This window comes from Callorhinus ursinus, unplaced genomic scaffold, assembly GCF_003265705.2.
Source record: "Callorhinus ursinus isolate GAN/ISIS: 27379988/994484 unplaced genomic scaffold, GSC_fseal_2.0 scaffold2, whole genome shotgun sequence".
NCBI classification, from domain to species: domain Eukaryota; kingdom Metazoa; phylum Chordata; class Mammalia; order Carnivora; family Otariidae; genus Callorhinus; species Callorhinus ursinus.
Genome location: NW_027397064.1, coordinates 52,476,436 through 52,546,905, shown reverse-complemented (window position 1 = coordinate 52,546,905; position 70,470 = coordinate 52,476,436). Strand labels below are relative to the sequence as shown.

At 39.9% G+C, this 70,470-nt stretch overlaps 4 protein-coding genes across 11 annotated transcripts in view; 2 read left to right on the top strand and 2 right to left on the bottom strand.

Moving 5' to 3' along the window:
* Window positions 1-8,964, bottom strand: part of PRKRA (protein activator of interferon induced protein kinase EIF2AK2) — a 19,301-nt gene extending 10,337 nt beyond the window's left edge. For all 3 annotated transcript variants that reach the window (XM_073881866.1, XM_025849341.2, XM_073881870.1), the window contains exons 1-5: window positions 8,753-8,964; window positions 8,045-8,214; window positions 4,650-4,731; window positions 2,480-2,558; window positions 1,332-1,449 (exon numbers count right to left, since the gene is read on the bottom strand). In XM_073881866.1, coding sequence (XP_073737967.1) covers window positions 1,332-1,449; window positions 2,480-2,558; window positions 4,650-4,731; window positions 8,045-8,214; window positions 8,753-8,817 — 514 coding nt within the window. In that variant the 5' untranslated portion in view covers window positions 8,818-8,964. The remainder of the gene's footprint in view (window positions 1-1,331; window positions 1,450-2,479; window positions 2,559-4,649; window positions 4,732-8,044; window positions 8,215-8,752) is intronic.
* Window positions 8,965-11,180: 2,216 nt separating this feature from the next.
* On the top strand, window positions 11,181-17,363 carry PJVK (pejvakin). Its single transcript, XM_025887620.1, has 6 exons — window positions 11,181-11,391; window positions 12,646-12,841; window positions 13,578-13,719; window positions 15,188-15,305; window positions 16,756-16,854; window positions 17,071-17,363. Exons 1-6 carry the CDS (start codon window positions 11,181-11,183, stop codon window positions 17,361-17,363), a joined length of 1,059 nt encoding a protein of 352 aa, XP_025743405.1.
* A 2,764-nt stretch (window positions 17,364-20,127) lies between these two features.
* FKBP7 (FKBP prolyl isomerase 7) lies at window positions 20,128-32,182 on the bottom strand. Of its 5 annotated transcripts, none has more exons than XM_025887615.2 (4): window positions 31,106-32,182; window positions 29,661-29,812; window positions 24,375-24,505; window positions 20,128-20,465 (listed from the first exon to the last, which is right to left on the bottom strand). In XM_025887615.2, exons 1-4 carry the CDS (start codon window positions 31,312-31,314, stop codon window positions 20,304-20,306), a joined length of 654 nt encoding a protein of 217 aa, XP_025743400.1. In that variant the 5' UTR covers window positions 31,315-32,182; the 3' UTR covers window positions 20,128-20,303. The 5 variants fall into 5 exon arrangements, 3 of the variants coding, with proteins under 3 accessions (XP_025743400.1, XP_025743394.1, XP_073738052.1); XM_025887609.2 differs by having other exon boundaries at window positions 24,375-24,508; window positions 31,106-32,179; XR_012375071.1 differs by lacking the exon at window positions 20,128-20,465 and adding an exon at window positions 25,778-25,891 and having other exon boundaries at window positions 24,371-24,508; window positions 31,106-32,180.
* A 1,020-nt stretch (window positions 32,183-33,202) lies between these two features.
* PLEKHA3 (pleckstrin homology domain containing A3) lies at window positions 33,203-59,652 on the top strand. 2 transcript variants are annotated; one of them, XM_025849308.2, is made up of 8 exons: window positions 33,206-33,762; window positions 37,923-38,039; window positions 44,314-44,469; window positions 47,264-47,400; window positions 48,920-49,084; window positions 52,243-52,286; window positions 54,452-54,567; window positions 57,602-59,652. In XM_025849308.2, exons 1-8 carry the CDS (start codon window positions 33,723-33,725, stop codon window positions 57,727-57,729), a joined length of 903 nt encoding a protein of 300 aa, XP_025705093.1. In that variant the 5' UTR covers window positions 33,206-33,722; the 3' UTR covers window positions 57,730-59,652. The 2 variants fall into 2 exon arrangements, with proteins under 2 accessions (XP_025705114.1, XP_025705093.1); XM_025849329.2 differs by lacking the exon at window positions 48,920-49,084 and having other exon boundaries at window positions 33,203-33,762.
* Window positions 59,653-70,470: the final 10,818 nt, after the last annotated feature.

The window sequence follows — 70,470 nt, the reverse complement described above, 5'->3', positions numbered from 1 at the left end:
ATTACAGCTCTTATCTTTTGAGGTCTACGTCTTGCTTACAATCTTCTATAAACTGACAACTATGCGGAATTTTTCTTTAACATGGATAAGAAGGGCACAGGAGATCCTGCAGTTGAAAGACACCATAAGTATCATCTACTTCCATGCTTTTTGTTTTACAGATTTAAAAACTGAGGCCTAGAGAGATTAAGTAATTTGCCTACCCTCGCAAATCAAGGTGCATCAAGAATGGACATTAGGTGGGGCGCCCGGGTGGCTTGGTCGGTTGGTTAAGCTTCTGCCTGCATTGGCTCAGGTCATGATTTCAGGGTCCTGGGATCTAACCCCATGTTGGGCTCCTTGATCAATGAGGAGCCTGCTTCTCCCTCTCCCCGCCCCACACCGTGCGTGCTCTCTTTCTCTCAAATAAATAAATAAATAAAATCTTTAAAAAAAGAATGGAAGCTGGGGTTCTCACTTCTGGTCCAGGGCTTTCGGCATTGGCCCGCACTGCCTCTCAGGGCAAACGGTTGCTTATTACTTGAAACAGGCATCTAACCAATTCCATTCCGTGCCATTTTAAGAATGACAGTAACACGATAGAGAAATTACAATAGGGACCCTGACTTAGTACTCTATTAAGGGATTTTTTTCCCATCGTTTCTGGCCCTTACAACATGGACGTTGCTATCATTCAAAGGGATAATTTCTACTTTATTTTTATCGCATGCTATTTTTTTGCCTCCTAGTCTCTTATCATCTTGTTTTCAAATGTGATCTTCCTCTAGTCCTCCAATCTTCTAGAACAGCTGTTGAAACTTCCAAGAGATTTACTGCTTTTTTCTAAAATGACTTTTTTTTTAAAAAATCTTATTTATTTGACAGAGAGAGACACAGCGAGAGAGGGAACACAAGCAGGGGGAGTGGGAGAGGGAGAAGCAGGCTTCCCACTGAGCACAGAGCCCGATGCGGGGCTCGATCCCAGGACCCTGGGATCATGACCTGAGCCGAAGGCAGACGCTTAAGGACTGAGCCACCCAGGCGTCCCTCTAAAATGATTTTTAAGTCACTAACACATCAATGCATGCTGTGTAAAGTCAATTATTTACTTCTTTCCATTAACAGGCTTTTCCATGATTTTTAAAAATATCAAATTAAGAAGCATAAGTATTCTTAAGCCAAATATTTACACTTAAATTCAACTGCAGAAAGAGACAGTAGAATAGGAATGTATCAGTTTTTCTCCCCAGAAATATTTGAAAGGAAATCACAACAGAACTTTCTATGGTCATTCATCATCTGAAAATATTTAAAATGTCTTCAGTTGTATGAGATTAAAAGGAAATAACTACCAGTTTCCATAAATGACTCTAGCCTACAAATTGTGGTATATTCTCTCTTATGCGCAGGTCCTCCCTCTTGGGAAAGGGTATACTCAGGAAGTCTCCAGCCATGATGAATAGCCAACTCCTAGAAAATCGAGATGAGGCTTTAGTAGTAATTTCTACTATGCAATGGCTTAATCACATAAATGACACCCTTTCATGATTTTGATCCCATTTCCATTTATGTTTTTGAAAAGAATAATGATCTTCTGCAATGGAAAAATGGGGGAAGGCCTTATATTCCCCATAAATATTCCTGCATTTTATATCTTGCAAGCCCACAATACCAAAACTGAAGCAGTTTACTGCTAGGATAGGAATGGTGTTCTTCCATTAAGCCATAGTGAGCAAATATCAAAGAGCTCAAAGAGAAAGAGGAGCTACTATGGCCCTCTTGGGGAACATCTATAGGTCTCAGGGTCATCAGTTCCTAAAGCCTCTGCCTTAGTTGCAGACTTCCTGCCCACAGCTGGCTAACTACTGCACTGCAACAAGAGCAGATGAGCGAAGGCAGCTAACAGACTTGGACAAAGCTGAGGAAAGATCAGGGGAAGAAAACTCAAGAAAAAGACAGCAAGAAAGGGACCAAAGGACGGGCTGGAGAATGGGGAGGGTAGCTGTCCAACAGAGCACATGGATAATCCGCAAGAAGGATATTCTGCCTGCAGAAATTCAAAGCTGATTTTTTTTTTTTTTGGTAGAATAAGCAAATAGACTATTTCCCCTTTCTTGAGGTAGGTTACCCGATTTGGGTTCTTTATAAAATCTTCTGTGTCAACAGAAGTAGAAAGAGGTTGTCACAAGAGTGGCAAGAAATATTCTTAAAGTATAAAACACTCTACCCATGTGCACTGGGGTCCTGTTGATCTCAAATGAGAATTCCACAAACCAAAGGCAGATACTGTATATGGAAGAAAATCCAAAACGTAAATAAATAGGAAAATAATTTCAAGTTAGTGCTGTAATAGCTAATGATCATAACTGGGAAAATAAAATATTATACCAACTTATCTTTAAAATATTTATTCCTTGTTTCAGCCCTTGTCATATTATCAATTTATGACATCTTTCTTCAATAGACATAATGTTATGTAAGGAAAAACCGTGTGACTTACCTGTAATGAACCAATAGGGTTAAGCTGGTTCTTTGGTTGCTTAGAAGGGTCAGGCATTAAGGGGTCAGGAACTGCAAAGCTAAACATTTTTTTAAAATGTTATAAAACAAAATAATTTCCCCCACACTATTAAATAAATGACAAGCATTTCTTATTTAATCCTCTATGCCTCTGCTGTTCTCCACAGAATAGCCTTCTACCCCACCTCCTCTATGAGAATGTGACCTATCCCCTGTCCACGGTCTAGCTCATATGCCACTTTCTCTAAGAAACCTATCCTATTACGCTAATGTAACATAATTTCTCCCTCCTTTGAACCATTATTACCGTTTAGGTTGACCCTTTCTTACGCAAATTATTTTACCATAAGTTATATACTCTTGCAAATACATGTAATTTGTCCATCCCTCACCACACCACTCCTGCGTTCAGATGTAAAATCCTTGATGACAGAGCCTATGTATTACTTACCTCCGTAAGCCTTACAGGACTGTGCATATAATAGGTGCTCAATAAAAATGTATTTAAATAAAGCATACTACTATTACAATGACACAAAAAGGGAAGCCTAATAATTGGGAAATTTAGCCTGGTAATGGGAATGATACAGATTATAAAGTTGTTTTTTCACTCAAATAACTATGGAAGACAAATCTGTCTGATCTATCATCTGTTCTAAGCTAGAATAATCCTCCTAAGATTTATATGTATGGCCTGCATGAATCTGGTTCTGGCAATATGGTGACTATGATTAGGGAAAAAGAGAATAATGTCTCCTAACTAGTTTGAAATTACTAGTTAGTTAGGCGATGAGTGTCTAGCACTGAGTAAAGCTACGTTCAAGGTTACTACCACCTAGGCGACTGAAGATTCATTTCTTCCATGACCAAAGAGGTTCAGTTATTGCCACTTCTTCAGGTTGCTTTTCCACCTGCCAGAATGTCAAGCTTTATGGAGGCTGATGAGATAGGAATATTCACTTACAATGATGCACGCCGAAGCTACCCAAATAATTGTGATGGAGAAGTGAGAAAGTCTCTGTATTAAATGAGGCCACTTTAGACCTGATTACAGCTTAGTAATTCCCATCTTATCTGTCAAGAAGCACAAATATATAGTAAAGTCTGTTAGCCTTTTTTGCTGACAAAGTGAAGTGCCCATGTGCAGAAAGGACACTCTGTATGTTCATTTCTACAAATACACTCCACACTTTGGGTTGACCTTTGGGCTGCACAGAAATAGCCTGGTCACCACCGGCGAGGGGAGAATCCAATACCTGCCATGTCTTCTGGCATGTCTACAAAGCCAGCATAAATCAGCTATAACATAGGATCCCAGGGAATCAAGCACCATTTTGTGAGAGTCAAAGCTTGTCAATGCTTCATTCTAAACTACTCGAATGGTTTGGAAGGGCTTAGAAAGGGGAGGAGCACTGCATGAGAACCTAAGTACGTGCTAGACCAAAAGTTTTGAAGCTGGAGAAAAACCTCTCCTAAATTCCCCCGGGCCTCTGCTGTCAACTCTGAGCAGGTACACCAGACTGTACTTTAGGAATAACTGAGTGCAGGAAGGAGAAGAACTTAAAGGCTCAGCATGCTCCAGTGTGTCCATTAGAAACCAAAGGACATCACTCTAGAATACATGAGATGCTCCAGGACCAATACTCTCCAAAAGCACCTAAAGTGACAACCAACTTATTTTGAAAAAATCCCATCAAGACTTAACATCCCACTTAACATCTTGTATTTTGGTATACATTGTATAATAAAAGGAAATCTCTTCGTCTCCTTCCAAATTAGAATCTTCCAAAGAGTATTTTCCACTGATCTTTTTCCACTTCATAACTTATTTTATGTAGTGTAGAAATTATTACACTCTTAACACAGGAAGATATTTGCCAGAAAAACTGGGGTCTTCTACTGTTGCATCCCACTGAGGGGGAAAAAAATCCTAGTTCCTGAGAGCTTTCATTTAACAGTTAATTGCTGGATTGAATTTCTTAAGGATAAAGTTGTCTTTAAGGGATGACAGGTTTTCATAAGGAAATAAAATTTTAGAGCCAGGTACTAACAACTGTTCACTTTGTTGCTTTTGTGAGCGTGTTCAAACTTTCAATCTTACCTCAGCCATGATATTTTTGAGCTGCAGAATACAAAGAAATTTAGCTCACCAAATACTTGCATTGGCTTTCAAAATGTTTATGGCAGCCTCTGCAGCTCTATGTTTCGCCAGCTTCTTACTTGTACCTTCACCTGAATTAAAGTTAAGAAAGAAATGAAAATGTGAGGGTTGCATAGACATTTGCATAATACAACACAAAGTCACTACAGTTTATATATATATATTTACACACACACATAGTTAATAAAAATATATACTACATACTGTAACAAAATATTCCCATGAAATACATACATTAAAAACCCATAATTTTAAATTTTACATATCTAATTCTACGTACACCTATATTAAAAAATCCTTGTGTATATTTATTACATAAAATGGTAATAAAGTAGACCATGTCATACTTTCTGAAAAAAAAAATGCAACTTAGTATTTTACTCTTCCTTATTCCTAGAGATAAAGGAAATGCTGTAGCAAGAAGTCTCCTCTAAGGGAGCCGCTTATATCAACACTGTTTGACAGCAAAATGGGCACAATTTTATTCCAATAGTCCATCCTATACTGCATTAATCCCCTCTGTTTGGCTAAGCAGTCCTGGCTACATGTTGGGTGCAGTGGGAGAAGGTTTATATAGGGAGTGTGAGAGATGATGTTCCGTGTCTTCCATACAATCTATATCCCTTACCGAAGTAGCTAACAGGGTGGCAGGGGACAGGTCTGACTCATCACTGAAACTGCAGCCTAATTTCAGTAAGCCATCACACCTGTTAAATGGTAAATTCAATCTTTTGCTTTCTGAGTTCAAGCTAGGTGCTGAGAACCTTTCAAAAGTGGTACCAGAGTGCTGATATCCATTTCTCTGGTGTGGGAGGAAAGGAACAGAATAATGGAATAAATTTCAACTGTAACCCTCAAATGTCAGGACATACAAACCATACACCTTTATCCACTAACCTAGGGACTTAGGGACACTGGGGAGTATGAAACAGAATCCCCACCCTTAAAGAGCGCACAGCCTAGTGCAGGATTTTGTCTGTAAAGAGGCATCTGAAATATAGTCGTATGTGTTAGAACTAGCCTAAGTGCAGGCTGGAGGGACAGCTCCCCTCCTCTTGGTAATAATTCAGAAAGGTTTCAAGAAGGAAGAGATAACTGAATGAAGACAGAAAAGACTAGTAAAAGCTAGTAAGGTGACGAGAGCTGGGGGTTGAGAAGAGCATTCTAGGCGAAGAAAAGAGCCCTTGCCGGGGCTCAGAGGCAACACCAGCATGCTGCTCTCAAGAGCCCCGAGCGGCTGGGGAGGTGGGAGCTTAAGGAAACGATAAAAGGCTACACGATTGCGAGGGTAGGGAGAGAGGTCCAAGAACAGTCTTCTAAATTTGTGCTTCTCAAACTTTAATGTGCACAGGAATTGCCTGGGAATTTTGTTAAAATGCATACTCTGGTCCCGCAGGTCTGGCATGGGGCCTGATATTCCAGAGCGTTTACAGCAAGTGCTCAGGTGATAGTAATGCTGCTGATCACGTTTCGAGAAGCACGGCCGTTAAGTCCTATCAAGAAATCTGTATTTAACCAGAGGGTGATGGGCAAACCACCGAACGGATTTGAAGAGCAAGAAGCACACGAACAGATCTGAATGCCAGGGTCATCCGGGGAATGGACAGCCCGAGACTGGAGGCTGAGAGAGCAGCAGCGAGACGACCGCCGCGGTCCAAGTGCAAGACATCGGTGGCCCAGACAGCAGCAGCGGGGAGACAAGGGAAGCAGGCAGATGCCAGAGCTGCTTAAGAAGTAAGACTTGGTGGAAGAGTGGGCAAGAGGCAGAGGGAGAAGGAGGAGTCAGGAAAATGAAACCCAACTTTCTAGTGTGATCCAATAGGTGATGGTGGTGCCTTTAGTGAGCTAGGGAATGCAGGGGAGACAGACTTGAGGGAAGAGAGATGGAGTCAGTCTGGGACAAGAGACTGAGGTGCCTTTGGGTCATCCAAGTGAAGATGCCCAGCAAGCACAGGTTGACAGACAGTTCCATAACCGGACCTGGGCTGAATGAAGACAGAGATTTCAGGATATTCGGCCTTTAGGTAGCCCCTGAAGCTGTGGAGGCACATAAACTTGCATAGGAAGACGGGGCAGTGTGAGGAGAGCAGGGGCCCAAGCAGAACGGTTAGTGGCCATAGGTTGTTAATCCCTGGCCCAACACATATCGAAGGGAAAAGGACTATTTCTTTTCTTAAGTTTTCACTGAAAATTTAAAAACAGACCTGTTAAAGGAGTAATGCAAAGATCCCGTGGTTCATCATGAGGAGACTTCCAGCTAGCACCTACAATCCAACTGCCTCATCTAGATAAAAAAGCCTCAACATTTTCTTAAAGTCATTTCAAAGAAAATAGCGGGCTCCAGATTTTCAGGGGCCTAAACAAACGATCGATGCCTTTAGATTACCAGATGGTGCAACTCCAACCTTCCTGTTGAATTGTTTTCTTGGCGTTCTTCCGATTTAAATTTAGTATTATTTTTTGTTTGCAATTAAATAGATACATAAGAAACAAAATGCCTACATTTACAAATGGCAACTTTAGTTATCATTTGTTCAAGCTCACAGCCCATAAGGGGAGTCTGAACTCTGAAACTTCATCGCTATGTGACTTTGGGCATGTCAACTGGTAATTTCTCTGAACCTCTTTCCTCACATATAAAAAAGGAGATGACAGGGGCACCTGGGTGGCTCAGTCGTTAAGCATCTGCCTTCAGCTCGGGTCCTGATCCCAGGATCCTGGGATCGAGCCCGACATCGGGCTCCCTGCTCAGCGGGAAGCCTGCTTCTCTCCCTCTCCCACTCCCCCTGCTTGTATTTCCTCTCTCACTATGTCTCTCTGTCAAATAAATAAATAAAATCTTAAAAAAAAAAAAAAGGACATGACATCTTACTAAAACCCGTACAGTGTCAGGAACTAGACGGTGCTATGAAATATGGTATTTGCACCGTCTTCCTCATTTTGCTTGGATACAGAATCAAGGGTGGTACAATGGGCCCAAAGTGCCAGGGGAGTCCATACAAAGAGGGGAGAGGCTCAGAAAATTCTGGACTCATGGCTCCTGGCATCTTCTATACTCTATGACACTATAAAACTTGTCAGCACCTACTGATCCAGCTATGGTCGCTCCAAGAACCTTTCCTGCTTCTCCCTAATTCTTGAAAGAACCCTAGGAAGATCCTAGGGTATGTTTCTGAGCTTCTCTTGGTATCTGAAGAAGAGAAAATTAGGGAGAGAATCAGATGAAGTTGGAAAGTCCCCATGACCTGAGATGAGAGGTCTCAGTTTCAAGAGTCTGCTCCTTACAGCTGTCCCTGGTAAAAAGGTCACTTTTCCGAACTGAAAAACAATACCAAGGTTTGCTGGCCAACCCACACGATCATGGGGTTAACTGTGCATACAGACCTGTGCAGGTTATGTCACCAACGGTTACTCTGAAGGTGAAAGTGGGTACGTGTATTTGCACATCCGATCTTTCACATTCATAAACCGGGATGTTCTTGGTCTTCATGCCGTATTCGTGTAATACCTGAATTGGTGTTTTCCCTGGCTTAGCTGTAATCATCTTCCCCAAACTGCAAAAACCAGAAAAAGGTGTGCTTTGCATGCCAAAGCGGGGAGGGAAGCAGAAGCATACAGAGGCTAGTTTTGACTGCCACCAACACTGATGCAGGAGGCGCCGAACCTCCCCTGCGGCCAGCGCCAGAGATGGCGAAGCGCCCCAGTCTCCCGGCCCTGCTGCAGCGGGCAACCGGCAGGGTGAAAGAGGGCTTTCGGGAGATAACTTGAAAGCGGGTAGGAGGTATTCCCTGCGGTCTCCCAGGACCAAGCCCACATAACCCCTCTCACGGGTAGCGGCGGCGCGCCACCTCCGCCCACCCCGCGCGCAGCCCGAGGCCGCAAGAGGGGCGGGGCCAGGCCGCAGACCCCAGCCCGCGCACGGCCGAGAGGGCGGAGCCGAGTGCCCCCGGGTCCGCCTGCAGCCGCGGGGGCGAGAGCAACGGGAAGGGGCTTTACCCAGAATGCCGCTGGAAAGCGGGCTCCTCCGCCCCGCCTCTCGTGCCCACCGCTCCCGGCCCTGCCGGGCTCGGCCCCGACTATTCGGGCGCTGACCTGAAGGTCCCGCTGTCCTCGCGCTCCAGCGGCGGGGCCGCGGCGCGATGCCTGCTCTGGGACATAGCGAGAAGGGACGGCTTGGCGGCAGGCGGAAGAGTGGTGCGGAGCGATATCCTCGCTCCCCGGGTCGGCCGGTCCCCGAGAGGAGCCCTCCAGCGCCGCCGCCGCCTCCTCGACTCCCCCTTTCCTCCCAGCTTGCGTCCCTCTTGCGAAGGGGACGGGCGGAGGCGGAGTCTCGGTGCAGCAGTGCCGGCCACGCCCCCTCGCTGCCCGGGCGGCAGGCCATACTCCAAGCCGGGCCCCACCTACCGGCTCGCCGGGCTCCTGGGCGCCCGGCCCCGCCCCTTCTTTCCTAGTCTCGGCTCTTCTTGGCTCCCGCCAGTTCCCAGCCTTAGCCCCGCGGATTCCCGGCGCTTACCCCCCGCCACGGCCTTGGCGTGGCCGCAAGTTCTGCGTCCTTAAAAGGAGGCGGTTTCCGGCCCGGAGAGGCGGATTGTTGGGAGGCAAACCTCACAGTGTGTGAGGCTGAGGCTCAGCTTCTTTTTCGGTGGTGGGGCTGAGGGAGGTTAGGGTTCGGGGCTGCGTCACTTTAAGAAAAAGATTTCAGGATTCTAAATGCAAAATCGGAACATCCCTGGACCTGGCCCCGAAGCTTGGGACTCGCTGTATATCTGCCTTGGGGGGCTGCAGTGGGCTCTCCCGGTTTGCGCCCTGCTTTGAGGAGCTCCCAGGGATGTCCGCCCCCCCCCGGCCGTTTCCCCCCGCCGCCCCCCCCCCCCGCTGCCGGGTGGTTTCCATTGTCTCTAGGCTTTGGTCCCGAGATGAAGGCTGGGCCGGCGGATCCGAGCAGGGCCTGTTAGGTGTAACGAGGGCTTTCTGTGGGCTCCAATTAAATGCTGTTTCTGTACACCTGTCTTCTTAGTCGTAATTGTGTTTGCCTGGGGTGCACCAACCTTAGGTGGGGATCAGACAGCGACGGTAGATATGTCGCCTAGGGGTTTGTTAGCCACTTACAGAAATGACTCCCTGTGCTTTCTCTGTGTTGTGGAAGATTGCACAATGCTGTTCACACAAAGGGACGTTATTAAAAACTTTTTTGGGGGTCAACTGGGTGGCTCAGTCGTTAAGCGTCCGCCTTCCGCTCAGGTCATGATCTCAAGGTGCTGGGATTGAGCCCGCATCGGGCTCCCTGCTCAGCAGGAAGCCTGCTTCTCCCTCTCCCACTACCCATGCATGTGTTCCCTCTCTCGCTGTGTCTCTGTCAAATAGATAAAACCTTAAAAAAAAAAAAACAACTTTTTGGTTTTTGGGGTTTTCTTGATTACACGAGAGCCTTGGATACTGGCAAGCAAGTGAAAACAGCTGAATCCTGAATCTAATCAAATTGATTTATATTATTTGAGGCTTCAATTAGCCTATTCTGTCTTCCTCCCACCATCCCCACTGTATATGTATGTATCGCGATTACTACCTACTATTATATTTTAATGAGTATCTTACTGTAAATTCACATAGCCACTTTTTCAAAATATATTAACATCCACATAACTATGGCAATACAATATTTCAGCCCTCAGATTTGTTTCTAAAATTTATTTTTTGCCCCGATATCTGAAAAACAAGCCCAAACGTGATATAGCTCTCTTTAAAGGTTGAGCAACTGAGGTAATAATGATGAAACAAAATAAATGCAGCACTATTTCAAAGAGTTGTCTATGTGCCAGCTACAGAGTAAGAAACCCCTAAATCATAGTTTATAGATATATATGTATTATATAGTTATTTCTGCATTTATATATGTAATATGGCTTTCATTTATTTCATAAAAATCTGCGTACAACTGCTTCTCTATATTCTGTGAATTTATATTTTATATTAATCACTTGGTTTTGTAGCATATAAGGAGAATGAATGACCTGTATACTCTAAGGATTCAAAATAGCACTTTACTGTTGCCACAATTGGCAAGGGGAAGTTCTGAAGGAATTCCCTTTGGACTAAGTCCACTGTAGATGGTAGCCAGGGCTAATGTTAGTGCTTAAACTTCACTGTTCCCTTAGAACTATAGGTTTCCTCAAAACTGACAACCTACTATTAACAGTAACCCTCATCAAGGACATTGGTAGTATTTTAAACTCAGTAGCTTTCTGCATATGTTTTAGTGCTTATAGACTGCAATTCCAAGTTGACTTGCTCTCAGTGTATCATTTAACACCGTTGATCTATAATTCATTACCTGAGCACACCAGGAGAGGCAGTGTTGTGAATTGTACACTGGTAAGCTACTTGGTGAAACCATGCTTTGTATTTTTAATGGGTTCAATTATATTTAAAATCAAGTAAGTCTTGATGTGCCTGGTTTTCTTTGAAAGTATGGATTGTTATCTGAGGGTTGCAGTTGATGACGTCTTGATACCATATTAATATGTTTGCTGCTGCTACCAAGAGCTTTGTCAAGCAAGTTGGAGATGGAGGGAGATTAGTCCCTGTTCCAAGCCTCAGTGAGGCTGACAAATACCAACCTCTAAGTCTGGTGGTAAAAAAGAAGCGATGCTTTCTCTTTCCTAGATATAAATTTACCTCAACACCTTTTATACTGAAAGATATTCTTCTAGGAGACAGAGAAATTTCAGCTGGTAAGTTTAAATATCTGGGAGTGACTACTCATTTAGCTATATTATTGACAATCTAAACATCGGTTGTATATACTAATATTTGTAATATTTGCACGTTGATAAATGCAACTTTTCTTATGAGAGTAGTATTAATATTAAGATTAATAATATCTAAATTTATGTAGATCAAATCTCTTATTGGTTGAATAATTTTCCAACCTATTTTGTGAAATTTATTGTATAATTTTATTTCAAATATTTTATAGACTGTTTTAACTGAATCAACTTAGAATATGACAAAATAATATATTTCTTCATCTATAAAGTGGGGTATTAGTCTTGCCTATCTTTACAGGGTCAAATGAGATGAAAGTAATTTACATTTATTTCTTATGACTCAGTTATTGTAGTTGGTAAACTGAAATGTATTTTATAGGCTAGATTAGAAAATGAGTTGACATTTTGACAAATTATTGTTGTAAACACTGTTTTTCTTTCAACCACTCAGTGGATCTTACAGCTTACAGAGTTCTTTTGGTGGAACAAAGAACTTGAGTTCTCTTTTAAGTACTCTATCTTTTGGTTGTTGTTAAATTAATTGAGTTGCTATTTTATTTTTTTAAATTAAAAATTTTTTTTTCATTAATAATATTTTAATAGCATTATATGGCGACAGATGGTAGCTACATTTGTGGTAAGTATGGCATAATGCATAAATTTGTTGAATCACTATGCTGTATACCTGAAACTCATGTAACATTGTGTGTTAACTACACTCAAATAAAAAAATTAATTTTTTAAAAAAAAGAGTTCATTTTCTAGCAGGAGTGATATTTTACAGGTTTTAAGATGTTAACATGTTTTGGGGCACCTGGGTGGCTTAGTCGGTTAAGCGTTGCCTTCGGCTCAGGTCATGATCCCAGGATCCCTGGATCGAGCCCCATGTCAGGCTTCCTGCTCAACGGGGAGCCTGCTTCACCTTCTCCCTCTGCCGTTCCCCCTGCTTGTGCACGCACTCTCTCTCTCTCTGTCTAATAAATAAATAAAATCTTCAAAAATAGTGTTTACATGTTTTAACAATAAAGTCATAATTTATGTAAATGTATTTATTGTTTTTTAATTTAAATGAGTTGCTATTTTAAATCTTGGCTTGAGATGTCACCTTTCTCAACATTTATGTAATGGAGTCTTAAATATTAATTAATGCATTACTATATATAATCTATGTTAGGTGAAATCAAGACATTTAAAAATATTGATTTCCTTTCCATAAAGGTATTTCATCTTATCAGTTACTGAATTATGAAGATGAATCAGATGTTTCCCTCTATGGAAGACGAGGCAATCATATTGTGAATGACGTTGGGATTAACATCACTGGATCTGATTCTGTTGCAGTTAAAGCTTCATTTGGTGTGGTGACCAAACATGAAGTGGAAGTATCAACGTTACTCAAGGAAATTACGACACGGTCAGTAGAATAATACTTAATATGCTTCAGTGTTTTCATTAAATATTTTAATTGTATAAACTTCGTTATAAAGAATGCTGAAAGCATTCAGGATAATTTACTTGTTTTATTTGTTGGAAAAACTACAAATTAGCAATACATCCAGACTTTAGATATGGGTAGATATCCAGAATCACTTGGTGTAAACAGAATTTTTAATTTTTCCACAAAATTGCTTTGGTCCTGTACTCATTTGCTAAATTATTAGATTAAAAGAATACACTGGGGTGCCTGGGTGGCTCAGTTGGTTAAGCAGCCGACTCTTGATTTCAGCTCAGGTCATGATCTCAGGGTCCTGGAATTGAGCCCTGTGTCTGGCTCTGTGCTCAGTAGGGAGTCTGCTTGAGGATTCTCTCTCTCCCTCTCCCCCTCCCTCTGCTTGCAGTCTCGCTCTCTCGCTAATAAAAATAAATAAGTCCTTAAAAAAAAAAGGAATACACTAATCTGCTTGCAACAAATACACTAATGGAATCTCTTCCGACAGGCTCCTATAATAAGCATGTTTTAAGAAAAGTGAAAGGAGAGGCAGATTACTAGTAGCTATTGAGCATATTTTCTGATTTGTATTAGACCTGCCTTGATTTACTTTTAGTTAAGGTGGACCATGAATGAGTAACACATGACAGCAAAAAATGTACTTGATTATATGTAATTAGATGTGACAGATTCTTATGAATATCTCTATTCTTTATTCTAGAAAAATTAATTTTGACCACAGCTTGATACGTCAGACAAGGAGCAGCAGAAAGGCAGTATTGTGTGTGGTCATGGAAAGCATTCGAACCACACGACAGTGCTCGCTGTCTGTGCATGCTGGAATTCGCAGGGAAGCCATGCGGGTAAACCACACTCATTAGGTTTCTCTCTCTCTTTTTTTTTTTCCAAGATTTTATTTATTTGACAGAGAGAGACACAGCCAGAGAGGGAACACAAGAGGGGGAGTGGGAGAGGGAGAAGCAGGCTTCCCGCTGAGCGGAGAGACTGATGTGGGGCTTGATCCCAGGACCCTGGGCTCATGACCTGAGCTGAAGGCAGTCGCTCAACTGAGCCACCTAGGTGCCCCTCATTAGGTTTCTCTTGCTAAAAACGTGCAATGGGAATTTTTTTAAAAAGTACTCAATTTCTAAAGAGATGTGTATATTTTGTCAAATGTTGAGACTAAAGAGCTACAAGTATATATAGGATTTTGCACAGTAATAGTTTTGTTTTAGAATTTTTAAAAAAATCCGAGAAAACTTCGATTCTAAATGTGTATTATAATACAAACAAAACATTAATCCTTATGAAATAATGCATACTGGAGTCCCTCCTATGACTATTTAAATGATGTTTTAAGAATAAAAGTTGAGGGGCGCCTGGGTGTCTTAGTCATTAAGCGTCTGCCTTAGGCTCTGGTTGTGATCCCAGGGTCCTGGGATGGAGCTCTGCATGGGGCTCCCTGCCCTGAGGGAGGCCCGCTTCTCCCTCTCCCACTCCCTCTGCTTGTGTTCCCTCTCCCGGGGTCTCTCTCTCTCTCTCTGTCAAATAAATAAAATCTTTAAAAAAAAATAAAAGTTGAATGCTTATGTTGAATTCTTGATTTTATTTTTAAGTGATGTACTTTATACTTGAATTTTTAAAAGTTGATTTTATATTATTTCAATTTTTCTAAAATTAAACAAACATGCTTCATTCAATGTTAAATACCTTAAAAAAAACTGGAAGTTATTTGTGTTTAGTTCTCAGCTTAGCATTATTTGTCTTTGTCATTCATATAGTAATGACACATAACAATGACTCGATTGGTCTTATTAAAATTAGTTGTTATAAAGATAGAGTTCAAGGAAAAACTTTTGGAATCTTTGCAAGTAAAAGTTCTGTTCAGTGGCTACATTTAGCTTCCACTGAGTTGTTTGGGGCACAAACTGAAACATTTATTTAATTGTTGGAGATTTTTTTGGTAAAGAAGTTGATGATTGCTTTGGAAAGCTGCTGAAAACTCTGGGGGCTTTAGAACAATTGACAGAGTAGCCTAAAAACAACTGTAGCACTTAAACAGTTGGTTTGTGGTTGAAAGAAAAGGTGTCTATGTCAGCATTACTGTTGCTGTTGCACTAATCATTGGCCCTAGTACTGATGTTAGTGAGAAGGTGGTGAGTGGTATTCCCTAGATGGTGAGACCCCATTGGACCATTGGGACTTGGTTAAATTCAATGGGATAATTTGTTTTTGTCTTAATAGTAAGATTGTTTGAGATGTTTTGTTTCTCTAAAAAGCTATCCTTACGTGTTATCCTCCTTAATAATGTTATTTACTTATTCACTATAGTTTCATTTTATGGATGAACAGAATCCCAAGGGAAGGGACAAAGCTATTGTTTTTCCAGCACACACAACCATAGCTTTCAGTGTTTTTGAACTCTTCATTTACTTGGATGGTGCCTTTGGTAAGTGAATAATTTGCATGAAACACTGCAATGATTATACTTTTAAGAAGTATTTAATGAGAAACAAACACATACATACTCTCTCTGTGTAATTGTGGAAGAATGATATTCCCAGCACTGTCAATCTTATGCCTGGGTAAAGTAGCTGGGAAAGACCCTCTGGTACTACTTACTCACTACCTCTTTTCTGCTTCTTGGTGAGAGCTGCAAACTCCCCACCATGCCACTTAGGATTATAGATAAGAGCTCAAGTGCAATCCACTGACAAAGTATTCTTTGACTTACATGGGGAGATAATAGATGATCTTCTAATAGGTCGTTTTTGATGATGGCAAATAGAGGAGTGGGGAGATAGTTTAGATGCCTGTCGATATCAGGGCATCTAAGCTAAGATACCCAAAGACAGATTCTTTTCAGTTTTACCTCTCATAGACCCAGCTTCCCCCTCAACTCTCCCTAAAAAATAACTTTGACAGTATAAGCGCTTACCCTAAAATTGTCTTTATATACCTTACAGAATACCTTGTATTCCTTATATAATACCTTACATAATAGCTCACTTTAGACTTCGACATTTCACAGGTCTTTAAGATTAGGAGGCCAGCTACCTCAAAGGACTAGGCAAGGGAGCCCCCTAGCCCTGGTAATTTATAAACATTTTTAGACCTGTTTTTGTTTCTGTGGTTCTATGGGAGGAGAGAATAGGGAATCCAGAAACATGACGAAACATGCTAATTACAGTCTATTTGGGACACTTCAGATGTAGGTTTTTACAATTTATTGATTGTTAGGAGGAGTATGAACTGATAGAACTGATATAGCCATCAAAATTTAAAATGTGCATACGTTTTTGGGAATTTATCCTACAGATATACTTACATATATGGGAAGTGATACGGGTATAAGGATATTCAGCTTGTAATAATGAAAGACTGGAAGTAACCTTAAGATCTATTATCAGTAACTAGTTCAATAGTGGTGCATCCTTAACTATGGAATACTGTGAAGCCTTAAGAAGAATGAGATATGGACCCTGACATGGAATAATGTCTAGGGGATATTTTAAAGAAATATGCATAGTATATAACTATTTGAGCCTAAATAATTTTATGTGTATACATACATACATACATACATACATACATATATATTCTTTTATACTTGTAAAATATATGAAGTATTTCTGGAAGTATACTCAAGAAACTTAACAGTGGTCACTTCTAGGGTGGAAAACTGAGGCTGGGGTCCAGGGTAGACTGGAGACTTGTTACTGTATCCCCCTTTTGTAGTCTGGATTTCGTACCATGTGAATATTAGCTTTTCCAAAAACATAAAATTTAACTTAAAAAATACAATGAATGGCATGTACCAGGATTCATCAGCCACAACTAAAACTCCCAATAAAATGAGTTGTTCAAGTTATAACATCTTCTAACTTTTTTTTTTATAGACCTTTGTGTCACTTCAGTGTCAAAAGGAGGATTTGAGAGGGAAGAAACCCCAACATTCGGGCTGCTCTACAGACTGAGGAATATTCTATTTGAGAGAAGTATGTCTGTTGAAGAGTATTTCAAATGTTTCTTTTCTTCTTGGATTAATACTCGAGTTTATCCAGTCAGTACTCCTTGTCTGTTAAGGAGGAATTTAAATCTAAAGGCCAAATCATGTCATGACTGATGGTTTAGATTCACGTACGTATAAAGGCGGGTTGGTTATATATTTCTTATGTGACTTCTAACGCATTTCTCGGTTTTTGTGCTTTCAGATAGAAGAGTGATGGATACCATTTCTCGTTCACAGCTTTACTTAGATGATCTTTTTTCTGACTACTCTGACAAACATCTCAGCATGACTGATATTTCTCTCAAAGAAGGGACTCATATCCGAGTTAACCTGCTTAATCACAACATTCCAAAAGGACCTTGCATACTCTGTGGAATGGGGAACTTTAAAAGGGAGACGGTTTATGGGTGCTTTCAGTGCTCTGTCGATGGCCATAAGTATGTGAGGCTTCATGCAGTTCCTTGTTTTGATGTTTGGCACAAGAGGATGAAATAAATGGAAAGTGAATGTAGTGTTTTGGGTGCAACTGTGCCACACACCGTTCCAAAATCATCTCGGTATGCTTTGATAAATTATGGCAAATTAAAGAGGGAGAAGAAAGAGAAATTAACCTGTCTGGGCATCGTTTTCTTCATTTATGTACGTGGAGATGATAATAGTGTCTGCCCTATAAATTATCATAAAGATTAATATTACTTATGTGAAAAAAGATTTAAATGCAAAATTCAAGATATAGATGTTCCTTCATGAAATCTTCCAGTTACTTTAGAATTATATTTGGGATTCAGCTGTCATTTTAGATAACTTTACATAGTGATTTTGCTAAATATCAATTTTATCTTTAATTGAATTTTAATATTTAAGAAAGAGATTCAAAGTGGTGACTTTATGGTGCTTTAACCATTGCCCTAGGTCCGGTAAAATGAGAAAAATGTGTTAATAATTTAATATAATCCTAAATGTTTAATTGTGGTATCAGATGAAAAGCACACTGAGCTCAGTGTGGGGTTTTATGGACACAGTTCACAGGGTGACTGATCGCAGTATATGCCATTGTGTGATGTACACACGCTCACTCGTTTTGTCTTTATAAAAACTCATTACTGTCATTTTAAAGTTAAGGCAGCTAGGACACCTTTATTCTTTCCCCTTTGAAAATGTTTAAAATATTTAACATATTCAGTTCTGAGAGATCTTTTTCATCTACTCTATAAGACATCTGAAATTTTGCATACACAAACAACCTAAATTATTAATTTATTATATGCCCTTATTAAAATAATTGCAAAAGTAATGAAAATTCTAGAACTCAAAATGTAGTGACAGCACTTCCTACTGGGTGTATGCCTATGAAAGCATAAAGCAATCGTGTAACTACAAAATACCTGATTAGTTATGTAGAATGATTAAAATTTTACTTATTTAAATGTGGTTAGTTTTAGAATCAATCTCCATTTTACATCATCTATGATTTTTAAAAACGTAAGTTTAAAAGCACTTGGAAAACAATGGGACAGAAAGGATAGAATTATGAACAGGATGTATTATGGAATGATTTCCATGTATATCTTCTTCCACTGTATTTGTGTTTTGAGCAGAATATATGAGTCAAATGCAAATATGAGTATACTGATTGCAAAATGCTCTAGTGACTTTTTTTTTTATATAGAAAACGGGGGCAGTTTCCAAACCAAAACATAATATTGAGTCACCAACTTCGTTCATTTCAACAGAGCAGGTTTTCCTGAGGGAAGTCAAGGAACGAGAATTGGCAATTGAGCAAGTGAGGAGTTACAAAATTAGGTACAGGCATGAAGCAGTCTTGGGAGGAAAGGAAAGGTAGCAAGGGTTTTGGTTTTATGAAGTGTCAAACTCTGTGCTATGCATATGTGATATCCATTAATCTGGTGTTTTTTGCATTAACCCTGAACTTTTAGATAATAGGATTTCTGGCAGTGTATCTAAAGAGGTTAAAAGATGAACACTGAACAATGGTTTGGAAAGAGCAAGTTTCAGAAAATGGAAAAAGCTTTGGTTTGAACTCACTTGTTTGGAGCAGAGCTATTTAATCCTGACCATACCTTTCTACATATGCAGTGGGCAAAACCTTATGTGGTCCAATAAATAACGTGCAATTTCTTTGACACCAGGGTGATCTTCTACAGCATCTTACCTCCTATTCTCAACAAGTTGGATGTCATCGTTTGACCATGACACAAAACTGTCATTGCAGTGTATATCCCCGTTTGTATCCTCATTTGATATCCTCACGTGTAAAATAAATTCTACGCATTTTCAAAAATTTGATGGGGTAGCAGTTTGTAATGCTCATTTATGATCAAGAACAAGAATATCGTAAAATGAAGTGACATAGGATAGAGGTACATAGAGAAAGGGAACTGGAAACTAAGAAATACCATGGCATTAATTTAAAATGATCAAGACAGAAAGTTAGGGATGGTAGATCTAAAGGCTTACAAGAAGGAAGAGGAAGTAGCCCATCTATAATGATGTCTAAAGGAGTACACACTCAGAGCAGTATGATTTTATCATGTCTGCTATGTAAGAGGCACAAAGTCTTCGGTCTGATCAATTATCTTTAAACATTCTCCGTTGGAGGGGCACCTGGGTGGCTCAGTTGTTAAGCGTCTGCCTTTGGCTCAGGTCATGATCCCAGGGTCCTAGGATCAAGCCCTGCATCAGGCTCCCTGCTCAGCGGGGAGCCTGCTTCTCCCTCTCCCTCTGCCCCTCCCCCAGCTTGTGCTCTCTTCCTCTCTCTCAAATAAATAAATAAAATCTTAAAACAAAAATAAACATTCTCCATTGGAATAATGACCAAAGGCCAGAGCTTGCACCAAAAAGTACAGAAACTGTGTTAAGGCTCTCTGTGGGACAGAGCTATACAGCTAGTATTTTCCTATATGCATACGAAAGGAAGATTTGTTTAGCCCTCTGATTTTTATATCCCTCTATTTGTAATGCTATGAAATGTATAAACAAATGAAATGTTCATTCCTGGGTCCTAATGAATATTTTCATTATATGGGGGCATTTTTACAATCAAAACGTTAAAAATTGGATATTTAAATATTTATACATGTTGTTAAGGTTAGAGCTGGGAAGAACTTGTAGATTTTGACATAGGTGTCCTCCTATCTCCTGAAGGGGAAGAACTGACCACTGGGACATGGAGGTCTATTTCAAGGTGCTGCAATTCGTGTTCACAGGATAAAGCAGTAGGAAACACAATCATACCGTTCCTGAACGTTAAATTTGCAAAATAATGCACACTTATTATGTCAAAATTACATATATTGAGGGGATCGAAATATGTTCTCATGGGAAGAAAACAGAAAATACAAGTTCTAGAAAAGTGACTTTGTTTTATATATAAAGTACAGTAAGTAGCTAAGACAATTTGGAAATAAAAATATACTATAGTTCATCATGTTGATATACATTGTATTCCTTGGAAGAAATGAAGCCATCACCATCATGATCATTCTTCTTAAAAATATCTTCTAAAACTGCATTCTGATATGACTTGTCACGTGGCTTGTCATCTTTTTCAAATTCCCTTTTCAGGTAGTGATTTATCTAGAGGGCCAAAATAATGTCTTTAACAAAAAAGTACCCCAGTAAATTTTCAGTAACTTTAAGGAAATGTTTACATAAGAAAACTCAACTCTAAGGCTACTTATAACAAGTGATATAAAATTTTTAAAAACTGTTTGAGGTTTTATTCTTTTAACCTTTGAAGCAATTTTTCTGAAAAGAAACATCTTCAAATTAGCTTCGCCTGAGGTTATAGATGGTTAGTGGTACATACTCAAAGATTAACATCTGAATTGAATTTTGTTGAAACTGTTTTCCAATAATCTATACTGTCCACATTATGAAAGGAAAATCAGGAAAATCATTCTTAAAGATTTCTAATAGTGAATAAAACCCAAATTGGCATTTTTATAATCTCTAAAATTAATGCATATATTGTATTATCAATAAAATTCAACCATAGGTTTTGAAATAAAATTTAATTTTCCTAATTTTTCTATGCTTCTATAATTCTCCTTCAAATCTACATAACTATGGCAATCTCTATAATAATAAGACCAAATAAAGAACAGGTATTAAGTACTCTTTCTCTGTGTAATATGACATTTCTACTAGCCACATGGAACTACTAAGCACTTGACACGTGGCTAGGTCAAACAGAGATATGCTACTCTAAGGGTTAAACACACAACAAATTTTGAAGACAATAAAAAATAACTGATAATTTTTACAGTGATTTCATGTTGAAAGGGAAATATCTTAGATATATTTAGTTAGACAAAATGGTATTAAAATTCATTTCACCTGTTTTTGCTTTTTAAGATGTGGCTACTAAAATTTTTAAATTATATATGTGACTCAATTCTATTTCCATTGGAAAGTACTAATACATATAATAACTAAAGAAAGCAATGTGCAATAATCTGGAAATACTGTTCAGCAAGGCTGAGTATTTTAAGGCAAGAGTATTTCTGAAAGCTAAAGTTGAACTCTGAGAAGTTTTTAGCAGTATGTATCCCAACTCAGTCCATCATGAGTAGACTTTATTTTAGAATGATCAGTGGATCTTAATGAAGGATAGATCAACTGTTCTCAAGTGAGACTTCAGTCCTATTGAGGGAGATACATTTTTTCTTCCAGTTGAGCCTTAGCAATCCTATGTAGGTGAAAAGAATTTTAAAGAACCTCAAATATTCCTCAGTTTCTAAGTAAACAGATTTTCATAACCAATATTACTGACTCTCAGGACGTACTTTTCTAGTACACTGTAGTAGAGAGGTACAAAAAGGCAGCGGGTAAGAACATAACCTTAATTTTGCTGGCAATGAGTTCCACATTATTTCCACTTCATAATTTAAGAAAAATACTGTGTTCCTCTTCTCTCACCTTATACTAAAGAAATAAGTGACTCAATCTTTCTGATGATGAAGGGAGGTAGTTTTAGTTCATGTTTCAAATCTAGGCTTTGTCATGTACTTGCTGTGTGATCTTGGACAAATAATTTAACCTCTCTGGACCTCAATTTTGTCGTCTGTAAAAGGAGGGAAACAGTATCTCTTTGGTAGTATTGATGTGAGGATTAGAGTAATGTTTATAGATGTCAATGAAAGACAGTTATTATCATTCACGCATGTGAAAGTCACGCTTACCATCTAGTGATAATGCAGCTGATACCTAAGAGACATCTGGACAGACTGTTGCTAAGCAGGTCACTCAATTCTGGATTCTGGACTTTCTCTACCTTTATTTTCCAGAAAGAACTAAAGATCCCACAAGACCTACTGAAGAGTCTTCATACTGCAGAATGTGCCTCTTTGTGTTCATTTGGTAACGAATGGTCTGTGTGCACAGGCTGAGCTCTCGGGTGCTGTGTGAATTCATCTGCTGCTGTTTAAAACTCACGAGGAGTCAACGCAAAGTATGTACTGGCATGGATTTGCCACCCCTCTGATTGTCCTTCTACTTAAGGAACAGGGGATCGTTTCATTCACATATCCCTCTTCCACAGCTGAGCAACAAAGGAGCTTCAGGGGAAAGTCCTTACTAATATCCTGGAGGAGGAAGGAGAATCAGGGTGGGGGAAGGACTGGAGAGGGAGAGGAAAAAGAAACAGAGAAAGAGGGCTTACTTGTCTCTTGAAATCAATGACTCGGGTACCTTCTGTTCCTTAGGTGGTAGAGTCATGCATGTTAAACTGTCTCCAAACAAGAGGGGAGACAACTGGGTTATTCAATGTAAGCAAAAAGGGTATAGTAGGTGGGACTAAGTAAGGCACCAGCCTTCAACAGTACAAACATTAGCCCTGAAACATCTATGCTGGAAACTCCCCCGAAAGAGGCAGGGTAGGCCATGGTTAAGAGCAAAGTAGCAGGGGTGCCTGGGTAGTGCAGTCGGTTAAGCAGCCAACTCTTGGTTTTAGCTCAGGTCTGGTCTCAGGGTTGTGAGATCGAACCCTGTGTCAGGCTCCTTGCTCGGCACAGAGTCTGCTTGAGTTCCTCTCTCACTCTGCCCCTCCTCTCTCTAAAGTAAATAAATAAATCTTAAAAAAAAAAAAAAAGAAAGAAAGAAAGAGCAAAGTAGCAGAGCCAGACTGCTGGGTTGCAGTCTGATTTTGCCTCTTAGAGTGGTGTGACCTTACGCCAGTTACTTAGTCTGGGCATCATTTCCCCCTTCTATAACATAGAGATAATGACGAGTGTCTATCTCATAAACTGTCACAAAGATTAAGTTAGTTCACATACTAATGTGCTTATAGTAGTACTTGGTACTGAGAAAGTACAAAAGAAAATGACTATTATTGTTCTGACATCTTTATTAATCCCTCAATTCATATATAAGAAAAACTGGAGGGACGCCTGGGTGGCTCAGTCAGTTAAGCATCTGCCTTGGGCTCAGGTTATGATCCCAGGGTCCTGGGATTGAGTCCCACATTGGGCTCTCTGCTCAGGGGGAGTCTGCTTCTTCCTCTGCCTGCCGCTCCCCCTGCTTGTGCTCGCTCTCTCTGACAAATAAATGAATACAATCAAAGATTGTATTTATTTATTTTTACAGAGAGAGACACCGTGAGAGAGGGAACACAAGCAGGGAGAGTGGGAAAGGGAGAAGCAGGCTTTCCGCCAAGCAGGGAGCCCTATGTGGAGCTCGATCCCAGGACTCCGGGATCATGACCTGAGCCGAAGGCAGGCGCTTAATGACTGAGCCACCCAGGCGTCCCTAAAATAAAAACAATCTTAAAAAAAAAAAAAAAAAAAAAAAAAAAAAGACTAACTGGAACACAGAAGCTAGTTCGTGAACTGGCTCCTGCTTACAACTTTCTAGTGCACACAATTCAAATTCTTGCTAGCTCTTTTCCTAATCTCATGTAATCCCCACAACCCTGTGAGGTAGAAATTATTTGCAGTGTTATAAATTCCTATGGTGCTGCTTGAAAAAGCTCTGTTCTTGTAGCCTAGAAGGTGGAAATGCCCTGTAGAGATTAGCTTGGTATTTTATTTTATTTATTTATTTATTTATTTATTTGACAGAGAGAGAGAGAGAGAGAGAGAGAGAGAGAGACAGCGAGAGAGGGAACACAAGCAGGGAGAGTGGGAGAGGGAGAAGCAGGCTTCCCGCTGAGCAGGGAGCCCGATGCAGGGCTCTATCCCAGGACCCTGGGATCATGACCTGAGCCGAAGGCAGACGTTTAACGACTGAGCCACCCAGGCACCCCTAGCTTCGTATTTTAATGACTCTCTGGCAGGGAGAAAGGCAACTGAACAGGATGACTCATTACAAGTTTTATATTGAAAAAGCACATTTTCTTCTTGGAGCTTAGATTTTTTAGTAACCAGCTCTATAAAAGCAAAGTAATCAGCCATGCTCAGCAGAACTAAAAAATAACAGATGTAACAGAGATGTATTTAAATTGTGATGAAAAAATTAGACTGTACACACGGAATTTGTTTGAATTACCTCTGTTTTAGAGAGTTGCCTGTCATTGTCCGTGTCTATCTGTTTAAATGTTTCAATGCTTCGTGGTCCTTTCGTCACAGCATAAAGTTCAATCTCAAAAATCAATGTTGCGTCAGGTGGAATCTTGCCTTCTGCTAAAGGTATAATTTTTAACAGTTTAACTTACATGAAGATAATGTTCAAATATTTATTCACAAACAGCCATTATAACATTATGATTATATTATTTCATATTTATAAAAACTGCTTACCAAACACTTTTAAGAAATTTTTTTTCCATGTTTTTAAACCAAATCAGTTTTAAGGACCTCATGGGCCATTATTTCCTGATTGAATTAAAATAAATACAACTCATGAAATTTTTATTAATATGCCCCATTATTATACAGAAGAGAGCTAGTGCAGAGAAGAAATGCAGGGGCAGAAAAATTTCAAAGTGTATATCAGTAATCTTTTAAAAAATGATATTGTATAGTTATTTGGAAGCATGAATAAAATGTTTCAATATGTCTTTCAAATCCTTTGTAGACAGTAAAAAATAAGTGCAATGACAGAATAACAGTAACAATTTTATAAAATCTCTAATCACAATAAAAAGTTTAAGTATTAGGTTGAACAGTCCTCTTGAATAAAGTTAACCTATTCACTCATCTGTGACATCACGTCACAGATGATCTTAGCAAGCTCTGGGCTATTTCAGATGACCATTTCATAAAAATAACCTGTAGAAATGATGTGCTAAGAGGCAGAGGTTAGTCTGTGTCACCAGTATTGCTCAGAGTCTCCCAGAGTCTTGTCCATTATAGGCACTCAAATATTTGTTGAATGAATGCCCCTATGGCTTATTTTTAAAATGGCTGCTTGTTCTCTGAAGGAAACAGTAATTTCTTTAATGAAAGTCGAGAATTCTTGCTAAAGTTTTTATATAACCCAAAGAGAAAAGAGCTTGAAAGTTATAGCCAAAAGGAGAACTGGATCAGTCATCTCCAAAGCCAGGACATAGAAAAATCTACTCATGCATCCCATGACTAATGAAGTTCCAAGCTATGTCACCACCTATTACCTGACTTTAGAATAAAAAAAGGTGGAGATGAATTCAACAATCATTTTTACAAAATCCATTCCTATTCTGTCCAGTTACAATATCCTTATGACAGGGAAATAACTAATGATAATAAAGACAACCTCAAAACACAAATTCAAATTTCTTAAGAAAAAATATTACACGTACATATGAAGTTTCTGAATAATTGTACTGTAAATACAGAAAATATTGCCAATTAGGTTTTGTCTTACAAAGAAATTAGAGCATAAAAAGGAGAAAAACGTGAATTTGCTATAGAATTACTTGTATTTAGAGAAGATCAAAGACATAGGAGTTAATGTAAAGAATCTATACATACCACGTGTACTGTTAATTAAAGCACTAAAAAGTCACATGCATTTCAAGTCATGCAGGGTGCTCTGTCATATGAAGCAAGGATACTGCACAGAGGAAAGCCTTCTTCAAGTACTGCCTAAAATAAAGTTATAGCTCATGTTAAGTCTCAATAACAACTTATTTAAAGAAGCTTATTTGACAAGAAGTGGTTTGTAAGCATTATGTATGGTCTCCACTGCAGTTTTTACGTAAGCTAATCCTACCTCTTGTAATGCAGGTAAACCAGCAATTAAGTATGTTCCAAAGAGCATACTTTTGTTGGGCCACAGTTTCCTTATGTGTAAAACAAAAGTGCTGGCGGTGTTACTAATGAGATTCATCATTTTTATGTTTACTGGGGACACCTCAAACTGAATACGAACTACCTTCTTCAAAGTTAAACTTGTACCTCTCTGCAGCACGGGTCTGGTTTATTAATAGCTTGGGCAGCCTGGGTAGTCATTCATAGCTAAGCATAAACTAGTTTACAAAAAGGATCACTAAGTGGTCATTTGCTATAGGGAAAGGGGGCCTGATAGAATGGATGAGCACATATTGATGAGGGATGTGGTTAAAATGAGATTAAAAAGTCTAAAAGGCAAACTTTGCCTGTATCAGCTTGCCTAGAATCGGCCTCAACTCATGACAATATTTTTGGGCAAGTATTGCATTCAATTTAATTTATCTTCAGTTTTTTTTCTCTCCCTCTCCCAGATTCCTCTACAACTAAAAATAGGATATACAAATTATGGTTCCATGGAAGCTATTTTGATGAGACCAAATGACTGGCCAAAAGCATTGAGAATGAAGCTGTAGTTACCTGGAACTGTCTCTTTAGGAGTTAGTTTTCAGTCTGATTGGGTCTGCCTTGTGCCACTAACCTCCCTGCAATCCAGTTTGGGGCAGGGATCCCCTGCTCTTGCTGGAAAGAACAGGTGAGGGGATCGCTACTATTAATGAGTTAACAAAACAGCCTCAAAGAAAGTGTGCCATTCAACGAAATATTTGGGAGTTATGACAGTATCTCATCGTAGAAAACTAATCTTTAATGACTTTAATTATATACTAAATATTTCAAATAGGTGGAGTTAGCAAGGATTCTAAATATTATGAGGAGGGAATGATTCTTTATAGTCTTCACACAGCAACAGTGAGCAAGGACCTAATTGAGAATGCAAAGTAAAAACCATCCCTCTGCCAGGCTGACCATTTTTCCCCTTTTAAAAACTTTCCCTCTTTATTCAGCTCCATTTTTAATTTTGGCAATTTAAAAAATTTTTAACTTTAGAAAAATTGATACATGCACATGGCAAAAAATTTAAACAGTACAAAATATTAGAGAGTGAGAAGAAATCTCCTTACTCTTGGCCCTCAGGTTTCCTTCTCAGGAACACTTAGTGTCATCAGACGACTGCGTATCCTTCCACATATAAGCTGTGTAGATTCATGATGCACATGTGAAATTCTCCCCCTCACATGTAAGATTTTTGAGGATAGGAAATGGCTTCTTCTTTGGACATTGGCTTATGCTCAAGGCCTGGAACAGGACCTGGCATTGATGCGCAATAAATACTCCCTGCATGAATACATTCTATACCACTTTATTTATTTTATTTTTTTAAAGATTTTATTTATTTATTTGAGAGAGAGAGAGAGAGAGAGAGAGAATGAGCATGGGCGGGGGAGGGGTGGGGAGGGGCAGAGGGGGAGGGAGAAGCAGGCTCCCCACAGAGCAGGGAGCCCGATGTGGGGCTTGATCCCAGGACCCTGGGATCACGACCTGAGCAGAAGGCAGACGCTTAACCGACTGAGCCACCCAGGCGCCCCATCCCACTTTATTTTTAACAAATTAATACATATGGCTCTATAGCATTCTTTTTATTGGCTGCACCATAATCCATTGTATAGCTATATCATATTTAACTAATTCCCTATTGATGGATACTCAGGCAGTTTCCAGTTTTTTGCTACCAAAAAAAAGTCCGTAATGAATATTCTTTTATATGTACCTGTGTGTACATTCCTGTAACTGGAACTACTGGGTCAGAGGATATGTGCTTTTAAATCTTTTTTTTTTTAAAGATTTATTTATTTGACAGAGAGAGACACAGCAAGAGAGGGAACCCAAGCAGGGGGAGTGGGAGAGGGAGAAGCAGGCTTCCCACGGAGCAGGGAGCCCGATGCGGGGCTCGATCCCAGGACCCTGGGATCATGACCTGAGCCTAAGTCGGAGGCTTAACGACTGAGCCACCCAGGTGCCCCTGTGCTTTTAAATCTTGATAGAAATTGTTAGAAAGGTCGAGTGACTTACATTCCCAGCAATAATGCATGAGAACGCTGGTTTTCTATACCTGTGCTAACTTTTATGCCTTTGACAATCTGATGAGTGAAAATGGTGTCTCATTTTGTTTTGATTTCCCTTTATTTAATTATTAGTGAAACTAAATATTCCCATAGATTTAGAGGTCATTTGTATTTTTTTTTTGTTAGTGGGCTACTTGCCTATTTCTATGGCTAGGTCATTTTTATTACTGGTTAGTGAGTCTTCACAGTAGTCGCAAAAATTTTCCCCATTTATCTGCTTACCTAGGTTCTCAGATCTTACAGTAGGATTTTAAAAATAGGTAAGATATTGAAAGAAGCAGTTCATTTCTTCCACATTTCAAGGCTGCTCCTGATTTTGGGGATTAGTGACTGACAGCTTTTTATTTTTTTTAAAGATTTTATTTATTTGAGAGAACGAGAATGAGAGAGAGAGAGAGCACATGGGGGGGGGAGGGTCAGAGGGAGAAGCAGACTCCCCGCCGAGCAGGGAGCCTGACGCAGGACTCGATCCCGGGACTCCAGGATCATGACCTGAGCCGAAGGCAGTCGCTTAACCGACTGAGCCACCCAGGCGCCCTGACAGCTTTTTATATTCAGATCCTCTTTTTACTATGTTCCAGTGCTGTCTTTTTACTCTAAGATCATATGTTTCAGTTTCCCAAGTCTTATGAATTTGACTTTTGTACTGCTTACCTAAGGTATATACTATAGACATTTATGTAATAATTAATAAAATAATACGTACTAAAACAAAAAAAATGACTAAGGTAGAGCTTATAGAATATACAGGATCTTTATGAGTACTGCCACTATATGAGGGAAAGAACTCTGGCCAGAGAGCTATCTTCCAACGATGTCTTATTTTCTTTATACGTAAAAAGTGGGGACCGTGCTGGACTGGACTAGATACAGCTAGTTTATTGGGCCCTATGATTCTGTAACTATTTCCTCTGTGGTTTTTTATTTTATTTGGTTGTTTTTAGTGATTCAAAAATTTTTAATTGTGGGAAATACATGTAACATAAAATTTACCACTGTAACCATTTTAACTGTACAGTTCAATATATTCACATTGCTGTGCAACCGATCTCCAGAACTATTTCATCTTGGAGAGCTGAAACTCTATACCCATTGAACTACTTCTCCTATTCCACCCTCTCCCCAGCACCTTGGCAACCATTCTCCTTTGAATTTGACTATTCCACATACCTCATACGGGTGAAATCATACAGTGTGTTTTTTTGTGATTGGGCACTTAGTCTAATGTACTCAAGGTTCATCCATGTCGTAGCATGTAGAATAATTTCCTTCCTTTTTAAGGCTGAATAATATTCTATTTTATGTGTATATGTGTTGTTTATCCACTTATCTGTCAATGGACACTTGGGTTATTTCCTCTTCTTGGCTATTCATGAATGGTCCTGCTATTCACATGAGTATACAAATATTTGAGACCCTGCTTTCAATTCTTTTGGATATATACCCAAAGCTATGACTTATTTTTAAATATAACTTAGAGATATAATATTAAAACACCTTACCATAGCCTTCCTTTCCATATGCAAATGAAGGGGGTATAATCACTTTCCGCTTCTCTCCAGGGCACATATCCATCATCGCAAGGTCTAGGCCTTTTATGACTTGCCCAACACCAAGAACAAACCATTTGGGGTGGCCTTCATTTTGTGTCCGGCTATAATAAAAAACAACACTTAGGTAAGCTGATTTTAAGAAAAATAAAATCAAACTTTAAAATAAACCTGGACAGGACATGTGGGTGGCTCAGTCAGTTAAGTGTCTGCCTTCTGCTCAGGTCATGATTCCAGGGTCCTGGGATTAAGCCTCACATTGGGCTCCTTGCTCAGCGGGGAGCCTGCTTCTCCCTCTGCCTGCAGCTCCCCCTGCTTGTGCTCTTTCTCTCTCTCTCTCTCTCTGACAAATAAATAAATAAATAATCTTAAAAAAATACATCTGGACGTGAGGTTATAATTTAAAATTGGAGTCTTCTCTCTTTTCCCATATTAATATTCCTTCTGAACCCCCTAGTGGGATGTTTGGCTCAAACTTCTTTCATAATAGCCCGAAAGAAGTATGATTTGCCCAAAGCTAGTCATTAGGAGTCATGTCATTATCATTTTTATTGCCATCTTGCAAAAACTATTCAATAGTTACTTTTTTAATGGGTCTCCGGCCTCTAACTAGCTGCATGGCTTGTCCAAATAACTCATTTAATCTTTCTGAGTTTGTTCTAAAAAAATGATGGTGCAGGTTTAGCCTCAAAAAGTCATTTGAACAATAATTAAAATTTGTATCTTTTCTTATTAAATTTATTTATTTTCTTCCAAATCGAAAGAACTGACTTTCCCCAATCCTATCTTTATAGGGTAATAGCACCAACGAAGAAAAGCCATTCTTCCTCTGAGTAATAAACGATCAATTAAATCAGAGCAGGCAGTGGTGAGATGAGGGGGGGGAATGAGAGAACACAGGGCCCAGAAGACACCAGTGAAAGTTATCGTTGTCCTGGTTTTTGGATACAGTTGGAAAGTGGCCCTCAGTCTGTAAATATCATGCTTCTGAAGGCCAGATAAAATCTCTTAAAGTACCCTACCTAATCCTCTGTAAAGAGACTCCAACAAATGGCCAAAAAAAAAAAAATGCTGAGAACATCCTTACAGACAGTACCATGACTTACCTTCTATGGATCCCAAGGGTGGTGGCGGTGGTCGGGGTGCGTGTGTATGTAGTGTACTTCCGACAATCTCTTGGGTCAACATTTTTAATAATTTAAAAAGTAATAGTTCAATAGGGAACTACTGCATATCAGTAGGAATGGCCCCCTCCCCCCCCAGGAATAAAAGTCTCAACTCTTACTGTTAAATAACAAGAACAAACCAATTAACCAACCACTTAGCTTCTGGTTGGTAGAGGGAGCCTAGATTTCATGCATTAACTGGACACCGGGGCAATTCACAGCATTTCCTACCTGCAGTAGAATTTCGAACCGTCTTTAGCCAAGAAGCCGTCGTAATGGGCATTTAGCAGGTCTCCCTTCTTGCTTGTCTTAGAACAGTTTTCTGGACGATGCAAAACTTCGATTTTCACTTCCTCTGAGCTCTCCTCTTCCTTTTGTCCCTGAGCAGTAAAAATGCCCCATACATAAAAGAAAACGATTAATCTTAATAGAAACTGCATGATTCCTGAAGTTGGCCTCAGATGACACGGCGTTCCTTGACGCGTGTCGGTTGTGCCCAGCCGCTGTGAAAGCAGTAGAGTTCCGACGCGTGGCAGGCATTGTTCCACGTCACAAAGGGCCGGGGGCGGGGCGTTCTATGGCCCCGCCCCCTTCCGGCTCAGCGCTCCGCCACAGAATTTTCGTCTGTCCGCCCGGGTTCTGTCCCTTTAGCACCCGGCGCTTTGGATGGCTGTCATCAGTCGCTAAGGCAGTACGGAACACTTGCACCGCTTCTCGTTAAATCCGCATATTTTACAGAAGGTTTCCTCAGGGTTCGCTAGTAATGATCGCGTTTCCTAAAATGAAACCGGCAAAAAGAATTAAACGGCCTGGAGGTGGGATGTTGTAGTCAAGAGAATACGGCTGTCATTTCTGGGCGTAAAAGGTTTCTCCTCAGACCCCTAGAGCACTGGCGGGCATCGGGGGAGGCATTCTGCTTCTGGGGTGTCCTTGAAAGCACCTTCTCGGGGTGGAGTCATGCATTAAGAGGTTCCAGGCTAAGCCACACACAATCTGGCGGCCACCTGGTCACGAGTAAACACAGGTGCTGCCGCTCCTCGCCCCTTTAAAGGCGTTTCCCACCAGCCAACTCCAGAGATTTAGGACCTGCTGCTGGTTTGTGTTTCTCTCCCCCCACCCCTCGGGGCCGCCCTCGATTTGAGGGCCCATGGGAGTTGGGGGAAAACTTGACGGTGTTCCCTCTCTTACCAGCTCTGCGAGATTGGTAACCATCCACTGTGCGCAGATGAGAAAATGCAGTTATTTGACTATTGGGCCTTTTGTTCCAATCTCACAGCTAATGCGCAGCAGGGATTTGACCAAGTTTGACACAAAACAAGCCTTTACCCCACCGCAGCAGGGATTTGACCAAGTTTGACACAAAACAAGCCTTTACCCCACCCAACATTTTATGTTGAAAAACTTTCAAACATACAGGAAAACTGAATTTTATTACTCCGTCACCGCGGCCTTCTAGCCATCACTTGGATTCTATCATTAACATGAAACTATATTCTCTTGACTACACAACCTCTCTACCCATTCACCAGTTCACCAGATTTCCCAGTGAATTCCCAAAAACTTTCTACCCAAATCAGAAAAGCTTCAGCGCAGGCCTGGATTGGGTTCTGGGAAGAGAGTTCGTTCTACCTCGTCTACCTCGGCTATGCTAAGCAAAACCGCAGCACTGGGCCTGCTTCGCTTAAAGCCTGCGGCATTTCATAAATCTGAATTATTGTCATTATGTAAGATGATCATTTCCAAACAGGATTTCTTAAAATCATAAAAGCTAGGGGAAAGCCCTTATTTCTAGAATAAAATAAATTCCAGAGTTTGGTTCCATGTTTTATATTCTAAATGAAGTAGTCGCTATCTAAGGTTAATTGTCAGCGTGGTGACTGCTCTTGGGGCCCCTCGCGGCTCCTTGCCGGAGGACTCGCAGCGGCACACAGAGGTACCTTCCTAGAAGGTAATTTCTTGGGCCCACTGAATGTGGGGGGAGGGTAGGAGGGAAACATAAATAGGTAGTTCTTTCACGTTCTTGAAACAACCACCGGAAGGACCTGAGGCTTAGCTATAGGAAAACCTGAGCGGCCTACTTCTCCCGCGGGACGTGTGCGCGGCCAGCTAGTCCTCGGGGCTGCGGGGGGCCGAGGGCGCCGCGGGGTCCGAGTCCGCCCACTCGGACTCGGAGGGTTTAGCCCCACGGCGTGGTCGGTCCAGGCTTCTCCGGGGCTGGGGGAGAAGTGTAGGGAGCCCCGGGACCGCCGGCCGCGGGCCTGAGGGAGGATGAGGCGGAGTCAGGTGGCCTGGCCGGGAGGTGAAAGGTGTGCCGCGGCCGCCAGGCCCCTCCCGCAGCCTCCAGCACCGCTGTGGGGCAGCAGGCCGCGCCCGCTCCTCCAGCCCCGCCGCCGGGGAGGGGTTTCCCGGGACGAGCCGGCCCCTTTCATCCAGGAAGTGAAAGCGACGTCGGGGTCAATGAAAACAAACGGGGAGCCCGGGGGGAAGGAAGGCGGGCTAAGAGGAGGGAGCGCCGGGGAGCGGGAGGGGAACCGCCGTGGGCTGGAAGCGCGAGCCGAAGGCCGGTTGCGGTCGTGATTTTGTAGCTGCCGCCGCCGCCGCCCAGGCTCGCCCGGGGATGTCTGAGCCCGCGCCTGGCGGCCCCCGACCTCCACGCGGCGGCCGCCGCCCCGGCCTCTAAGGGCCGCCACGTCCCGGCGGCGCGCACACGGGCTGAGGGCGGCTTGGTGCCGGCGGGGTTGCCCGGGGAGTGCCCGGGCGGGCCGGGAGGGGCTGCCCAGGCTCCGCGCCTACCCAGCACCGCGGCCGGCGCCCGGCCAGGAGGATGCGCGGCGCCGGGCTCTGAAGCATGGAGGGGGTTCTGTACAAGTGGACCAACTATCTCACAGGTCAGAGGGCTCGGGTACCCCGGGGCGGGGGGGCGGTGGCGGGGAGAGGCGGGGGCCTTGGGCGGGTTTCTGTGGGGAGGCTGCCGAAAAGGAGGGTCAGGGGCCCTTCCCTCTGCTTGGCCTGCAGTGACCCTCGCAGAGAATGGGCTCCTTTTGCTTCCCGGGCTTAATCCCTCACTCAGCCCCTTGATGGAACTGGCCACTGCAGGGGACGGTTTGAGACTGCGCATCTTCCTCAGGGTGGGAAGTGCGCCTGACCGCTTCTTTTCCCGTGTAATAATACTTATTTCCTCCTGTGGCTTCCGTAACAATTTCCAGTTACTCTGCATGTGTTGGTGCAGTCTCCATCCTTATTCACACTTGATTCGGCATTTTGTTCATAACTGAGTTGTCAGGGTACAGGACTAGAATGGATCCTGTAAGATCAAGATTTAATTTTAAGAAATCTTTTCTCTGTTTCTTTTTAAATTTATAGGAAATTATAGAACGGTTTATTTTACAAGGTGTCTTGTTGAAGTTGTTAAACTGTCCCTAGAGAACATTATCTTAAGAGTTGCTTGTCAGTGAGCTGTCTTTATGTTTTGGAATTAAGGTAAGTGTGAGAAATAGTGGAGGACAGTGCAATGCACAGAAGCAGAAAAGTCAGTGTCACCCATGAAGTGGGTTGGAAGGAAAAACTCCGAAATGTAGAAATGAGAGACCAGCAGGGAAGGGGCTTTTTCCATGACACCAACAGCCTGGCTCATTTAAAGAGCCTTAATTCTGAGTTGTAGACCCATCTCTGTCATCAACCAGGGGTATGGACAAGTCACTTACCCTCTCAAGATCTCAATTTGTGAAGTAAGAGGGTGATCAGTTTATCTTGAAAGGTGGCGTTCAACTCCAGAATTCTATGATCTCACCACATTAGAGGAAAGGAAATGGGTTTAAAGTAAGATTAAGCAGGAAATAGATTTCTTGTTCCAGTATAATAGGCATCTTGACTTGCTACCCACTTATTTACTCTGCCCAAAGTATTGAACCTCTTGGTAACTGCATGGTACACTCAGCTTGTGTCCACCCTGACCTTGTGCAAAATCTGCATATAAACACTTTAAGGCATAAGCATTGAGCTATGGTTGCTCCTTCCTTCCTTCCTTCCTTCTTTCCTTCCTTCCTTCCTTCCTTCTTCCTTCCTCTCTCTTTCCTTCTTACTTTCTGATTAATCAGAATGCTAAAGCCTGATTTAAAGCAGCAAATTCTTTAACAGTTATGATACATGCATGTTTTATTTTGCTTACACTAAAATGTCAGTTTGTTTCTATAAATAACATGTTTTAGCAGGGAACTTTTAAAAAATGAGATAAATATTTTTTCTTAAGCATTTTTGTTTGGGCAGTTGTGAGAAGTTACGCTGTTTAGTTGAGATATGGTATTAACTTTAAAGACAATGGTTTCTATTCTTTGAGATGCAAATGATCATCTCATTGCAAACTTTCATAAGCATAGTGTCAACAGCGTCTTGGGAGGAACCCCTCTTATGCCTAGCCTAGAGCAATGGGTGATTACTGACGTGAGTCATAATATATTCCTGGAGCGAAATGTGGTCTTGGTGGACATCTTTCTCATCTAGGGCACTGAGCACCAGCTGGTTGAGCTTTTAACCACATGTGCTTAAGCTTTTAGTCTTTGCAGACCATTTAAGCAAACTGCTAGTATGCATTGTAGAAGCTTGCTGAAATGAAATCTTTTGTTTGGAAGAATTCCATCTTAAAAATATAAATTTGACTCAGTGGCATGCTGACTATTCATTTTAGTTCATCTTAGGTCAGAAGAATGAGCAGCTCTTCGTACTGAATGATCTTGCAGTTTCATGACAGTGTTCTTTGAGAATCTTTTGTAGAGAATAAGGATTTCAGTAACATTTGGTAGTTTGAGATAAAAAGAAAGTTTTTTTTTTTAAAGAATGCCTATGAATTTTTTTTCACAGATGTGTGAATCAATTAGATTTTTTTAAAAGATTTTATTTATTTATTTGACAGAGAGAGACACAGCAAGAGAGGGAACACAAGCAGGGGGAGTGGGAGATGGAGAAGCAGGCTCCCTGCTGAGCGGGGAGCCCGCCCCGGATGCAGGGCTTGATCCCATCATGACCTGAGCCGAAGGGAGACGCTTAACCCAGGCGCCCCTCAATTAGATTGTTTTAATTAAATATTTCTTCAAAAAGGTGTGTAGAGATAACTAACAGTCTTCATTATTTTAATATATTTAACCATGGTCACCTTTCAAGTTGCTACAAATTCTAAATGAGTCATTTTGCTCATTATTTGTTTTAAAGAGATACTGACTCACAATAATGCAGGCTTACAAAACCACAATTTGACTTATAGGCACACTGGACCTGGGGTGGAGTGTACTTTTACCATCCTGCTTATAATTTGTTTGCCACGGTGAATTAGCATTAGGTGTTTTTACCATTTCTGTGCATGCTCAATATACAATATACTGTCATGTAATATACTGCATATCTTTTCTCTCATGGATAACATATAATATCTCACTTTTCTGGTGTTTAATCACTCATTTAATCGTTGATACATTTTTTTTTAAAGATTTTATTTATTTATTTGACAGAGAAAGTGAGAGAGGGAACACAAGCAGGGGGAGTGGGAGAGGGAGAAGCAGGCTTCCCGCCGAGCTGGGAGCCCGATGCAGGGCTCTATCCCAGGACCCTGGGATCATGACCTCAGCCGAAGGCAGACACTTAATGACTGAGCCACCCAGGCGCCCCTGTTGATACATTTTTTTTAGCACCTGTTATGTGCCAGGCACCATTGTAGGTGCTGGGAATGCAATGACAAACAAGATGAAGTTTGTGTACCAAAAGAACTTCCCTTTTAATTTGCTAGGCCTCATTAGGGGTTATAGTGTTTCATAAGAAGAATTTTCCAAGTGTTTGAAATGTATTTTAATTATTTTGGATGTCCAGCTTTCTGAACTGTATTATGACATTCCCTCTTGTGAAATTTAATCTTTTTATGATGTCATTTCAAAAGTGTTACAGGAAAAGCCGTTTGGGGAGGTAAGTCCTGGGTCTGAATTGGGGGTAAGAATGACTGTCCCATCGGCCACTGTCTTGGTACTATTTGGCCCTGGAAAAACAGAATTGATTAAGCATATAGCAGGCTATGTCTAATGTGACCAGGCTGAACTGTTGTTTAATAGTTACAGAAAGAACAGGGACAGTCACACTGCCTTCAGTGAGGCACTGTGGTCATGGTCACTGTGTTATTAATCAGTGAACTGTTGTAAATTAGTAACATGCTTGATAAGATTTTAGGGTACACTGAGTTTGGCTTGCAGGAGTGGCAGTTGAACTCTGAAGAAAGCCATCAACCTCATCCTCAGCTTTGCCTTAGAGCCAAGTCTGTGACAGTTGTGTGATCTAGTCACTGAATAAACACAAATGAAATGAATGATTGCAGTTTCCAGCATTTCTGCCTGAGCTGTGCAGCAGCACGGCAAGGAGAGAGGGAGTGCGGGAAATCCATGCTCTCATTACAGAATGTGCAGCTTCTGTGGAAGAGACTAGAATTCATTCAGCACTCACTTGGCAAGGGAGGGAGTTTGCTTAGGCAACATTTAAAGAGGGGGAAGGTCCCACTGCAGATTTTAAGGGCTGGGTGGCACCTGAGAGGTCATCTTGTTCAACCCACTCATTATGGAGACTGAGAACTTTGATACTTACTGAAATGATTTGTTTCAACTTATCTAACTAAAGAGTGAGAATAGAGCTGGGGCTAGAATCCATGTTTCTCTTGCTTTTTCCATTCCATTGAAACCCAACTCTGTTCCCTTCAGGAAAAGGGGGAAGCCATGTTTTACCCTTTGTGGGGTTATTACTGAGGATGAGTCTTAACGGGTTGTTAATGAGAAGGTTGTGAGTCAGAATAAAGGTATTACTCCCTATATTTATGCTGATCGACAGATTTCTGCAGAAGGCTCTCCCAACAAAGTGGGACTGAGGCAAGAACATTTTGGTTAAGCCTTGGCCGGTAAAAATTGCATTGTCAGTATGTTACCGTAGAGCCAAGAAAACATGGATGGTAAATTTTGAAATCATAGTTGTCTGTGTGATTAAATTAATTTCTCATTAATCTTGTTGTCCACAATATTTGTAGGTTGGCAGCCTCGTTGGTTTGTTCTGGATAATGGGATCCTGTCTTACTATGATTCACAAGACGATGTTTGCAAAGGGAGCAAAGGAAGTATCAAGATGGCAGTTTGTGAAATTAAAGGTAAGTGAATACGTGGAATTAGAGAAACTTGAAGTTAGGTAAGTAAAGCGTTCTTCACTGTAACCTAAAAAGGGGGAAAAAAGCATTTCTCATCCAGTAGGGATCTTCCAATACTATTTATTTCCTTAGCGATTAAGAGTGGCACTTAGCATTATTAAGCACAGTTTTTTGCATTTCTCCTTTTATACATGTACTTTGAATTGAAAGCCAAAAATCTTAGTGTTAGTCTCCAATTTGGACCTGAAAAACAGTCTCTTAGGGATGCTACTTTAGTGTCCATACTGAGTCCACAAGTGTTCTCTTTCATTCTCATTGTAAAGGTATTGTGAGGATTAGAAGCTGAGCTTTAAAAATGTTGAGGCAGGGCGCCTGGCTGGCTCAGTTGGTAGAGCATGCAACTCTTGATCTTGGGGTCATGAGTTCAAGCTCCACGTTGGGCATAGACCTTATTTGAAAAAAAAAAAAGAAGGAAAGAAAGAAAGAAAGTAGGGCTTTTGATAAAACATGAAGTCAGAGTCATAAACTCTGGTTCTTTGCCGAATTGGAGATAAACTCTTCTGGGTGATAGAGGTTTTATCCTTTTCTTCCGAAAGAGAAGAAATAAACCAATAGGTCATGCTGTAATTTTCACGATGGGAGGTTTCATGGACCACTGATTCATTTGTATGTCTGGTTGGGTTGTGTGGGGTGGAGGTGGGTAGGAGAGATCAGACAAAATGATAACAAAAAGTATTGAATTCTTCAGGGAATTGAAGGAAGAACTAAAGCACTAGAGTAGTAAATATCAAACACCTACAGGCCTTTTGCATTTCTCCTCTGTAGCTTGAATACTTGTCCTTCCTGAAGGGGAGTTCCTTTGACATGGCGAGCTCTTGGTCATGGCTATCAAACGCTTCAGAGTAATCTTACTGCTCTGTGCATTTTCTTATTTAGATTAAACCAAAGCAGCAGCTAATGCGTTATGTCACATTTTCCAGGGCTGGATTGCTAAATTTATGTGGTTTCATGGTAGTTCCCAGTATGATTTAGCCATGGAGACAAAATAGAATTTTTGCTTGCTACACATCTGGTTCTTCATTCATTTAAGACTTCTTACCACTAGGACTCTTTCAACAACAGTGATTCATAATCTGGGGTAGATCAGTGTCATCCAGGGAGCTTTCTCCAAAATGCACGTGTCTGATTGTAACATGCTCCCGTTAGTTGAGAATTACTACTGTTCTAATGGAAGGAAGTCATGGCTATCTAAGATATAGAAACACTTCAGCCTAGTGTATTATTACTGCATCTTCCCTGAAATATATGTGGTATAATTTTGTTTATTTTTAACAAACATACTGAAATGTATACAAGTAAGTGTTGGCTTTCCAGGTACTCATTTTTGACGTACTTATTTTTAATTGCACCATCATCACCTGTAACACTTTAGAACTCCTCTTTTAGAATTTCCTATATGGGGGCCCCCGGGTGGCTCCATCAGTTAAGTGGCTCTCTTCAGCTCGGGTCATGATCTCAGGGTCCTGGGATCAAGCTCTGCGTCAGGCTCCCTGCTTGGCAGGTAGTCTACTTCTCTCTCTGCTATGCATGTGCTCTCTCTCAAGTAAATAAATAAAATCTTAAAAAAAAAAAAAAAGAATTGCCTTATGAACCAGTGTATAAATTGCACAAGAAAAGCACATTCAAAGCATGAGGTTTGGTTTTTTTTTTTTTTTTTTTTTTTTTTTTTAGCGATCGTTTTGTCTCATTTTATTCCCCAGATTTGATTCCAAATAATATTTGGTGAGAATCAGAAATCAAACTACAGAGTTCAAAGATTCTCCACCCTTGAGGATATTTAAAAGACTTAGTGGCAGAATCCTAAGGCAATTCTAAAATGTTTCAAGTGTGGCAGCATTTTTACTGTTGTTGTTTGTTTGAAGTAATCATTCTATTCAAGAATAACATACAGAAAAGGGAATAAATCTTAAATATTCAGCTTGAAGAATGTTTACAAAGTGTACACACTCGTGTAACCACCGATCAGATTAAGAAATTGAATATTATCAGCATCCCAGCTGCTGGGATATTATCCTGTCTCCTCAGCCACTAATCCCTCTAAAAAGTAACATTAATCTTTTATTGCCATAGGTAAATATTGCCCACTTTTGAACATTTTATAAATGGAATAAATCAGGATTTTGTGTGTATGTTGGCTTCTTTCACTCAACATTGTGAAATTCATCTGTGTTCTGTGTAATAGTAGTTCAATCATTCTTTTTGATTTGTAGTATTTCTGCTGTGTGAATATCTCACAATTTGGCTATCCATTTTAGTATTGATGTATATATATATTTTTTCCATTTGGGATTATAATGAGTAAAGCTGCCATAAAGATTCTTATATATTTCTTTGTTGAACATATGTATGCATTTCTCTTTAGTATATATCTGGAAGTGGAGTAGAATTGCTGAGGCATTGGGTATTCATACATTTAGCTTTAGCAGAACTAAGGAGATAATTATTTTTGACACTTGCTAGTAAGGCCAAATTTATTCAAGTCTCTCATGATAAGTATAGGGACTACTGCAATGGGGTTTTGTAGTAGGGGTGAGAGATTGGGCTCAACTCTGAATACGATAAGAAAAGTGGAAATTTGTAGCCAAGGAGTAGAGTTACGGGGGGAATCGGTGGATGGAAAATTACTAAGAGAAAACATCAGGGAGTAGGGGGCATTCTGGCTAAACTGACCTATAGGATTCTTGCTAAACTGACCTATAGGATTCTAGCTGAAGGCAGGCTGGGGTGATCAGATAATACCTGGGAGATATTGGGGGTAGAGGAATTTGTTCAGGCATTGAGGGTAATCCGATATTGATGGTGAAGGATTCTGGCTAAAGTGACTTAGCAGAATTCCTGCTAAAATTGGACCCTGTAAGGACAGAGATGGAAGCCCAAGATCAGGCCTTGTCAAGCAGAAGGCTCAGAGGAGTCTGAATGAAGTTTGATCCAGGAGAGAATCTTTGTCGCAGATAATGCCAAACTGTTTCCCAAAGTGGTTGTACCAATTTATTCTTGAACTAGCAGAGCATGAGAGTTCCAGTTGCTTTGCATTCTTTCCAAAACTTGCATTATCAGTTTTAAGATTTTGAATATTTCTCCTGGTATCTCATGGTGGTTTTACCTTGTATTTTTTCAATAACTAATGATGAGTTTTTTTGTTTTTTTGTTTTTTTTTTTCCAGATACTAATTAGCCATTTGAACATCCTCTTCTTTTGGAGTCCTTTTTCAAGTCTTTGGCCTAATTTCTTTTCTTTTTTTTTTTTTTAAGATTTTATTCATTTATTTGACAGAGAGAGACACAGCGAGAGACGGAATGCAAGCAGGGGGAGTGGGAGCAGGGGGAGTGGGAACAGGGGAAAGCAGGCTCCCTGCCAAGCAGGGAGCCGGACGCAGGGTTTGATCCCAGGACCCTGGGACCATGACTCGAGCCAAAGGCAGACGCTTAATGGCTGAGCCACCCAGGCGCCCCTTGGCCCAATTTCTAAATTAGAAATTTAGAAATAAATAAATAAATAAATAAATAAATAAATAAATAAATAAACTATCTTTTATGTTGATTTGTAGGAGTTCTTTATATAGTCCGAATGAGTCTTTGTATTGTGAGTATCTTCTTCCACTTCTTAGGTTGCATTTTCTTTGTTAAAGATATCTTTTGATAAACAGAAGTTCTTCATTTCAATAAAGTCCAATTTTTCAGTTTTTTAAATTAGAATTTTTTATGTCCTGCTTAGGAAATCTTTTTTTCTTCTTGAAGGCTTATTGTTTTACCTTGTATACTTAAGTCCGTATTAGGTCTGTGATTGACTTAAAATTTATTTTTATATATGGTATCGGCAGGGGTTAAGATTCATTTTTTCTTAAGGGATATTCATTTGACAGTATCAATTATGGAAAACAGCAGCCTTTCACCTAGAGCACTGTAGAAACATTTTTGTCACCAAGTGAGTGACCGTGTACATTGGGTCTTTTTCTAGACTGTCTTTTGTCCCAGGGGCCTGCTTTTCTATCCTTCTGCCAATGTCACAGTCACACTGTCTTAATTTCTTCAGCTTTATACTTCTTAGCATCTGATAGTCTAAGTCTTCTAACTTTGTTGTTTTTCAGGATTGTCTTGGCTATTATTGGCCCTTTGCATTTCCTTAACACATATTAGAATCTGCTTGTAAATTTCCACAAATGTCTGCTTGGAATTTTGACTGGAATTGTATTGAATCTGTACATCAATTTGGGGAGAATTGTGTTCTTGACAATATTTAGTCTTATGATCTATTAACATGGTGTATTCCTATACTTAATTAGGTTTTTAATTTCAGGATTGTTTTACAGTTTTGCATATAGAGATCTTGTCCATTTTATGCTAAGAACTTGATGTTTTGGGAGCCTTATTCTTAAGTTTATTGTCTTCTCAGGTGACTACTTTGGAGGGGACATCTTTGATTAATACACCAATTTTGGTATGTTTAAAAAGGAGACATCTTCGAGCACCTGGCTGGCTAGGTCGGTGGAGCGTGGGACTCTTGATCTCAGGGTTGTGAGTTCAAGCCCCGTATTGGGCATGGATCCTACTTAAAAAAAGAAGGAGTCATCTTATTTTCTTTTTTTTAAAACAAAGTTTCTGCCTGTTCTTTATTTTTTATTATTATTATTTTTGAAGATTTTATTTATTTATTTATTTGACAGAGAGAGAGAGAGAGAGAGAGAGAGAGAACACAAGCAGGGGGAGCAGCAGGCAGAGGGAGAGGGAGAAGCAGGCTCCCTGCTGAGCAGGGAGCCCGATGTGGGGCTCGATCCCAGGACCCTGGGATCATGACGTGAGCTGAAGGCAGGCGCTTAATGACTGAGCCACCCAGGCATCCCTGGAGTCATCTTATTTTCATTTGTAGCAATAATTATTAGAAATTAGAGCTTTGTTTTCTTTTGAGGTAGCTATTGGTACTTTCACTAGTATTAAGTAGCCAAAAAAGAGTTACTCTTGGAGCATGGGGATTTCAGTAGTTTTATCCCAGCTTGGAAATCTTTTACACCCATCATTGATTGTTGCATGTTTATATATTTCACTATCTACATCCGAGGATGGCCTTTATAAGTAGAATGATAAGCTAGCAAAGCTTTTCTGGCACTATTTGCCATAGTATATCTGGTCAGTATTTTCAGTAATTAATCATATAAATAAGGGCTTCTGCCAGACTTTCAAGGCCCCTGAAAATTAGGCTCAATTCAGCTTGTCCATTCATGAATATCATTACCATGTAATACAACACAAGGTTCTGTGTAGGCTTGTCTCCTCAGTACATATTATGTTTATTTCCTCATCTAGGCCTTTTTAAATGCAGTTTTTCTCTTAACTAAATTCTACTGTTGTCAGATCCTTCTTCCTGAAGCTTTGTTTCCAACCTCTTACTTTCTCTCATTTTAATTACACAGGATGTCTCTGTACCAAAGAGTTTATCATTTAGTCGTTTTGATTATTTTCGGTGTGTCGGTCTGTCTCCCTGGTTAAAATGTCACCTCTGTTAGAGCAAAGACTCCTTTCTTTCTCCTCTGCGATCTTACCCCTCTGCCAGCACTCCTCTGAGCGAGGCAAATGCTTACTGATTAGGGACAGTGTAGCACAAATTTAGTCTTACAACAAAGATTGAGGATTGGCTCAGTATGATTCTTGATTAGTTCTCTTTTGTCTGAGTATCAAGTCAGGGGTGGTTTAGGAGAGGTGGGGAGGATGGTGGGAAAGAGGAGAAGGTCTCAAACACGCTTGTAGTGTGCCCTTAGTTGAGGACTGCCGTGCTAATGGAAGATGGCCGTAGGTACCATTTATTGTGCTTCTTCTGAAGGTCAGGCACTGCCCTAGGCTTGGGGGGGGGTGGGGATAAAACACACTTTCCTTTCAAAGAAATCAGTAAAACATGGTGGTAAGTGTGACACTGTCACACTTATGTGCCTGTGTACTTAAAGTAGTACAGGCAGCCCCCAGAGAGGGAGCTTTTAGTTTTCAGTGCTGTTCTCTCTTTCTCTTGCCACCACCACTTTGGCCCCCCTGCCAGCATGAGTACATGTGAGCATGTGTTTTTAAGGGGCCACTAGATAGTCCCTTAGGGAGAGGCAGTGCCTGCATCCTGAAGCTCAACTTCTTGTTTTAGGTGTCTGAAACATCTAATACTGTGTAAGAGTGATTGTTTGATTCTCCCCAAATTACTTAAGTGTGTGACTCTATTTCCCCCATGTTTATCATCATAGTCCATTCAGCAGACAACACAAGAATGGAATTAATCATTCCAGGCGAGCAGCATTTCTACATGAAGGCAGTGAATGCAGCGGAAAGACAGAGGTGGCTGGTTGCTCTGGGGAGCTCCAAAGCCTGTTTGACTGATACTAGGACGAAAAAAGAAAAAGGTAACTATAAATTTTTCTTTTGTGGAGTATTTTCTTAAACATAAATGTAAAGTGTCCTGTGCACTTTTAGTAATCTGTCCTAAAGACATAATCAGAAATGTAGAAGATGATTTACATGCATAGATATTCATCATAGTAGAAAAAACTTGTAAATAATGCAAAGGTTGAAATTTAGGGGAATGGTTCAGTAAACTATAGGCTGATATAAGCTGATATGTAGCCAGTAAAATGTTTACAAGGAATTTTAATAATGTGAGAAAATGCCCAATGTTAAATGATAATTGCAAAAAAGCAGGATTCAAAATTATATATCCATTCATTGGTCAGCTCAGGAAAAATTTGTAAAGTTGGTCAAGTTGTTACCTTTGGAAAGGTAATTTGTGGGCAGGAGACTCACTTTTCAAGCATCGGGGTTCCCTGCTCAGTGGGGAGTCTACTTCTCCCTCTCTCTGCCCCTCCTTCCGCTCATGCTCTCTCTTTCTCTCAAATAAATACATAAAATCTTTAAAAAAATATTTATATTTTGGTAGTGAGTTTGCAGTTGTTTGATTTTTCTTTTCTATCTTTTCTTTGTTTTTTCAAAATTTTTCATTGAGTATATATTACTTTTTTTTCCTAAAAGATTTTATTTATTTGAGAGAGAGAGAGGGGAAGCACAGAGAGTGAGAGGGAGAAGCAGACTCCCAGCTGAGCAGAGAGCCTGACGTGGGGCTCGATCCCAGCACCCTGAGATCATGACCTGAGCCATAGGCAGACGCTTAACCAACTGAGTCACCAGGGCACCCCGAACATGTATTACTTTTATAATTAAAAAATAGTAGAAGTTAGTTAGATTACTGAAAACACTAAATTTGGGTATTGAAAAATGAAGGCCCAGAATTGAATTTATAATCATTTAAAAACATATGAAAGAACATCACGGGTAGGGTATGGCTAAGGGTAGGATAAGAAGGAGTGGAAACTCACAATAGCCAAAAGGTGGAAAGAACCCAAATGTCCGCAGACAAAGAAAAAAACAAAATGTAGTATTATACATACAATGGAATATTACTCAACCTTTAAAAGGAGGGAAATTCAGACACATGCTACAACATGTATGAATCTCAAAAAGTAAGTGAAATAAGCCAGTCACAAAGGGACAGATATTATGATCGCACTTACTGGGATACGTGGAGTAGTCAGATTTATAGAGACAGAAGGTGGAATAATGGTTGACGGCGCTGGGGGCGGGGGATGGGGCTTTATTGTTGAATGGGTGTAAAGTTTCAGTTGGGGAGGATGAAGAAGTTTTGGAGATGGATGATGGTAATGGTTGTAGGACATTGTGAATGTATTTAATGTATACTTAAAATGGCTAAAATGGTAAATTTCACTACATGTATTGTACTACAATTGAAAAAAAAAAAGAAGGAATGGGTTTAAATTTGAGTAGAAACTAATTTAGGTTAGGTCAAGTGGGCAGATAGAGCTGGTTTGGTCCATTGTGGCTAGAGTGGCTTTGGGGCTAGTATCACAAAGCAGTGCCCCTGATCCAGGGAGTATGGAGAAATGCCAGGATCTAGCACGTGTATTTTCCCCTGCTTCCTCTGCTATTTACACTGCTGGTTTAGAGGGTATTGGTAAGTGAATGGCTGAGATTATGGCTGGATAGTTAGTGTGTCTGGACATATTAAAGGAAGTAAGCTCTTAATAAAACAATTCTGAGAACAGTATAATGTGAAGATGAAGTTATGAAAGGACCAGAAGAAAATAGATGTTTATATAATAGTTTTGACTACATAAAAATTAAAAACTTCTGTATGTCAAAATGCACAATAAAGAAAACTGAAAGAGAGCAGATAGATCTGGAAAAGCGCTTCCAGTATATAGAATAGGACAGGGGAAAGATTGCTCTCTTTAATGTGTAAGAACTTTTATAAATTATTAATTTGTATGTTATTAAGAGAAAAAGCTGAACGTCAGAACTGGAAAAATATGTAAAGGTTAGAAAAGACAATTTACAAAAGAAGAAATACAAGCACGTTTTAAATGAAAGATGAGTAATGGAATGGGAATATCCTGTGTAAAATGTCCGGGCGGGGGGTGCCCGAGGGGCTCAGTCGGTTGAGTGACCAGCTCTGGATTTCGGCTCAGGACATGATCTCGGGCTGTCCCCTCAGTGGGGACACTGAGCCCTGAGTCATGTTGGACTCCACACTCGGCATGGAGTCTGCTTGACATTCTCCCTCTTCCTTTGCCTCGGCCCCTCCCTCCATTCACGTGCGCGCACGCGCTCTCTCTCTCTCGCAAAATAAATAAAATCTTTAAAAAAAAAAATCCAGTGGTCATCACCCTGCCTCTGGGAATTAATCTACCTAAACTTCATGTCAGATATATGACTCCCATTTTTTTTCCCAATTATTTGAAGAGAAGGTTTTTCTTCAAGACCCTCGTATCCTATTTCCAAGGGCTCCCACCTCTTAAGCTGTAGGTTTTTATGTCTGTTGTCTTACTTTTTAAATGATTCCATTTTGTTTTATTTTTTTATTTTTATTATTTTTTAAAAAAGATTTTATTTATTTGACAGAGAGACAGCGAGAGAGGGAACACAAGCAGGGGGAGTGGGAGAGGGAGAAGCAGGCTTCCCGTGGAGCAGGGAGCCCGATGCGGGGCTCGATCCCAGGACCCTGGGACCATGACCTGAGCCGAAGGCAGACGCCTAACGACTGAGCCACCCAGGCGCCCCTCCATTTTGTTTTATTGTTCAAAGGATATGAAAACAATCTAACTGAATGTTTATGTATGTTCCTTTCAGAAATAAGTGAAACCAGTGAATCTCTGAAAACCAAAATGTCTGAACTTCGCCTCTACTGTGATCTCCTAATGCAGCAAGTTCATACTATCCAAGAGTTTGTTCACCATGATGAGAATCATTCATCTCCCAGCATAGAGGTATACAAAGATGATCCTTTCATGTCTGGTTATGCTTTGTAATACCCTGGTGGGTGAGGTTCTTCCCATAGGGTGGCAGAGAAGCGTTTTCAAAATGAGCTATTTTTAGCTATTCTGGGCTGTCCCTACTACAGACTCCAGATATCTGTGGGAACTTCTAGATTATATCTGTGCAACCAAGTAAAGCAGGAAGCAGCACGCTTCTCCAGGGAATCAAGGCTGATTTTTGCAGCTAATCTGATGATTTGGAGGTTGGGGTGGGGAGGAAGCATTCCAGGCTTTGTTTTCTGGGCTGGAATCATTGGGCAACTGCTGTTCTCTTTCTTTTGGTAATAAGGTTCCAGTTTCAGGGACTGAGAATTGATAATTTAGCTTTATCAAAGAACTTTTTAAAAATGTCCTCAGAACAGTAATACAGGAATCCAATTTCAGATGTGTGGGGCCTGACAGTGAGATAGGTTCACACTTTCTGATAAAGGAGGACCAGTGGGCCCTACTGTTCTCTGGGTGAAAGGCCGGCATGGTTCTTAGTCTCCTTTCACCTCACCTGGGAGAAATGGGACAAGAAATCTTCCTGCCCGCCCCCCGCCCCCCGCCGTGGCCTTCTCCTGGTGGGGAGCAGTCTTCTGTGAGGTCCCCTTTAGTTGTGGGCATGTTGAACCCCAAGGGCATTTACTGTCTCACCACAAGCTCTCTGGAGGTAGGTGCCCTCACATTTGCTCCGCAGCTCACTGACAGTATCAAGGACCTTCCACTCTGCCATTCTTGGTGTATTTGATTGTTCCCCTAATGCCCAAGGCTTCAGGGTGACTGTCAAGGTCACACAGATGCAGGAGGCAGTTGGGGTAACCAAGGTGGAAAGAGACCTTCTCGACTTGCTGTCCTGGGCTTTTATCTGGGAACAAAAGTCTCAGCAACTCCTCAGCAGACTTCTCTCTCTCTCTCTCTCTTTTTTTTTTGGTCTGGGTCAAAGGAACCTAAGAAATATCAATATTTGACAAAGAGTCATGGACTTGCCATGACTGGCTCAGACCAGTCTGTATTCATCCCCCAGGGTCAGGACACATTGCTGTCATAAAGCAAAGATTGGGGTTTGTATTCTACCAAGGAAGAAGTGGGAGAAGGGGTTTGGAGTATATATGAGTTGTGCCTGCCACTAAGTAACTCTCAGGGTGTTTCCATTGCTGTGACCTCCTTCAGAATTTGGTTACTTAGAAAATTACTGTTTAGGTTGGGTTTATCTACGATACATTTTTGTACATAGTTTTTCAATATGATTGGTTATTTGGTTTAAATGCAAAACTTATTTTTTCTTAGACTCTAATTTCATACACTGCTTGATAGACATTTCATATTCATGTATTGCTTTAATTTTCTAAGGGAGTAGATTTTAAGTAGATTTGCATATAAGCTAGTAAGGTGTCTATTGGAGATAAAGTTTAGTCACTTGATTAGAATGTGGTGCATGATTCCATATAGTTGTGTGTGAGTTTGTTCAACTCAGTGTGTAATTTTTCAGAACATGAATGAAGCCTCTTCTCTGCTTAGTGCCACATGTAATACATTCATCACAACACTTGAGGAATGTGTGAAGATAGCGAATGCCAAGTTTAAACCTGAGATGTTTCAGCTGTCCCATCCGGATCCCTTGGTTTCTCCTGTGTCACCTTCTCCTGTTCAAATGGTTGGGAATTCTTTTTCTTCCAGTGATGTTGCATGTTTGTTTTTGTTTTTATTTTTAAGGGAGGAATCTGGCAGTGGAAGGGGAAATAATCAACAGATTGAATTTTTTTTTTAGATTGTACTCCTCTTCGGTGTTGGAGCCTCTCAGCTCTTTGGGCTCAGCATGTACCAAGGTCCTGATCGCCTCCCCATGGAGGACTGTACCGTTTACCCCAGTGTGCCAGGAAAATATTATACTGCTCTGCGGGTGTTGTGACACAGAAGAGGTTGGGGGCACTGTTCTTCTTGGGATAAAATTAGGGATAAAATTAAGCAAAGGGGTAAAATTAAGCAAATCGTAAAGGCGTTGTAAGGGGTTTGAAGCAACACGATATAGGGAAAACAGTGTTTTATAGTCAGTATTTGGAACTGAGCCCTCTGAGTAGGCAAGTTCCTTAATCTCTCTGGACCTCGTTTTCTTCATCTATAAAATAAAAGGTCTCTTCCATCAGCAGGTCATTGCAAAGGGGCTAACGTGTTTAACACAGGTGCTTTGTGTTAGTTTCTTTCCTTCTGATTGCCCTGAACAACAAGTACTCTTTCCCTGGGGCAGTGGACTCCTTGTCCTTCCCAGAGTAATAAACTTGCTTAGGCAAGCTGTGTGGAACTCGTAGGTGAGACAGAGTTTGATGAGACTTTACATTTCTTTCATCCAAGTATTTTCAGGAGCCCTTTTATAGAGGGAAGAATGCCACCTGGTACTATTTTAGCAATTACTTGAAGGCTTATTTGTTAGAAGAAAGAATAGGGTACAACTTATTCCTAGGTTTTTTTATCCACCCCAGCCAATTTAGCTATATGAGATTAAGTAAAGATTATTATCTAAATTTTTTTCTAATCAGTGTATGATGGGCCAGTAGTGTCTTCTGGGACAGGTGTACTATGAAATGGGTTTTATGGGCAGATTATTTTGGGACGTGCTAGGTTAACTTAAATGAATTGGGTTTCTCTGTCATAGGACTTCTTAGAACCTCTTTTCTTAGAATTTCTTTTATGCTAACATGTATTATGAATCTCTGAGAAGGAGAGATGGTGTGCATTGTTTCTGGAATTTATTTGACCCTTCTTACATATTTTTGAATAACATCTCATAGTACAGTAGTGTTCAGTCGAACAGTTTGACGATATTGCTTTATAAAACAATTGTAGATATGTTACGAACTGTGAAATAACCTATACGGTTGAACCAGAAAAGATCTTTTGAGATGGACGTATATATAGTGTTACGTTCCTAGATTGGGCGCATTCAGGATGGTATGACTGTAGATGTCTCTTCTAGTGCTATGTTCCTGAAGTTGATATATAAGGGGTACACTGTTTTATAAGGTGTCAAGTACAGACTTTACTACAAATACTACTGTATTTGACTTCATAGAATCACATGCAATAAAACCACCTCAAAGCTGCCTTGTTTTTGTATTGAATTTCTGAGGAAAATGCCTTCTGTAACAAATACTCTGTAGTATTTTACGTCTAAGAAACTATAACTGTTTTTAAATCAAAACCTTTTATCAGTAGCAATTTGATAGAAAGTCCAATAAGCTAATCTAAAAGATATTGGCTATTTTTACTTGCTTTGCCATTTTACTTCATATATCAAGCAAAAATTGTGGCTTATGATAATTAGTTCTGGAGACACAGCGTGGAAAAAAGGTTAGACAGTCTTTTTGGGAAAATCTCTTTTTTTCTTTTTAATAATATGAGTAAATGGAAGATAAAGCTGTGCAAGATTTGAGAATTCTAAAACTATTTAAATTGACTTTTAAACTACTTTATGTAGTTAATCTTATTGTGTCCCTCCTAGAACAAATTTGCATTCAATTTTATTTCAAATCCTAATCAGAAGTTCAAATAATCGTCATTTTGACCCACAGATTGAGTGATTATTGTAGTGGTGATGTCCTTGGGTGAGTAAGCCCAAAGGACTTGACTTCTGTTAAAGGAGATGTTAATGTCCATCTGCAACTTGATGTCAATCATATTAGTGTTCCCTGGACTACAAATTGGGTTGATCATATCTGTTATCATTTCAACTGGGACTTCTCAGAGCAACTGGTGGCTCTTGTTACAAATACAGCAGGCATTTACATAACACAGATGTTAGACTTGGACTTGTAAGACCCTTGAGCCCCTGCGTATAAAAGCAACCGTCCTTAGCCTGTAGTATAAACTTTGCTTTTTTGCTACCTTGCTGAACATTGAAATAATCTGTTTTAATTGGGCCCCTCCTATTTTTTTTTGGTGGAGTAGTTGGATCTTTTAAATTCAGTTTAGTATTTGTCATATTTGTTAAAGCTTTTAATCAGGTTTTTGAAAATTTTTTTAAATATATGTTTTAGAGACCTATTTGAGACTTGAGGTTCTTCTTCTGAGTTTTTTTTTTTTTTTTTTAATTTATTTGAGACAGAGAGATACAGAGAGAGAGAGAGAGAGCATGAGCAGGGGGAGGTGCAGAAGGAGAGGGAGAAGCAGGCTCTCCGCTGAGCAGGGAGCCCAACATGGGACTTGATCCCAGGACCCTGGGATCATGACCTGAGCCGAAGGCAGAGGCTTAACCATCTGAGCCACCCAGGTGCCCTTCTTCTGAGTTCTTTAAAGACTTGAATTACTAATGCCATCTTCCATGAAAACCATACTTTAGAACATCTGTGTAACAATGACCTGAATAATGAATTATAAAGAAAAGCTTTGCTACCAGACTCTTTTCCTGTCCTATAAGAAAAAGAGAGGGAGAGATATTTATTAGAATATTTTCTGGCTTGTTAGATATTCCTTTAAATTGTATGGTTTTTTGGAGTGGTTATAATACATTTTTTATATTTTTATATACATGTACACACATACATACATATGTAAAACATAAAATTTGGTTTTAATTATTGAGAAAAGAATCTAGCATATTTTTGATATGTGTTGGGAAAGATTCCGATGAATGGTTTTTAGGGACAAAGCTTGACATTGTGCTGATAGTGTTGCTTGAGTCTGTAAAGGATAAATTTCTTAGCCAGTCATTTTTTTCATCTGAGCAAATTTGTGTTAATTATGATAATGATAATACATTAGAGCTGTATTATTCTACTTGATGTATGGATTATGTTCACTTTCTTTTTAAATTTCTAGATGAAGCGTTCTGTCAGCCATCCTGGTTCTTGCAGTTCAGAGAGGTAAAATAACCTTTTCTTTTAATCAAGTTCTCTCAGAATTATACCTACTTAGAGAAATTTTTTGGGCCTTTAACCTGAAGTAGTGTGGGATGGAAACTTTTCTTGAGCAGAGCCTGGTTCTGATTTGCTTAGCATTATATCTAAGTTTAGGGCCTAGCACCAGTAGGTGAAGTCAGTGAAGATACATGAGTGAATAAATTAACCAGCAAGGTAAGCACCTTGTCAGCTCTTGTACCTTTTTTAAATGTTTGAAATTACATCAAATGATGGTTGGTAGAAATCCATTTTTGAGGTATCAAGGGTCCAATGATTAGGCTCACTTTCCGACAGCTTTTTATAGTCATATATTCATGCTGATCTGTTGTTTTGTTAAGAATTAAAGAACTTACCGAAAAAAGAGAAAAACCAATTGACATTTTAAAGTATAGAGTCATATCAGCACATTTAAGACATTTATCCAATATCCCAGACCACTAAAGTGTTTTTTATCTTGGTAGGTAAGTCTTTTAAGTTGCTCTGATTGTCTTATTTGGTTCTTTGGAAATTGGTGAAATTGTAGTGACACTAGCTTTTATTTTTCTACACTAAGAAAAAGGGCTAACTGAGCCCTTAGTATTGTCACTCCCCACCTCCTCCCCACCATGATTATGTGACCTCTGAATTATCATGTGCTCAGAGGAGCCCTGTGATGTAAATATTTATCTCTCCAATCCTGTCAGGGAATGAAGAGTTTCACCGGCTGAATTTTCTAGAAAAATAGAAGCTTGATCCCTTTTACAAACTTCTATTTTTGTGATAGAAATTTTTCTGAACTGTATTTTATCTTTTCTACCTCTAATTAAATAAAATATAATTAGGCTTTTTTAAAAAAAGTTATTTATTTAGAGAGAGGGAGAGAAAGAGCATGGGAATGTGCAGGAGAGAGGGGCAGAGGGAAAGGGAGAGATGGTCTTGGGCAGACTCTGTGCTGAGCAAGAAGCCTGATGTGGGGCTTGATACCACAACGCTGAGATCAGGACCCTGAGCCAAAACCAAGAGTCAGACACTGAACCAACTGTGCTACCCAGGTGCCCCAAATATAATTAGAATTTTAAAATTATTTTTTTCTTGATGACGCAAGATTGTCATTAGGAACAGTAATATTAGGCTTTCCATACAGTGGCAGCTGAAGTGCTGTTGAGTGGTGATGATTTGCTTCTGTGCTCGATATTTTAGATTGATTTTTCTAGTTTTCTGATTTTCTAGACTATATTTATTTGTTTTTAATATTTATTTATTTGAGAGAGAGCGAGTGTGTGCCAGCCGGGGGTCGGGGGAGAAGGAGCAGAGAGAGAGGGACCAGCAGACTCAGCGCTAAGTGCAGAGCCGGACATGGACGTGGGGCTCAGTCTCACCACCCTGAGATCATGAGCTGAGCTGAAATCGGGCGTCGACGCTTCCCTGACTGAGCCACCCAGGCGCCCCCCCCACCAGACTGCTTTTTACAGTAGATTTTGTAGCCTCCATTTGCCATGTCTATTTGTTCTTGCTGCTGTCAGTGAGTTGACCTCTAGCATGTTCCTTACCTACGTGCCTATCCCCTTCACTCTGCTATTTTTGATCAGATATGGATTGACACTAGATACATGCACTTGTGAAGTCATAACTTTTAGTTTTCAAACATTGGTTAACCCTCTGATATGTCTACAGTCTCACTGGACCCTTCTCTATAAAAGAAGTTGCTTTATTTTACCCCCTTTCCATTTAGTTTGGCTCAGAGGTCATATTCAGGTTACCAGCTGGATTCTAAATGATTTGACTTGCCTGTGGCGTGACCTCTGAAGGAGTTGAATCTTGCTAAAATAGAAATTTGGAAATAAAAAATAGTTCGTCTTTCATTTGAAGAAGTCATTTAAAACTCCAGTTAAGGGGTGCCTGGGTGGCTCAGTTCATTAAGTGTCTGACTCGATTTCGGCTCAGCTAATGCACTCAGGGTCATGAGATCAAGGCTCACGTCTGGTTCCTTTCTGAGTGTAGAGCTTGCCTAAGATTCTCTCTCCCTCTGCCCCTCCCCGCCCACCTGCACCCCCCACTCATATGCGAGCTCACTCTCTCTAAAAACAAACAAAAATCGCTCCAGTTAAGTTGAGGGTATTACAATGTAATGCGTTCTGCTTAATTTGTAGGAGTAGCCACTGTGTAAAAGAACCGGTATCTGCACTTCACCGACTCTCCCAGCGACGCCGAAGAACCTACTCAGATACAGACTCTTGTAATGATATTCATCCTGAAGACCCAGATAGTGAGTTAAATGCAGCTCTGTCTCTTTCTTTGGCTTATTTTCCAGAATTGTTGTGGTGCTCTATAAGTGTTGAAATAAACGAAGGATACTGATAGTCAACACTGTACTTTGCCCTTGGATTCATTCCTTAATTCAGAGCCAGGCAAACAGCACACAATCCACAGAAGCTCCTATTTCCTCTTACAGACACCTTTGTTATTAGTTATTATCTAAGAAGTGCTGAATACCTCTATGTAAGTGCCGTATCTTTGATTTATATGTGTGTATATATAACATCAAAATGTTTTCTTCCCAGTACATTTTAGTAATCTCTTAGTAATGTTCTACTCCCACTATATTTACATTTCAAAAACATTTTAGAAGAAAGCGTGAATTGTGGGTAGGATTCTAGGGGAAAATAAAGGCAAGGTCTAAGTTCAGAGAAAAAAAATCAGCATTGTTACTTAAATAATTTGAAATGGCCAAGGAAAATACATTTTTCCGGTGGTGGTGAATTATAGTAGCATTTATTCCTGTGCCTTTTCTTCCCTTTTTCTTCAAAGAGGCAGCATAAAGAGATTGAATACTTTAGGAAAGGTTTTGTGGTTTATGTTCAAATTTAGTTATTTTTCTCTTCAGAGAGAAAGCTTTTTCAAAGCTTTTGTTGAGTGGTGATCATTTGCTTCTATGTTGGGTATTTTATTTATTATTATTTTTTAGATTTATTCACTTATTTTGAGAGAGTGAGAATGAGAGAGAGAGAGAGAGAGAGAGAGAGTATGAGAGGGGGGAGGGTTAGAGGGGGAAGCAGGCTCCTCGCTGAGCAGGGAGCCCGATGCGGGACTCGATCCCGGGACTCCAGGATCATGACCTGAGCCGACGACAGTCGCTTAACCAACTGAGCCACCCAGGCGCCGCTATGTTGGATATTTTAGATTGATTTTTCTAGTTTTCTGATTTTCTAGACTTTTTTATTTATTTGTTTTTAATATTAATTTATTTGGGAGAGAGCGAATCTGTCTCAGAATATCTAGTTAGACAGTGGTGACCATGATTTGTTGTGAACACAAATAGGGTCTTACTATTACAACTCCATTAGTAGACTTTTGCTTTTCAGAGTCTTTCCTCTTGCCCATGAAGCGTGTGTGATGGAAATTACATACAGTTCCTAGTTAGGGGACAGGTCGTGTTCCAAGAATTTGTAAGTCTGTCGTTCGGAAAACAGATTTTATTTCTCTTGTGGAGATGACATCATAAATGGTGTTTAGATTTCTTTAGGTTGCCTGGAAGAGCCCCGCTAATTCACATTGATTAAAACTTGTTTTACGGAACCAGAAAGTTAAACAGGTTTAATGATGGGGGGAAGATAGAGTTCATGAAGGTGGTGGAGTTTGGAGAGGGACTGCTGGTCATTTTCAGATTTCTAGAAGGTGATGGCATCTTTTTTTGTTGTTGTTTCTTGCAGAACTCTTTATTGATATAGAGCACTGCTCTGTGCTCATTGCCATTTTTGAATTTAAGTTGGGACAGTGGGTACAAAAAGGAAGGAAAAGGGGTGAGGGTGGGAAGGGGAAGGGAGAAGGAAACTTCCCCAGGCCAATTTAGTACAACTTGGAGGAACTAAGTGGAAGAGGGTTAGAGGTTTGGTGTGGGAGGCAGGTAGGGTGGATTCTGACTGACCTTGTTCTTTCTGCCCGGTTTACGTGACCCTTTGAATCTAGAGCCCATGAAAGAGTTCTGTATGCTGCCTGTACTTTTCTCTAGATACTGCTCCTTTTTAGTCTAAGGGGATCATTTTCATTTGTGATGGCAAAAATAATATTTTAACCAACTGAGCCACCCAGGCGCCCCGTGAAAATAATTTTTTAAAAAATCCAGCCATTTTTCTTAGCTCTCTTGTAAGCACCCTGGTTTTGAATTTTTGAAACCAATTTTCAGAAGCTCTCAGTGTGCATGCCTGACTCCATTTAGCATTCCCATAGTTAGCTGTTAAGGAGTGTAACAGAACTAGTCACACATACCTTCACACACATGTACACACATACACACATGCATCCGCAGTTATATACAAACATATATCTCAGTTCTCTAGAACGTTTTTTAAGTTGGGAAGTGTGGCTAGAGAAGTTTTATCCTTAGATTTCCATCTGTTTATCGTAAAACTTTGTGTCTCAGTTAGTTGACAAAGCAGAGACTGAATTGGTGCTCTTCTTTAGAAAGTACATGTTTTGCAATTGGGCAGTCTTAGTGGCTGCCCCACTAAGAAAATTTATCCCCAAGTATTCTTTTCCTTGAGAGAGAAAACTTCTATTTTTTATTAACTAGATTTAAAAAAATTATAAAAGTTGTAACCGTTCCTGGTAAATTCAAATAACATGTACACACAAAAGTGCAATTGTTTGGGAATGGGGCCATGCCAGTGTGTTTAGCTGTGTTCAGTTGCAGCTGCAATGAGTTCTGTGAGTTGTATTCCACGTGGAAATACGGGAACTTTCGGTGTGAGGTACCTTGTCAGCTTTGCTCAGAAAGTCTTATGATGAGAAGAATAAGACCTGAATTAGTCCTCACTCTATTACCAGTTGTGTGATCTTGGGTGAGGCATGTAACCTTTTTTGGATCTTGTTGTTTTGTTTTGATTTGTTTTTTTCCCTAGAAAACAGGAAGGATACTAACAGCATTACAACAATCAGGCTGAAAAATGAGTAGGTAACAAAGACTACATTCACTTCAGCATATATTTGCTGACTGCCCACTATGTGCCAACCATGGTTCTAGCAGTGAGCCAAACAAATATCTCTACTTCTGGTGCCCTTGTAATTTAGTTCCTTAGCTATGAAGTTTCTCCTTATGACTGCCAATAGTGGGAAGGTGAGATTTTTCTCTATTAAGCAAATAGTCAAAAAAATTAATAGGAAGCTGAAAGAATTTCATGTCCCTAAATAGGAAATTTAAAAAAAATTTTTTTCCATGGAGAACTGGAGTTAGTATCGATAGCATATTTATTTATCATTTATTTACTTATTTATTTTTAACCTTTTACTTAATTTCTTAATAGGACCTGTTCACTGTTCAAGAAATACACTTAATGGAGATCTGGCATCAGCAGCCATTCCTGAAGAAAGCAGACTTACGGCCAAAAAGAAATCTGAATCGGAAGACGCTCTTCCATCCTTCTCTTCCTGAGGAAACGGAAGTGTCCAACTTCCTCTAAGTATTGCTATGCAAAAGCTGCTGTACTGAAACTATGTTATAGGGAGTGGTTTTTCCCTTAGGATTTCTCTGCACTTTATAGAATACTGTAAAACAAACAACAAAAAAACAACCCACATACCTTTGAAGTGTATTTTATCTTTATATAGTTTATTTGCAAGAGTATTTTCCTAATAACTTCACAGTATGAATGTGCATCTTTTTTTTTTTTTTTAAACAAATGATGGTGTAACATTTTGACCTCCAAAAGGACAAATGTAGATATTTTTCTAAAAAACTGTGAGGGACTGACGGATGAGTCAGTGTGTATTGTAGCTTATAAACATGAAATCTTAGAAACATAAGGTTTCTGTTTGACAGAAGTGTAGTATCTGTAACTTGTGCCATGGACCAAATGGTCACTTTACCCCAGCTAAAAATGAGTTACGATAGCAGCTTGATGGTGATTCTATTATATTCCCTTAAGCAAAAGGAAACATTTAATATTCTACATATTTTTAGCCCCAATACCGTGACATATTGAGGATTTTTTTAAAAAACCAGACTATGCTGTCCTTCATATGTGAAGTTGACACTACTGATTTGTCAAAACCAAATGTTGGGTTAAAGTATTTAACTTTTATTTATTTATTTTTCTGTTGCATCAAAAAATGATTGCATCCTAACTTTTATGACCTACCAAATTTAAGATGTGTATACGTTGTTATTTACATTGTTCTAGAAAAGAGGTGAATGTTGTAGTGACCTTGCTCACTTACACCAGAGAAATAAACGCCTTTCAATGGAAGAGGATTTTAGTGCTTTTTTCCTAAAATAGACATTAAGCTGCTGTTGTAAGGTATTAATGTTTGCAGTTCTTTAGACTATCTAGAGACATTTTTTTATTTATGACTATTTATACAAAAAAAGGAATTCTGTCAAGGTGACTGCTCTACATCACTTGAGAATGGCATTATTTAATTAAAGAACAAATAACATTTTTTGGTAGTGCCTGTCCATACCTATTGTCAGTGTTTGCCTTGTAAACTGTTTTTTTTTAAATTCACTTTGGAGGGATGGTTTTGTCCAAGGTCTTGGATGAGGAGCACTTTAAAACAAACTGGTTTGGTGTTTTTAAGTTAATCACATGTTTAATAAATATATGGTTTTTGCATTCAAACTCATCATATAATACATTGTATTTTTTACATTGTTGATACTCTGTCTAATCTTTATCAAGTGCTATTGGTGTTCTTTATTGTTTTGATTTTGTTTGTATATTTGGACCTCCTAGTGAATACACAAATGAGGCATGTTTTTAGGTTTGTTGCCTATGAGCTTAGAATAGTGTGGCCTATTTCACTTTAAATTTCTCTCACAGGTTTATGTGGGACACTTTTTTAAAGAGTTAATATTTGGTATTTACTTCACTAAAAATAAATCTGTAATTGTAAGTTTAAAATGGATATAAATAATCTAAATACATTAATATGCATTTAGATAAACTGTATGCTACTTAAAAGTATTTGTGATTTTAAATAGCACACAGGTCATTATATTAAGTGGAAATTTTTTTTCTGCTCATATGTTGTATTTCATGTTTAATTTGAGAAAATTTTAATAATGTAGTAAGTTTCACGTTGAGCAAGTAATCAGAGTTTTTGCTTTTTGTCGTGGTAGTAAGAATTTCCATCGTGATTAGATCATGAAAGTCAAGGTGCTACTGATAGGGAGTTTTTCAGGTCAGTATTTTTTTTTTTTTTTCGAACCAATAGGTTTATAATGAAAACACTATAACAGGCTTTTGAACTCATAGGAAATAAATCCATTTTTTATTGCTTTATCCAAAAAGATGAGTTCCTGAACAGTTTTCTGTAAATATTTTTTAAAATAAAATGCTATCATTTCTGGTTCGTATCATTTTTTTCCCCCTTGAAACAGGTGCTTTGAACAGGTGTTGCCGTATTCCTCAGTATGGCTTTTATTGTTACTGGGCCTTGCTTTTTCCCCTTAGGAACCAACACATTTGTGAAATCATTTTTTGGGGGGAGTATAAATATATCCTGAATGACATCTATCTAGGTTTGGATTCGTGAATTGGTAGCATGAAGCAACCAAAAAGCAGCCATTTTGAGGAGCCCTGTGTATGTTCAAGTATGGCCTGACTTTTCTGAATTTTAAGAAAAGGTAAACCAAATAACAGTTCTGTAAGAGTTTTAGCTTGTCAGAATTTTCTATAAGCTGTAGGTATTGGTTATTCCTTTTTTGCTTTGTCTGGGCCTTGGGGTTATTGAGAAATTTGGAGACTTTTGGTATATCATTGACCTAAGCAAAGCCCGTGCTTGTTTTTCTTTCCAAGTGCCTGGTTTCTGTTGTATGGGAACCCAGGCCTCCATGGTTAAAGTGACTTGGATGCGAATTCTTTTCTAACTGGACTAAATTAGAATTCTGTTATGTTACCTTGAATTATTGTGTTATCTTCAATCAGGACAAGTTGAGAAATGGATGCTGTCACTTGAATTCAAATTCTAAAGCAGGGATAAAGTATCTTCATTTCCATAGTCACCATTTGACTTTGATCTTTGAAGGTGAAAGTTTGACCTTTGACCCTGAAGTGTAGTTTTTCACTGCATTATTAACACTTACTATTTAGAAATCATCATGAAGATCTCAGGAAATATATCTTTGTAATATATTACTATTATACTGCTCTTAATACTAATTCCACATACATTATTATATCATTAATTTGGACTCTACCAGTTCTTCCCTTTTTTTTTTTAAATTAAATGAAGTGCCTCCAGGTCTGTCCTTTGAGCAGTGTACGTAGAGGGCATGTCCTGGCCTGAAAGAAAGCCTGGTGAGGCTGCTGGAGCTCCTTCCAGGAGGTCTCTCTTTTAGTAGCCCAGGTGGGGTAAGCAGGTTGTAGGTGGTAGAGAGGGTTTCCTTTTCATGTCTTTCCAGTTCCCCAGTTTTCCTTTTTTTGAATTCATACCAAATTTGTCAATGAAAAACATTTTAAAAAAACTTAGCTTTCTTTTTATTAAAAAGTAACTCATGCACATACATCATTTCTTTTTTTTTTAAAGATTTTATTTATTTATTCATGAGAGACAGACGGAGGGGGAGAGAGAGAGAGGGAGAGAGAGAAGCAGAGGGAGAAGCAGGCTCCCAAGGAGCAGGGAGCCCGACGTGGAACTCGATCCCAGGACCCTGGGATCATGACCTGAGCTGAAGGCAGACGCTTAATGACTGAGCCACCCAGGCACCCACATACATAGTTTCTAATGAAAAAAAAAAGTTCCGCCTCGTCCCAGCTTAGTGCCCTAGAGATAAGCACTTTCAACTCTTAGTGGTTTGTCCCTACTTGAAAATATATTGTGTTCCTTTTTCTTGATTTATCAATTTCAGAAATGCTTTCTTGAGTTTCTTTCAGGGCAGGCAGGAATTGCTTTTCTTAGATCCCTACCTCCCCCCATTTCTTCTCCATCTCTCCCAATCTCCCAATGTAGGTTAGCCAGAGATTTTTGTAAAATCAATAGCTACACGGTAGTTCTCCCTTATCTGCTGTTCTGCTTTCTGTGGCTTTGCTTGCTTTGGCCTCAGTTACCCGAAGTCAGTCGCCGGCTAGAAGCAGGTGATCATCCTTATGTCATCAGGTCATTAGGAGCCGAACACGTCGTCACAGTGCCTGCGTAGTTCACCTCCCTTTGTCTCCCGCGCAGGCGTGTTCTCCATGTCACCATGAGGAGAAGGGTGAGTACAGCACAATATTAGAGAGAGAGAGACCACGTTCACTGAACTTTTATTGCAGTGTATCGTCCTAATTCTATTTTATTATTAGTTGTGGATCTGTTACTGTGCCTCATTTATAAGTTAAGCTTTATCAGAGGTATATATGCGCAGGGAAAAACATAGTATATACTGGGTTCAGTGCTATCTGCAGTTTCAGGCGTCCACTGGGGGTCTTGGAACGGGTCCCCCAGGGATAAGGGAGGGGAACTGCTGTAAATGTTGGTCACTCATGAACCCCATGATGATCTGTCATTGTTTCTTCTCTACTAGAACCTTATTTTCCCCAGGATTAATGACTGCCTGATTTTAAAATTTTGCTGTTTTTTATGTACCTATCACAAAGATTATCCGAAGGCTTAAGTGCTCAAAAACATCATATAGTCTTATCAGTTCCTTTTTTTTTTTTTTTTTTTTTGACCTTCAGAGACCTTTCTTCCACAATCCTTTGTCTTCTGCCATCTGGACTGTTGCTTTTCAGCGGTCATTCTGGGACTTACTTGGTTTTTTAGTCTTAGGTTGCATTTCCTGTTTATTGGATCCTATGACTTTCTCTTTTTTGATTTACTGCCCCTTTTTGCTAAAGTGTATTCACCGCTGAAAACTTCCTAGGAAAACGTGCATGACAGGTAAAGATTATGAGGCTTTACAGGTCTGAAAATGTCTCTACTCTTGATTGATTGGTAGTTTGGAGTATATGTTGAAAATAATTTTTTTCTCAGAACTTTAAAGTGCTGCATTGTCTTATTGTATTCACTATTTTTGTGAGAATTCTGATACTAATTTTTACATAGACCTGCTTTTACACTCTGGAAGCTTTTAGGAGCTTCTCCCTACTCCTGACATTTCATGATGTTGTGTGGGTCTTTATTGATTCATGTTGATGGGCACTCGACTTGGTGGAGTCCTTCAATTAGTAGACTTGTCTACTTCAATTCTGGGAATATTTTTGTGTTATCTTTCTGATAATTTCCTCTCCTCCATTTTCTCTAGCCTGTCTTTCTAGAATTTCTGTTATTTGAATGTTGGATCTTCCAGATTGATCCTCTAATTTAAAAAATTTTCTTCTCTGGTTGCTCATTGAGTTGTATTATATATTATCTTCTAGCTCTTTTGAAAATTTTTTTTAGCTGTGTGTTTTAATTTCTTTTTTTTTAAGATTTATTTTAGAGAGAGAGAGAATGAGAGAGTGAGTGAGGAGGGGGGTGAGGGCCAGAGGGAGAGGGAAAGAGAGACTCTCAGGCAGACTCCCTGCTGAGTCCAGCGTGGGCTCGATCTCACACCCCTGAGATCATGACCTGAGCCCAAGTCAGGAGTCAGATGCTTAACTGACTGAGCCACCCAGGCGCCCCGTATTTTAATTTCTAAGATTTCTTTTTCCCTCTCGTTCCTTTTTTTAAAAAAATAATATCCTGTTGCATTTCAGTGGAGATCTTTTCTTTGGAGCTGTTCGGTTTCTCTAGAAAGGACTCCTGGGTTTTGATAGCAGGGTAGAAAAAGAGGCCTGAGGACCCCACAGTTTATACGGTGACTTTTACTTAATCTCCTACTTTCAGCCTCTCCATGCACTGTCCCCTCGCCCGGCCATTCCAGTCTTCTATGGATGGTGACCCTCGGGTCACCTGTGGATGGAGGTTTGGGGGGGTGGGAGGGTCGTCTGGCTGGGGAGGGGACCTGGGGTCCTGTTGCTTTTTTTTTTTAATATTTATTTATTTGACAGAGAGAGACACAGTGAGGAGGGAACACAAGCAGGCGGAATGGGAGAGGGAGAAGCAGACTTCCCACGGAGCAGGGAGCCCAATGCGGGGCTCGATCCCAGGACCCTGGGATCATGACCTGAGCCGAAGTCAGACACTTAACGACTGAGCCACCCAGGCACCCCATGGGGTCCTGTTGCTTTTTATACAGACTTCTAGTCCTGTGTTCAGCCCTATACTTCACCCCTTTTTCTGTAACACCTGGTACTTCCAAGTCCTGAACTTGTTAGGTGCTTGGTAGAATGTATTTGTTGGCTTCTCTCTTCTGGGTAGTTAAGGCTTTAACTTCCTTCTTTCTGCTAGGTTAGTTATCACACCTCCTCCCGGCTTATGTTTTTACAAACTCTCTTAAAATCTCATGGTTCTGTAGTCTGTTCTCTTTGTCTTTACGAATTAATAACACTTATATTCCTTTAATGTCTTTTTGGTGGGGTTTGGAGGTAGAGAAAATAAATACAAGTGGTCAGTCTACCGTATTTGACTGGAAGTCTAGCTTTGAGTTCAAATAGTGTGTAGAAAATAAAATTTCTTGAGTATCATTCTGTAATTTATTATTTCCACTCTCTAATGATTTTTAATTAATATGCTTGATTCTACTGTACTACCTACCTCATAGGGTGTTGGGAGGATTAGACGAGTCTGTGCATGTGGACCATTCAGAACAGAGCCTGCCTGGCTCACGGTATGTGTTAAATCAGTGTTAGCTACTGTTAATACTGTGGTTACCATGATGATTTTTACGACTATCATGCTTAATCCAGTAATCCATTTAGACTCGGATTAAGATTCCTAATGATTTTCATCATAGGAAGAATTATTGACATATGGGAAAATCTAGTGTTTGATAATTTGGCCCTACATTTAGTAGACTTCACATGAAATGTTCAGATATTAAAGGTTATCTTTCTAAGACACATTAAAGCCTTAAAAATCTAATCAGTAATTATTACCGTATACGCTTTTAAAAGTATGTAATAATGATTTTGATGTGTTTTTAAGCTTTATTGGTATTGCGTTTTGATCATCTAAATATGAAGTGTAGAAAATAAACTTATGGAGATGATTGTTTATTATGCCTTCTCTACAGCCAATAGATGTAATACTCTTCGAATATATGGGGTATAGAAACAGAGAAACGGTGGTCTCCAATCTCTGGATCTATGACCTTGTGAGTGGTTGTACAGTTTTCAGAAAATGTGAATTTATGCCTCAGAATGTCTGCATGTGCTCAATTTTAAGTATCTCCTTTGTATCTAGATTGACTGTATGATAACACTAAATTCTAATTTTTAGAGGTGAGGTGGGATTAGGTGCTCACACTCCTGTTTTTATGGATAGTGAGCTGCATACTTTGAAGAAGGAGTTTTCTTTTTTTGAAGGATTTTTATTTATAAGGAGATTTGAATTCTCTCTCACTAGAGTCCAGTGGTTGTGACAATGGCTGTAAATATTAATACCACTAGACATGAGGTATTTTCCTACAAAAGGAATGTGAATAAACCTCTTTGCAAATTATCAGGTTAACTTTGGTAGTACAGATGAAACAGGGAGACATGGCCAGGGTTAAAAATCATGCCTGGTATTAGCTTGATGCTGGCATTTCCCCCCCTTCCCTGGATGCGAATATTATTGTGCCCCTTTATTATTTGCTTTGATATGCCATCTCTGAAGTGATGTCTGCAGCTTTGGAGCCCTTGTGCTGCCTTTTCTCCAAATTCAGTAATCTAGCGTATTTTTATAGGCTAGAATTTTCTTTTCTGTCCCATAATGTGCTTCCCCCAGAAAAGTCTTTTACTGGTCTCTTTGATAATAAAACATTTTTAACACTTACTACAGGCCGTTTGCTTTACATTATACCCTTATAACAAAGATACTAAAGTACAGGCATACAAAAACATCCAAAATATGCAGAACCAGGATTAACTCCTACGTGACTGATCAGCATGATGAACATTTTGTTACTATATCCTGAAATTCTAAGTGTTTACATTATCTGTTTATTTAGTATTTTTAGTTCATGTGCTTCTAGACTAGTGTTAGTTGCTGAATAAATAACCCACAAAAGCCAGAATTTACAGCAGGATGGATTAGATTTTAGTAATTGTGATGGATAAAACGAATTAATATACAGGGATATGGACAAATTAAGCAATTCCTTTGACATCAGTGAAGGAATAGTTTTATGTGGGTGATGTACTCAGAATATCAATGAGGAATAAAAGGTATGACTGTAATGAATTCTTCCTTAGTTCTATCATCACAGCGAGAGGAGAATGCTGTTGATAGTCTTTGTGTTTTTGAAAATTTGTCACAAAGACTGTTTTACGCACTTAACTCTCAATATGAAGTGTACGACCAGGTTTGGTAACACAGGGGCAGTTAGGAACAAAGGCAAGAGAATAGTGTCACGAAGGGGGCTATATCCACACACTCTTCTCTTTCCCAGCCTCTCTTGGCATTAGCAGGCAGAGGTGGTCATTTCGGATGAGGTTAGCAGTTTGGGAATAAAGACTAACGTGCAATGAAGAGGAGGCGTTCTAGGGGAGCATGTCAGCCCCGCTCCGTGCCATCATCTTCTCCCCGTACTCTGGACTTCACTTTCTGAGAGAGCTGGGTTATTTCCCACCCTTTCTCTCATTTTTTTTTTAAAGATTTTATTTTTTTAAGCAGTACCTGAATATGTTCTCTTTATTAAGTTATCATTTAGACAATATGAAGAAAGTGAAATTTCGCCTTGATACCCCCATTGCCCCTGAGATAACCACTCTTCTTTGGAGCATACCCTTACAGATCTTTTCCCGATGTGCTAACTTTTCTTTTATGTAGGTGTATGTGCAGTTGCTCAGATTAGCTCTTCGATAGCAAGGTGGCACGTCTCTATGGTGCAGCTGGTAATAAAGAAGGAGGTAACTCTATGTATCTGCACAAGTATTTTTGGTGTGTGACAGTATAATTCTGGCCTCTGCTGTTGTTGACCTGACCGGCACTTCAGCTCTTTTATTTTCTTTTTAATCCCCCTGTGCAAGGAGCTATGACTTGACTGCTTTTTTCTGGGTAGCTAGAATGAGGCCATTTTCTTTTGAAAGGCAATCGTAGAATTTCTAGTGCTTTTCTTTAATTGCGCGTGCACGAATGTGTATGCAAGTATGTCTGGACGTATGGTTTCTTGGTTGTGGACAATGGAACCTGGAATTGTTTTGTTTTGAGATACAGCTTTACATTGAGTTTCACAACTGATTTTACAAGTGGAGCTACAAAGGATAAAACAAGTTTGCTGGAGAAATTACCACGACTCAGTCAAAACAGAGTCGTGTTTTTTATTTGTTTGGCAGCAATCAAAAGTGTGGCCCAGACACAGCAAGTGTGAAGCATCCAGATTTCTGTCTTGGAATGTATACATGTCCATGTGATTAAAATCTTTATTTGACAAATTTACATGGTAAATAAGCATACAATAAATATCTTTTAAGTCTTATCACCCGAATCAGACTATACTTGATTTAAATAGGACATTTCTTTCCTTTTTTTTTTTTTTTTAAGATTTTATTTATTTATTTGACAGAGAGAGACACAGAGAGAGAGGGAACATAAGCAGGGGGAGTGGGAGAGGGAGAAGCAGGCTTCCCGTGGAGCAGGGAGCCCGATATGGCGGGGCTCCATCCCAGGACCCTGGGATCATGACCTGAGCCAAAGGCAGACGCTTAACGACTGAGCCACCCAGGCGCCCCTAAATAGGAAATTTCTATACTGTGCCCTTTTCTGTGGTCTTTGTGCTTGCTAGGAGTTGCTAGGTTGTCCCGATGTTTCAGCATGCCGTCAGAGGTAGCACACCCAGGAGATTGTCTGGAGCCCCTTGCTATGATGCCTCAGGCTGGGTGAGGCCTTACAATACAAGTAAGATAATGCAACTGGTATTTGGCTTATTATTTTTTGTTTGTTTGTCTTCTTGTTTTGCAATGGCTGGCCGGAGAGAAGTGTGCAGCAATAAATAACCTGTGGTTTATAGCATTGTGACCATGGGTGGCAGACTTTTTTTTTTTTTTTTTCTTCTGTGCCAACTCTGACCAGTTAGCTATAGCTTCCAGGGATTCTGAGTTTGAGGCTGGGATCAACAGAGAGTAAGCCACCTACTTGCTGAATGATGTCTGTCACGGGTTTGGCGGGAAGGTGTGGGGAGTGGCGGCAAGGGTTTTCTGCCATCCAGAATATAGGGCAATGATTATAATTGGACTCTGCGTAACTTTGCTAGATTACATTTTTTAAGCACTCACAATAAACAGAGTTGAACAATTCATAACTGATTCCTTATTTTCAGTTTACACTATCAAACCAGTTTACACTATCACACCAAGTTTATACATATGTATATAAATTTTAAATGGAAACAAAACTAGCCCATCACCTATTCAGGCCAAGTGTGTATGTGTGCCTAAGTAACACACACATTCACTTACTAGCGGTGCCTTTGTGAATTCGAAGACCTTTGCAACCTTGACGTGGTGCCCAGGCAGGAAAAAGACCCAAAACAGTGCCATGCTTTTAAAAAACCTTAAAAAGTCTAAGGTTAGCAAGTGCAATTCAGTAGCCTACCAGTGCTTTATATAAGTCACCTTTTGTGTTTCAGTCGCCCTTAGTCATCACTTGAGAGAAGAGTTTTAGTTCATCTGCAGTTTTATGTAAATAGCAGCTCTCCTTAGAGTTGTCCCTTCTCCTGCTGCTTTTTTTTTTCTTCTAAAAACAGAAGCCATTGTTTTTGGCCGTGGGCGGGGAGAGGGGGCATTTGTAGATTGAGACTTCTTTCTTGCTTTTGTGAATCAGGCCACGTTGGCCACACAATGTCCTTGAATATGGCTTGAGTTATGAAGCCTAGCAAAATGTACCACTGACCTACTGTTTTTTGGCCTCATAACGGTGTATTTCGAGGACACGTGGCTTCCTTTACTATAATGTTTGTCACTTTATGATTCAACTCCTATAGGTGTTTTTTCTTCCTTTTGGGAGAGTATGAAGGGAGTAAGGAAGCCGATATAGTTTTAGATGAGGTTTTTGATAGTTCACATTATTAGCTTGATCTAGAGAAAATAAGACTCACTATGTGATCTTTTTCTTGCCCTCTGGTCTTCAAGTTCTGTATGTTATCTCAGCCTTTCCTTTTTGCTCACTCTGAAGAAATCATGGTTGTATGTTATGTTATAAAAATCATGTCAGAAGTAAGTTTCTAAGAGCTTTCCAATATTATCTAGCCAAAGAGAAAGTCATGGGAACTTTTCCCATTCTGCTTTTCCTTTTTAAATACCCTTATTCACTTTATCTTTTTCTCCATTTTTTTAATGGCTCAAACGAAATAGAAGTTTTTTTTAACTGAGATATAATTGACATATTATATTAGTTTCAGGTGTTTAACATAATGATTCAATATTTGTAACTTTTTCTCCATGTTTGATTAATGATACAGAGTCCCTCAAAAGAGCCTCCTCAGTATTTCCTCTTTTCGTGAGCTGTTTTGGGAAACAAAAGAATCACTTGGGAAGGGTGGTGAGTTCAAGAGGGCATTTAAATTTAGGATAGCTTACATATTTATTTAACTTAAAAAATTTGTTCAGTCACTATTCATTGACTACTAAGTGCTATTTTGTTAGCATTCAAATTTGCTTTGTAATTCTTTTTTTTAAAAGAGTTCATTTATTTGAGAGAGAGAGCAGGAGCAGGGGGAGCGGGAGAGGGAGAAGCAGACCCTCCCCTGAGCAGGAAGCCCGATGCGGGGCTCGATCCCAGGACCCTGGGATCACGACCTGAGCCGAAGGCAGACGCTTAACGACTGAGCCACCTAGGCGCTCCTCATGGTTGTTTTAAAATAGCTTTTTCTTTATGTGTATAACTAGTACATAAGCACGTGATTTTTTTTTTTTGCCTTTGAAATGTTTTTATTTTGGGTTAGTCATAACTAATGATGGTTCTTACAACAAGAGCTTGTGGGTTTAATGTTTAATGTTTAATGAACAGTTTGTGACTTTAGAAGTTAAATAAATTGGAAATATTGAAATTGATAGAAAAGCTAGTCTCTAAATAAAACTTAATAACCTAATAGCAAATATGGCTTTAGATTGATATAACTAAGCACTTTAATCTTGAAACATTCTTAAATAGGATTTTTGTTCCCAGGGGAAAAATAAACTTCATTTTAAAGTATATGTATACTTCCTTTGTGAGCATTCTTTTTTTTCACTTCCAAATGCCAAAAAGTGTACTCTATATTTTTTTTTTTAAGATTTTATTTATTTATTTGAGAGAGAGAGAATGAGAGATAGAGAGCATGAGAGGGAAGAGGTTCAGAGGGAGAAGCAGACTCCCTGCTCAGCAGGGAGCCCGATGCGGGACTCGATCCAGGGACTCCAGGATCATGACCTGAGCCGAAGGCAGTCGCTTAACCAACTGAGCCACCCAGGCGCCCTGTACTCTATATTTTTGTTATGAAAATTCTGCTTGTTTAAAGTATTGTAGCAATTTTATAAATCAATAAAACTGAGCCATGTCAACATTGTGGGGGAAGCTTTAATAAATTTGCTACATCACTAAGAAAAATTGAAGGACAGCATGTATTGAAAGTGTAAGGAAGGGTAGCCCTTTGCTTTTAAAATAATATGACAACTGGTTTCCTGAGCACTTAAATGTAAAATCTGATTGGCTAAATCAAAGTTAGTGTTGTGATGTGAGAAAAGATTGTAGGAGGAGAAGAAACATTTAAATGAAAATATTTAACGGGTCACCTGATTTGGCTAGATCAGGGGTTCTCCCCCTTGGCTGTGCATTAGAACCCCCCAGGAGCATTTACACTTCCTGATGCTTGACCCCGACCAATTACAGCAGGCTCCCTCGGCGTGGAACGCAATTATTGGTATTTTTTACAGCTCCCCTGCGATTCCAATGAGTAGCCAAGGCTGAGAACCACTGAGCTGGGTGGAAGCTCTCACTCCTGGCTGTTACATTTAAGAGGCATATTAGATAGCGTTCCAAGTTCGGGGCCATCATCTAACAGCCAGAAAGGCCAATCATTTTTCCAGGTCCTTGGTAGCGCCTGAAGATCAGCAGCATCGGCTTCACCTGGGAGCTTAATGGAATTGTCGAATGTCGGACCCCCTACCTAGGATCTGCCGATCCTCAGGTTCTCCCTATGCTCTGTCAAGCT

Bases quoted from the DNA above. Each gene is read 5' to 3' on its own strand.
- PJVK (XM_025887620.1), top strand. From the start codon at position 11,181: ATGTTTGCTGCTGCTACCAAGAGCTTTGTCAAGCAAGTTGGAGATGGA. The intron at 11,392-12,645 runs GTAAGTTTAAAT...CTTTCCATAAAG, and splicing joins AGACAGAGAAATTTCAGCTG to GTATTTCATCTTATCAGTTA. The intron at 12,842-13,577 runs GTCAGTAGAATA...TCTTTATTCTAG, and splicing joins CTCAAGGAAATTACGACACG to AAAAATTAATTTTGACCACA.
- PLEKHA3 (XM_025849308.2), top strand. From the start codon at position 33,723: ATGGAGGGGGTTCTGTACAAGTGGACCAACTATCTCACAG. The intron at 47,401-48,919 runs GTATACAAAGAT...GTAATTTTTCAG, and splicing joins ATTCATCTCCCAGCATAGAG to AACATGAATGAAGCCTCTTC. The intron at 49,085-52,242 runs GTTGGGAATTCT...TTAAATTTCTAG, and splicing joins CACCTTCTCCTGTTCAAATG to ATGAAGCGTTCTGTCAGCCA.
- FKBP7 (XM_025887609.2), bottom strand. From the start codon at position 31,314: ATGCAGTTTCTATTAAGATTAATCGTTTTCTTTTATGTATGGGGCATT. The intron at 24,509-29,660 runs GTAAGGTGTTTT...TTATACCTTTAG, and splicing joins ATATGGAAAGGAAGGCTATG to CAGAAGGCAAGATTCCACCT. The intron at 20,466-24,374 runs GTAATTCAAACA...TTGGCCCTCTAG, and splicing joins GGCAACTCTCTAAAACAGAG to ATAAATCACTACCTGAAAAG.